General features: G+C 41.8%; 1 protein-coding gene across 1 annotated transcript; it reads right to left on the bottom strand.

Annotated features, from left to right (window-relative positions):
• Positions 1-22757: 22757 nt before the first annotated feature.
• Positions 22758-54376, bottom strand: Aadacl2 (arylacetamide deacetylase like 2). Its single transcript, XM_026408188.1, has 5 exons — positions 54239-54376; positions 31961-32183; positions 28299-28368; positions 26346-26517; positions 22758-23360 (listed from the first exon to the last, which is right to left on the bottom strand). The coding sequence occupies exons 1-5, from the start codon at positions 54374-54376 to the stop codon at positions 22758-22760; spliced, it is 1206 nt and encodes a 401-aa protein (XP_026263973.1).
• Positions 54377-72089: the final 17713 nt, after the last annotated feature.

Consider the following 72089-nt stretch of genomic DNA (forward strand, 5'->3'; position numbering starts at 1 on the left):
TTTTGACCATTTCAGCAGAAATATGATGAATTTTCCAGTTAGAATTTTCTTCCACTTCCTGCTTCTGTTACGTTTTCCATTCTCTCTGTGTGTGTGTGTGTGTGTGTGTGTGTGTGTGTGAGCTTGTGTATGTGCATTGTCTCATACTGCTAGGTTTTATATATATATATATATATATATATATATATATATATTGAATATATAGATAAATAAATATATATATATATATCCATATAATTTTTATTTCATTTCTTCACCTTCTGTATATATACGTCCCTCCTCATTTTGACGTGGGGGTAGGATTTTCAGTGGTTTGTTTTGTTTAATTTTTTGGTTGCTCTTTCCTTTGTTTTTCTTCCTCCTATTATACCTTCTCTCCTTTCTTCCCGCTCTAATAGCCACATTCTCTTGTTCCCCCTTCCTCTCTCTTTTATTTTTTCATCTGTTACTCCTCCTCCTTTATGGCTGTCACCTGGTACCTCTCTCCGGCTTCCTCTGTGATTATGTTTCATTTACTCATTTTCCCTTCACTTAAGAAAGTGCAATTTTACTTTCTGATCTAACTACTGAGTTATGTAATTTCACCATTCATGTTGCCATGGTTATTAATATGGTGGATGATGTAGGTGAAATACGCTTGCTTAATGCCACATCAAGTTTGTGACTCCTCATTGCTTTATCATTGTTGGTAATGTTAAGTCCTGACCCACTATTTCTCTTTGTAAGGCGATTAACCTTACAGATGTCATTGTAGGCAACAGACATTTATTTTAAGACTGCATATTAGTCACTTCTATTCTTGTTATCTTTTTCTTCCCCTTTTTCTAACACAGGCTAGGAAGTGATCGGGACACTACAGAGTCACAGGGTAGAGATCTTCCTGCTGAGCTACACTCAGAACTCATCCAGGTAACATCAAACTTTGCTCCATGCACAAACCACTCCAACAGTAACTCAATACATAGTGCATCAAAGACCTGGAAGTTAGGTCAGAAACTTGCAACTTCAAGAAGAAAATGTTGGCTTAACACTCCAACATATTGGTGCAGGTACCAACTTCCTTAACAAGACCCCAAAAGCTCCAGAAAAAAAACAAGCATCAATAAATAGAATTAAATTTAAAAGCTTCTGCACAGCAAAGAAAATATGAAGATGAAGAGAGAGTCTACAGAATGGGAGAAAATATTTGCTGTTGAATCTTCTAACAGGGGATTAACATCCAAAATATATGAAGAACTCAAAAATGTTAAGACCAAAATAAATGAAAATACATAGCCTAATCAATAAATGGGAAAAAGAATTTCACAGACATTCCTCTAAAAAAGAAACGCCAATAGTCAACAAATATATGAAAACAATATTCAACATTCCTAGAAATCATGAAAATGCAAATCAAAACTACATTGAGGTTTCTCTGGCTCCAGTTAGAAAGGCAATCACCAGGGGCTGGAGATGGGGATGTGGCTCAAGCGGTAGCGCGCTCACCTGGCATGCATGCGGCCCGGGTTCAATCCTCAGCACGGCATACAAACAAAGATGTTGTGTCTGCGGAAAAACTAAAAAATAAATGTTAAAAAATTCTCTCTCTCTCTCTCTCTCTCTCTCTCTCTCTCTCTCTCTCTCTCTCTCCCCTCTCTCTAAAAAGAAAAAAGAAAGAAAAGAAAGGCAATCACCTAGAATATAAATCATAACAAATGCTGGTGAGAATGTGGAGGGAAGGTACACTCATACTTGTTCGTGGGACTGCAAATTAGTACAGCCACTCTGGAGAGCAGTATGTAGATTCTTCAAAAAAATAGGAAAGGAACCACCATATGACCCAGCTCTCTCACTCCTTGGTATTTAGCCAAAGAACTAAAATCAGCACACTGCAATTACAGACACTTCAGTGTTTATAGCAGCACAATTCACAGTAGCCAAGTTATGGAACCAGCCCAGATGCCCATCAACAGATGAATGGATAAAGAAAATATAATAAATATACTCCATTGAGTTTTACTCAGCCATAAAGAAATGTGAAATTATGGCACATGTTGGTAAATCGATTTCACTGGAGAACATCATGCTAAGTGAAGTGGGCCAGAAAGTCAAGGGTCAAATGTTTTATATGCAGAACTAGAGCAAAATAAAGGGGAAAATAGAAGAGGGGTGGGATTCAGGGGGAGGGATGGAGGGGTGGGAAAAGGGAGGGACTGCAAAGTGAAGTAGACCAAGGGGTGCCATGGACATATAGGAGTATACCACAGTGAATTCCACCTTTACCTATACAAAGCACTAAGTGAGAATAAATAAGTCAATGGAAAACCAGTACAGCAGTGACAGGGAGCAGGGGAGGAGGAGAGAAGGGAAGGAAGACGTTCCGGGGACTGAATTGGAGCAACTTAGGATCCACACACGTACCACGACTTCAAATTCAACCTCACTGTTGTGTATGACTCTAATGCTCTAATAAAAACACCAAAAAAGAAAATAAAGTCAAATATCCTTCCAAATTTTGACGAGCCAACAATAATAAGCAAATAACCTTTCTACAGTCAATGTACCCCCACAAACAGAGGAAAACTATATCGAAATTGTTTAATTTAGCCAAAGTCATGAAGTCAGTAACCTGCAATATGAAAGAGTAGCATAAACCAAGATTATAAAACTCAGAAATAAGTTAATAACACACAATGGCCAAATCAAGCAAATGAACAAAGGACACCATCACAAAATTGAAGACTGAAGGGGGGCCATAACTCAGGGGATCAAGTGCTTGTCATGCACAGGCCTTGGGTTCCCTCCCCATGCTGGGAAATAAAAGAGACGGAACTAGACCAGACAGAAGGAAAATAATAATGAATATAAAACAATATAAAGAATACAGATGAGTTATAAGGGAAACGTGGCATGAAAATGGGAAATTTTACAGTAAAAAAGCAGTTAATGTCTGCTCACTACATGATCCCACTCAGGACAGTTTAGAAAAGGTGACTTGATGAGAAGACAGATGAGAAGTTGTCAGAGGACAGAAGTGAAGGAATATCTTGGGTACAAAGGGAAATGTGAACCGCTCCAGGGGACCAAGCTCTTCTGTGCCTCCACTGTGGTAAAATCGCACCATGTGTGCACTTCAAAATGCACAGAACTGCGTTCCTAGTGTGACGAACTTTAGAGTATAAAAGGTATATGTGAATGCAAAGAAGAAATCGGAAACAAAATTTAAAAAATTGAAAAAAAAAAAGCTAATGGTGAATTCAGGGAAGACAAACCAAACATGGCAGTGGTGAAATTTATCACTAAAGAAAAATGAAACAAGGAAAATGGATTCAAGAAGATTTTTTTTTTTAATTGTAAAATCTGTTTGAATGATTTGAAGCTACATCTTGATCAGGTAAATTATGTATCTAGACAAAAAATCCAAACAGATGTTGTAGTCAGCTTGGCCTGGCTGTGACCAAAAGACCTGAAAAGAAAAACACAGATTCTTAGAATCTGGATGAGCTTTCATAGTCTTTTAATTACTGAGCTATTCAGCTGTCTATATCACACTGAAAAAGTAATTAGAGCTTAAAAGGACATTTTCAGTACAGTTACCATGTCTAAATCTTAAGGGTATCACCATATGTCTTATATATTCTCTCAATTATCGACACCAGGTTAAGACTGACCGCCTCTGTCTCTGTGTGTGCAAATGAAACTTGGCACCAGGTCACTAAAGCTTCTATGCACCCTGAAAAGCTTGAGTGACAGTTGGGCCCCAACTATTTTCACCTCTGCAACAATCTTTGCTCACCAACAACCACCATGGTGGCTGAGGGGAAGTTGGTAGCAAAGTCAGAGAGGGGTGGTCTCTGAGCTATGCCCTGCCCAGGGAGGCCTGCGTCGTGCTACGTCTCAGGTGCTTCAAAGTTCATTCAAAGCAGGAATTGGCCATTGTCGCCTCTGCTTGGACTAAAGCCCACTCCGGACAGTCTGAGGCACTCTTCCCAAGTGCCCTGTGACCATCCACAGGGCATGGCAACTTCCTTGAGAATGGTAGGTCCCTGTCAGGGGTCCTCACTGCAGCTCCCACCCCAAGCCTCCATCAGCCACTGTCCTCAACGCAGCCCCTGGTTCACAGGAGACCCTACCCTCTACCCTCTGTCTTGGGTGTGTGTTATTCAACCCACAACATAACAATTGGGGTTATTGCCCACACCAGTATACAAGCTGCCTATCATCCACAGAAGGACAGATAGGTCCAAAGCAGTCTCTTGTTATTGGAGGAGTCCTTACACTGCAGTGCTAAGACGTGTTCAGCAAACTTAGCACATCTGTTCTTTTCAACCGGGAGTACCCCCGCCTCACAGAAACTGTGCTTGCTGTCCCCACTAATATCCCTTTCCACCAACTCTGTGCCGCGCCCAGCACCAATTCCACTCCTAGACAGATAATCAATGAACAACTATGGATCACCATGAATAAATCCCAGTAGGAACGGGTGTGTGGTGTCTAGGACACATGGTCCCGCCTTGCCAGGAGCTGGAGGATTCCCACCCAGGCAAGAGCCCTTCAAAAAGCCCCAGCTGATCCACCTGCTCTCCAAACTGTGGGTTCATCCCATCCTAAACAGAATATATCACTCAACAGTGCTAGGCTCATGGGAATCCCATATCCAGGTGAAATACCCAGTCAGCTGGGCAGGAGCACACTAAAACCAGGGGTGCGCAGTAGTTACCAACCCCATTTCTGGATATATAATATATTCTATGACCTTTGGAAAGTTATTTAACCTCATATAATCTCTGTTTCCTGATCTCCAACTCTGCTGTCACATGAAATACAGCATATGACTTTGGGGGGTTGAATAAGAATTTAAAGTACAGTCCTGGTGTAGAGTAAGTGCTCTGGTAACGTCAGCTGTACTTACTCCGGTCACTGACACAAAGGTAAACAGAACCCACAACCCTGTCCTGGGGTGCTCAGGAGATGACTGCTAACCTTCCCACAAGCTAACCCAAGGAAGAAGTGTTGGTGTGGCTTTTGAGGATGTGGAGCTAGTGTTCCGACAGCCATCTTGATGGTGCACATGTGACCACAGCTCAGGCCTCCAAAGCCCTGGAAATCAGACCAAACCACGTCAGCGCCTGGACAGCAGAGGAGATGCCAGGTGTGCCTCACCTCGGCACTTCAGTCACGGGCCGCCCAGGCTGTCATTGACTCTCTCCCATTTTCATTTCACCTGCTTCCTTCTAGCAGATGGTTTTTGACCAACCCCGTCTTCACTTTCAAACACAACTTAGCTTCCTGAAGCTTGCTTTGGAGCAGAACCCATTCACTTTTGAGAAATCGCCATTGTTGGTATTCCATAAGCATTTGTTATGAGTGAGACCCTCTGAATAGGGTCTTATATTTAGTTTCTCCTTGTATGCATCACAAAATCCTGAAACCATCTTCCCACCCACTTTCCTTGACTCCTCTCTATTCATATTCCTCCAAACCCAGAAGTGCCCAGACGCGTCACCTCTACCCATTTTATCTCACAGATCTGTCCACCTTTTGCCGTTTTCAGTGTTACCATCCTAATTCACAAGAGTCCTTTGTTGCTCAGAATGTTGCAGCTCTTTATTTAATGCTCTCTTCTGCTCTGCCCACCTTCAGTCTCCTCTCCATTTGGAAGAGTGGTACTTCAATTAGAATGTGACTAAAACTCTTTAATCCCCTCACAATGCCCTTGCAGTGGAATAAGACAATCTCCCGGTACCCCTCTGTGATCAGCCTCTGCCATCTCTCCAATCTCACCTTTTACCCTACTTTCCTCCTTCATCTGATGGGGCATCTGCAGACATATTGCATTTCTTTGGACTAATTGCTATAGAAACAAATGGTGCCTAAATAAAAGGGGAAGAGACAAGATGAATCCACCCACACCCTTCTCAGGCAAATAAATCAAATATACCTGTGTCAACTATGTGTATTCAGTGACTGGTTCTACAGATGTGCAGGGCTAATGTGCTGAGTCTCCAGATTTGCTCTTCAGAGATGTGTTGAGATAATCTCTGAGGTTGTGTTAAACAATGGGCCCAGTTAAAGAAAGTTGCTAATTTAATAAAGTAGGTTAAAAAGAGGTGGGGCAGTAAAACCATGGGGTATTCTGGAGGGTGGAGGAAGAAGATAGAAACAGTGAGAAAGGGAAAAGGTAGGTGTGATACTGGGCTTTGGGAATCCAGAGTTTTTTTGTTTGTTTTGTTTTGTTTTTTTAAAGCACATATTGTCTCAGATTCCAAAATGCTTCCAGTCTAACTGGCCAGGTATATACTCCAGCAACAAATGCTAGCATAAACACCACTCTGAAGCTGTGTGTAATTGTGTCAGGTAATACACAGACAGAGGTAAGAGAACAGGCTGGCCCAGAAGAGTTTCTGGCTCTGACAGGACATCCACATGGGAAATCTATTTGGATATGTGGATTGTGAACTCAGGACAGTGGTCTTCATGGAAGGTACAGATCTGAGCGTGTTTAGTAGATAAATCAGAGCCAAGGCCATAAGATCAGGCAGAGTAAGATCAAAGACAGAATAACCAAGGACAGCCTCCCTGCCCCCCAGAAATACGAATTTGTGTGAGTGCACAGAGAAAGAGTTCACTTTACATGAAAATGAATGGAAGAGAGGCGAGGGAAGAACAGAGAAGGTGTTATTTATAGACATCATGGGAAGGAAGTTCTCTAAGATAAAAGTTGGCAAGAGTTTTAAATAATGAAAGTCCGTCATTTAAAATGAGAACAACAAAATATGTCCTTAGATTTATTCTTTTAAAAAAAAAGAGGTCATTGGCAAACAGCCCTAGTTAAGAGCATGACCAGAACAAAGGACAAAAGGAGACCTAAAGAGAATTTCCAGTGTGAACGTGCAGAAAGACTCTCGTCTGATCTCACTTGAAGTTCCGTATCCAAAGGACAACTAGTGATGGGCCAGGGATGTCATATACGGTCAAGAATGGCTCATTAGTTTTATCTTTCCTGATCTGTTTTTACTTTAAAATGAGAAGGCCTAGATATAATATTATGCTTAAGTTAAAGTTAAATAAAGTTTGAGCTTTTAAATATATTGGAAAAGAAGGAAAATACTTGTAGAGAAAGATCCTTGAGAAGTTGGGAGACCAGAGGGGGTAATCTAGTGGAACCTGAAGAAAGATTTAGGATAACAGGACAGAGGAGACAGTCAGCACATGGACATGCTCCAAGGAGCTTTGTTTAATGGTAGCTGGTGCCTGGTCTGTGGTTTGATGTAAGGCTGGTGTTTGGTTTGGTTCTGGAGCTGATACAGGATGACCATTTGGCTCTATCACCTTAAGAACATACATTCCATGTTATAGACAATAGATTTACAAAGTAAACTTGTGAATCAAAATTAATTTTAAGTTAAAGGTCTCTTGAAGGAGAGAGAACCCTCAGGAAAAATGAGACAGGTTCTTTACATATTATTCTTTATTTTTCATGGCTTTTGTCAATAAAGCCAGCTCTAGGGCTGCCTGTATGATTGGATCTTTTTGCATACCACCACCAATGAAAAGTCAGGACAGTACTGAAAAATTCTCCAGGAGTCAGAGAATCCTGATGTAGCTGCTCCCATCAATTCTGGAGACCAATCCAAGATAGATTCACGAATGCCAGGGACTTTATACCACACTGGCAAAGTGTTTGCCCATTCCTTCTATTTAGGAAAAGTACCCAATTCTGATGTAGTATGATGACAGCAATAGGGTACTTACTGAAGACTGCTCCATGGGAAACACTGTCTTGTCATTGGGGCGTCCCAGTTTTTAACTGAATGGGCATACAGTTTTAAGTCCCAGGGGCCAGTGAGACTGACTACTCTGGCTCCCCCATATGCTATCTTTTCCTATGAGGTTACTTTTAAGCAGCAAGCATGTTCATCGTGGGACCAACATGTGGATAAATTCCACTATATCTAGTATAGCTCAATCCAATTGAATGAATAGGTATAGTATGTGTATCTAAAAAAACCTCCCATCATATGAGCATCATTAGGAACTACTGGACTGAATTCTCCAGTCCACACAGCTGGGTTACTAAAGGGGGATCTGGGAAATAGTCTAGTAAGTTTCCCCATGAGCCCTACTCACCTCACAGCTTAGTAGAGACAGCAGAGCCACAAACATGGTGGCTGGAGACTTAGGGCCTCTCTGCTGTCTGACTCTGCTCAACCTGATGCGTCAGGTATTCCGGGACAAGTGAGCCTGGTCTACAATGGCCTGGCCTCGAGGATTATAAGGGAGAACTGGTTGGTGAACCACATGATGTTCTTCACAAAACTGTTAAAAGAACTGTTGTAAGCTGCAGCATTCTCAGTTTTGATCCGTAGAGGATGGCCCAGCACAGCAAAAGCAATACACAGAGGAAATAACTTGTTGAGCATATTTTACTTGGCCAAGAAAATCATCAAGAGCCACCTGTCAGGCATGTGAGGACTGTCAAAGCCAATGTTATGGTTGAATTGAAAAGGCAACCACAAGGACAGAACACTCGGTTCCTGCCAATTGATGGCTTGACTTTTGTCTTTAATAATGAGCTGAGCAACGAAATTATGAAATGAGGTCTGCATAAATACTAAAGTCAACATTATACCTCGTTTATCCTATAGGTGATGGCCTATTATCTTAAATTAACCTGGGTTATTATATTGAAAGTTGCTAGGAGCCACAGCAAAAATATTGATACAGGCACCTTTGGGTTTAGTGACTGCCAGCCAGCCATTCAAATTATGATTATGTTAAGTTACATTATTATGGTAATTGTCTCCTGCTGTTTACCTGGGCCCGTTTCAGGACTCAGGTTACTCATGTCACTCTTGTAATGGGAGAGTTCCCATTGGTTGGGAAAGGATGGTAGGAGGGTGTTCCAGGGGAAGTGGAGTGCCCCCGGCTCAGGTAGAACACACGTGGTGGACCCACTTGTTAGGGGACGCACACGGCCTCTCACAAAATAAAACTTTGTCTCAGTTTGACTGGCTTGTGTTTTTGTGCCAACCGGGTTGCAAGATTGCAAGCCGGCGTGCACTGACAGCCCAGCAGGGAAGCGCTCAGCAGGGGTGCGGCAGGCAGTGCTTGGCGACAGCAGCGCAGCGGCAGGAGCAGAGCTCAGCCAGCCCGCTCCGCCCGGGGCCGGGAAGCCTGCGGCAGAAAGTTGAACTTACGTAAGGCACTAACAGGCAATAATTATAAGGTTTACAAAGAAAATACAAGTAAAATTAACGAGTAAAAACATATTTAGTTTGAACAATAGCTATGAACCAAGGAACATAATTTTTTGCAATCTCAAATATTATATATTTTATTTCCTGATTGTTTTAAGATTACAGCAATTTTATAACAAAAATCTATCTTTTGAATCTAACTTTAAATGAACTTGAGTGGTTATCTTAACATGGAATAAGGTGAGAGGCACAGTCCTAATTCAGGTGAGGTGGCCTCTTGACAAACCTTAGGTAAGGTATTTTATTTTTTATTTTAAATACTTTTTTTCTAGTAGATGGACACAATACCTCTATTTTTATGTGATGCTGAAAATCGAACCCAGTGCCTCATACATGCTAGGCAGGTGTTCTACCAACGGAGCCATAATCCCAGGCCCAGGTTATTTTAGTTTTGAAACTGATCTTTGTCTCTTTATTTTTGGTATCATTTATAAAGTTTTACACATTTTTTGAGTCTATATGAATCCGCAAATATAATTTAACATTACTTCTGAAACATGAATCAAACAACTTACGAGAGCTTTTAACCCCATTCTGTGGGAGAGTGGCAAAATGTCTTTACACCCCATGTTGTTAAACTTTAAATAAACCAGGCTCTCTATATTTTCTTTTAAAAATGTATTTACATTTCCATCCCAGTGTAAAGAGTAACACAAAATTTTATAACTTATGTCACTTTGTTTTATCTAATTACAAAATATTAAATGACAAATAAATTTTCAACTAAATTTGTTACTTTTATGTAAGTCTGTAAGAGACCATCTTCACTGAGAACTTCAGTCTGAAGAACGCCAGGTTGATAAAATGTTCTTTTAAATCTTGTATATGAATTCTTGTATATGAATTCTTTTAGAATATAAAGAAGCCGGTAGCAGCACCACAATTACACTGATGTTTTTATATTAACCACATTTAGTTTTTAAAGAAAAATTTTGACTTAATAATAAACAACTGTCTAAAATAACAGTTGTTGCCTAACCCGAATTGTATGAACCTTCATTTTTTTAAAGACTAGTTTCTCTAAATAATAAAACTAACAGACACAAGAAATTATCTTGTTAGTTGAGAGCAGAATAATGAACTAACAAATCCTTATTACTTTAACACAGGGAGATTTAAACTTTGATTTATTTAGTACATTAATTTTTGACTTGTGTCTGGGGATAGGGTCCATTTTCCTTCCCTCTTTCAGCCCCTTTTTTAGGAAGCTGAATTAGCCTCTTAAAATGTTAACAGATGCCTATAAAAAGAGGAAAAGCTCCCACTGCCTCTAATCTAGCCTCCAAGATTAGAAACTTTCTTTTTAAAGGAGGAAAAAGCTTTAAAAACTTCAGATGATTGTGTTAATTATACATAACAAATTTAGTTACATATAAACTTTTTGAAATGTATCCTCCACAAATCTTTTGTATTTTATTTAGACATTTTATAAACATTTACTTTACCAGACAAAAACAAAAACAAAACTTTTTATCCAAAAACATTTCCTTTAACTTTCCATATTAAAATATACCTTGTAACTAAAACTTTCTTATATCTCTTTCATAGTTACTGACCTCTTTCCAAATTTATATTTTGAAACAATCTTTATAAAATTTTTGAATTCAAACAAATTACTTCACCTTAATAAGATGAATTACTTTTGTTTCTATAGTACTTTAATTGAAATCCAACTGAAACCTCTTACATTCTTTGTATATAAATCACACCTGACAGAGTCTTAACTCCTTGCAATCATGTTTCTAGTGAAGACACAGAAGCAAAGCAATCTCAAACCTTTTTTCCATTTACCAATTTATGAAAATACATATGAAATTTATGAAAATATATAATGTTTAAATATATTTCAGTTAAGAGTGCTTTATTTTATATTTAGCAGTTGATATTTTAGCACTTTAACTTTGGAAGTTAATCAAATGTTTCCTTTAACAAACACATGCATAACTAGTCTCTAAATAATAAAACTTAACAGACACAAGAAATTTTATAACTTATGTCAGTTTTTTTTATCTAATTACATTTATGTTAAATCTAATTTACTCATTTTTAACTTCAAAAATCAAGATATCAAACAAATGTAGTTATCAGCATTAATCATCTATTTCCTGTTGAAGAAAAATCCTAGAAGCAAGAGATATTACATTTTAGACATGTTATAGAAATTAACACTTTATTAATTGACCACCTAGAAAACCATGAGGTAGTAATTTTAAAGACATTTTTATTTTTATCTGTTTACCCAGTTCAAACTGAACTTCTTTTTTTAAGTTATGTAAAGTAAAAAGTATTTAGATCCATTTCTTATTTTAATTTAAGAGCGTTCCCAGGAGTGGGACAGCTCAGAGACCATGACTCAGTCGCAGCTCTGGGACAGACCCCCTTGCGTGGGGTAGGCATGGTGGACCCCGCTGTTCTGGGTGTTAAGAACACCCCTTCAGTTTCAGGACCTTGGCTTGGACCATGAATCATTCTGTGGCCCATCCTAAAGCTGATCCCGGGCAGTCACACCCCTGACCTCTTCCTGGAGGAGGCAGGTGGGAAAGATATACTGAAGGGGCCCCAGGTGCCCACAGGTGACACAGAGAAGCTGGGTGGGAGCCCTGGACAGTGACACTCCTGCTGCCTCAGACACACAGCCAAAGCCAAGCTCCACAGGCTGATCCCAGAGCCTGAGGGCCTGGGCTCTGCCCACCCAACAGCCCAGCAGGCGGGACACTCTCCAAGCCAAAGCCCAGCAGAAGCCAGGTGGCCGACAGTCATACCTGTGGGAGGAGTGGGCATGACCGCTGGGTCTGCAGTGAGGTGGGGTCGACCACTCTCTGAAGGTGACAGAGGCTGCCTGGGCCAGGATGGCATTCAGGCTGAGGCAGGCAGAGCTAGGAAGTGGCTGGGGTCTGCAGGGCTGGCATCCCCTGTCCCTGTTCCCTACTCACCTCTAAGCATCTGGATCCCCTGTAGACCCACCCCCCAACCCCCAGCTTCTGGTTCTGCAGAGTTTGGATGCTACAGGAATCTCCCCTAATTCTATTTTTATAATTAAACTTCCTTCCTTCAAAGAAGCTGATCTGATCTTTAGCAGTAACATCAGCAAACATGAATCCCCTACAAGGTGCCCTAGCACCATCCAGGTGCCTTATCATCTTCTCTGCAGGGACCTGCTCATTGGCACAGACAAAGGCACTCGTGCTTCAATACAGCCCATGAGACCAAGCAGGTCTTGCTTCAGTTGTGGTTGTAGTATTTGGTACAAAGTCAACTAAATTCAGCAGAGCACTTCTCTCCCTGTCCCATGTGGTGAGTGCCAGGTCCTCTCTGGCTGAGCCAGGACCCGGGCTCTGTTGGTGTCACTGTGGCATTAGGAGTGCTGATGTAGCTCACCTCTGGCAGGATGAGGGTCACGGTCTGTGAGAGAACCCCATCTGAGATGGCAGCCCCAACACTCTAGGTCATCTGTGGGAGCTACAGCATCGGGGAGATGAAGGAGGGCCTTCTGCTTCTAGTCACAGTCTTGTGGCAGGCGAGTGTCCCCCAGGCCGGAGCTCCTTACCTACTGGATAGAGGTCAAGGTTAGTTGGCCTGGAAACCCAGCCTGCCTGTTTCCGAGCTCTGTGGGTACATAATGCTCTTGGTGCTGGAACAAGACCTTTTGTCCAGTCCAGGTTGGGAGGGTGTGTCCCGTGGAAACCTGTGAGTCCCATAATGTTGTCCACTGAAAGGAAGAATCAGATGCCTCCAGAATTACAATACAGACTTTAGTACCCAGCTCCTCCTTGGTATCAGACCCTTTCTTATGAGATCCGTAACTGGGGACAAGTAGCAGAAGCACTGCCTCCAGATTAGAATCAGTGGATCCTATTGGAAGTCCTACAGCTGCCTGACCCACAGACCAAACTGAAGACAAGCACTCCACAGGGAGACGGAGAAAGCAGTTGGGAAACTGGGATGGGCGTTTCCTGGGCTCAGGCTGACCAGGCCCAGGGTTCCTCTGCACCCTGCCAAGCCCAGGGTTTCTCTAGTGCTGTGGAGCTGTGTGCCCCTTGTGCTGGGGTTCAGCGTGTGCTGTTCCTGGAGTCACCAGATGCAGGAACCACCCCACCAGCCTCGGCCTTCCCTTCAGTTGCTGTGTGAAAGCTCTTCCATTTTTCAAGGACTCTGTTGGCCTCAAGGTCACAAGATGCATGGAAATCCATCATGTTCCCTGAGAATGTACCCACTGCCATGTTCTGGGACACTGAAGGATGTGCTTTGGTGAGAGTGAGGTCCTACGCTGCATCAAAAGAAGTAACAGAAGTTCCTCTAAAAGAGGTAGAGATAGTCCTAGTGTCCATATGTGTGCCTCCCCACAGCAGCTGCCCCATACCCCTGTCCCCACACAGGGGGTCCTTTAACAGTTGCCCTCTCCACACTAGATGCAGAGCTGCTGGTCACAGTCCACTGCTGATGAAAAGGAGGCAAGACATGATGGTAAGGGAGGACTGCAGACCATGACCACTGCATGGAGCCTGGGCCACTGGGCAGAAGGTCCATGTCCAGTCTTGTCAAAAGATGATCATGCACTAGCTGAATGATGGACACAGCCCTGCAGAACTGTCTGCCTTTTCTTCTGCAGAGCTTTTAGGAAACCAGGCATTTCTGGCAGTAGGCCTGTCGCTTAGTAGCCAGCAGGGGCCAAAGGTCCCTTCTGGTCATCAAGTCATTTGTTTATGGAGACAATTGGTCCATCAAGGTCCGGGCTGGGCATGATCTTTAATCACTGTTTCCATTTGGCCAGTCCAGTTTTATCAGTGGGCTTTGCGAGAATCCAAGTGATAGTGGACAGTTCAGATTATAGTGCCACATGTGGAGGCTCTTGTCAAGATGGTCTGTCTCTGCCAGGGCCCAAGAGCAAGCAAGGATTTGTCCTTCAAAGAGGCTTATCTGGTGACTGTCTCAGGAGAATGACATGTCCCAAATCCAACAGACTAGTGCACCCTAGTGGTAGTTCTCTGTAATTACAGATTCCACCCTGCATAGAAGCAGCACCTGTGATCCATCAGACCAGCAGCCCTAAGGGCTTGGAAGGCACTGTCTTGGCCAAGGATTGTGAAGTGTCTCGCAAGGCCTTCTGATGGAAAGAGTGACCATCAATCATGGTGGCTTTGTGTGTCACCTTGACGAAGGTGCAAAGCAACCCTGGGAGCTATGTGCTATCTCCACTTCCTGAAGGGGTCTGCCACCCCGGCCTCCATCTTTTTATTGTGCACCACCAAGAACAACAAGCTTTGTCTGATGGTGTCTGGAATACTACTCTGCTTTCCTGACCAGGCTCAGATGGCCCATCGTTGATTTCCATGCCCTGATGCCTTTTTGAGCCAAACGGAGCTACTACATGGTGACAGAGGGGGTCATCACAAGTCCTGAATTAACAAACCAACATACAGTCATTCAGTCAGCACTACTTTTACTGAATAAGCCATTGGGGCTTGGGTGGCATAGATGGCAGACAGGCGTGGACATATCCACTCAATTCCCAACGGTGAAGGGGTATATCCCCTCAAGAGGAGATGATGATGTTCTGCAGCTCAAGCAACGAAGATATCAATGGTTCTAATGCATTCAGCAATGGGAGCCCTGGTCACTAGCACCCCAAGAGCCCTGCCCCACAGATAAAACATAATAGGTCACCACATTCTTCACTAAACCACCGAACATTGGCATTATAATTCTTCCCTAAGGGAAGAAATATCATCATGTGGGTTCTGGTATCCAAGAACCACAGGAAAGTCTTAATTCTCCTTTATCTTCATAGTAGCATAGGGGAGTTGGCCTCCAGTGGAGACCTGGAGGCTTTGGACTCACCCCTACCTACCCCATTCAGCCAAAGCCCTTGGTTCTCCAATGTCCTTTTGTCAAACAAGTCAGCCAGCCAGACTCTCTAGCCTTTCTCCACACCTGTTCTTTAGATAGTGTGTTTCCTTCCCTGTGAGACTGGCACATGTTCTCCTCTCAGATGCCTCAGAGACCTTCTTCATGCCTCTGATGCCTCTGATGCATCAGAATACTCCCTTCCCAAGCTCTCTGGTCCCAGTAAGGGATGGTCCTGTAAGTGTCCCCCACCAGGGAGCTAAGCCTTGCTCCTCACTATTTCCATGTCCCTCTCTCTGCCTATCGCATGCAGCCAGCTCATCATGTCCATGAGAGGGGGGCTGGCTTAACCCCATGCATCCCTCTCCCCCTACAAACCAGGCAGCTTCTGTGCTTCCGGGCTCATGTGCCCACCCTGGGCTGTGTGGGGGTGTTACCTCTGCCTCTCAGGAAGCCTCATCTGTCAGACGGAGTCCTGCTCAGTGCTGGTTGGATGAAGCTGGTTGCTGTGTCTGAGTGTGTAAGACGTGTGCACTCGGCTGCAGCGAATTCCACCAAGCAGGTTTATTGCTCGCACACAAGGAGCAAGGGACACCAGAGGCGGGAAGTCATTGCAAGCTCATTCCCCAGAGGTCCAGAGAGCTGCCGGGAGGGTGGAGTCTGGATTCACAGGTCTTGTTTATACTGCAGCTGAAAGGGTCCAGAAAGCAGCCCTCCGGGGTTATTCTGTTTCTAGGTGAGACTGGATCAGAGGCCAGGCTGCTCTGGCCAGGTCCTCCTGTCTCCAGTGGTTCATTCCCAGCACTGACATCTTGAGAAGGACAGTCAAGGGCTGTCTGGAGAACCGCCCTGCTCCCCACCACAGCCTACCATCTATCAGGGTTTGCTCCTGTCCTATGGACTGTCCCTCTGCCTGTTGACTGTGTCCCTAGCTGTACAGAAGCTGGCTTTGATGCACTCCCATCTTGTTTTGCTCTCATTGCTGGTATTTTGTGGCTGTATCCAGAAATTCATCGTCCAGGCTCCCAGCAAGAGGCTTCCCTCCCCTGGGCTTTCCTAGCATCTAACAAACTCCAACATCATTCACGACCCAAATTGCCACAGAACTAGCTGTGGAAGGCTGCACCCCAATAATGAGTGAACACCACACTCAAGGATCAGGAGCTAGACGCTGTTCCTCCAAGATCAGGAACAAGACAGGAAACTCACTCTCACCGTATCTCCTCAATATAGTACTCAGGGTCTTAGCCAAAAAACATGGGCCAGAAAAAGAAATAATGGGGCTGGCAAATTGGAAAAAAAAAGTGGCAAAATTGCTTCTGTTTGCAAGTAATGTGATTTTACAGGCAGAAAACCTTCAAGACTTCACCAAATAACTGTTAGAATAAACAAATTAGCTAAGTTGCAGAATACAAAATCAACATACAAAAATTAGTTGTGTTTCTATATACTAACAACAAACTACCTAAAAATAAATCAAGAATATAACCCATTTACAATAACATCAAAAATTAAACGAAATAATTACGAATCAATTCAACCAAGAGGGTGAAAGTTTTGTGCACAGAAATGTTAAAATATTGATGAAAGAAATTGAAGATGAAATAAAAATTAAGATAGTTATGAAATAGAAAAATTAAAATTGTAAAAATGTCTATACTATTCAAAGGAACTCAGATTCAACATCAGCTCTGTCAAACTTCCAATAACATTTTTTTACAGAAATTGAAACAATAATCCAAAAATTTATATGAAACCACAAAAGATGTGAAATAGCCAAAGCAATCATTTGCAAAAGGAACAAAACTAGAAGCATCAAGAAACCTGGTTTCAAAATATGCTTCAAGTCTATAGTGATCAGAACAGACAGGTCACCAGAAATAAATGTCCAATCTATGGTCGACTGATCTGCAACAAAAATGGTAACAGGGTACAATGGGGAAGGGACTGAGTTCAGTGATGCTCAGCAAACTGTGTGTCCACATGCACAAGAATGAAGCTAGGCCCTCGTCTCATACCACATAGAGGCACCATCTCAGGACTTAAGTTGAAACCTCAAAAGTGAAAACTACTAGGGGGTGTTTAAAGTTTCATCTTTCAACCATGAAAAAAGTCAGCAGGTAATATGTTCAGAATAGCCTTTGCTCTAAGCCCTCAGGAACCAAGAGAGCACATGATTTGTAAAGGGCTCTGGGCATCATTCAGCACAATCCTAAGGAACTTAAAGAAGAATCTGAGTCCTGTTCCTCCCACACATTTGTTCTTCTTCCTATAACTCCCAGTTGGCAAAGTCAGCCAGCTGTGCCATCCCAGTGCCTTCAACCTTAACTCAGAGAGTGGAAACTGGCATAATCCGGCATAGCTGATGACCGTTATGGACATTGCCTAGACTGTCTCTTACCTACAGCTGAATCTCATCACCAGAGTTCCTTTAAGTGGACAGTCTGTGTCTTGTAAATGGACATTTCAATTGCTCATTCGGTGGGATGTTTCAATGACTTGAATATAGAAACAGATTTCCATGTCTGATACATTCTAAAATTAGAGCCAGAAAACCTTCCATCCCAGAAGCATCCATATGATGATTTTTAATTTGTTATCTGGAAATTCCTGAGATTCTTAATGCTTGCCACTGATGTTGCCTAAAAAGTCTGTGATCGGGGAGTGGGGCTCACAGTGACAAGATCCAGCTAATGGGTACAGTTACCCTGCATTTCCTGTCCCATGCCTGCAGTCCACCCTGGTGGCTGGGGACAGGTGATTTACCACACACAGGAGATGATTCAACACTGCATAAGCCTAAAGGGAAACCCAGCAAGGACCACAGAACACTCCTAACAGCAGGGGGCAGATGATGTCACCTCGCCCTCCTCAGAGTCATGGTTCTACCTGGTCCAGGAGGGAGAGCAGGTGCTGCTTGCCCTAGAGTTACCCAGAACACGTCCTTCAGTCTCTCCTTGCCAACGTGCGTTGAAATGCTGACAACTCAGGAACCACACTAGATCCCCAGCACTGGTGTTTCCCCGTAGGAGCTGCTGGAAGTCAGAAGAAGCCAGGAGCATTTTGGAGATATCAAGGCCCAGGACAAAGGGAAAAGTGAAAGAATGCATCGAAAGAACAGAGGTGGTTTTAAAGCACCACTGGCCGGTGTTGTCTTGAGCCACTGTGTCTTCCTCTGCAGAGGCCAGCTGTCCTGAAGCGGTAAGCAGAGGTGAGGCCTGAAGTCGCTCACTGAAATCACACTGCTATACGACCTCCCAGGAGAAATGCTGCCAAGACCACTACCTGGCTCTTGGTGCTGAGTCCTTAAAACCCCTTGGAAGATGAGGACTTCCCAGGAAGGGGCCTTTCACTGGACACCAATGGTTGGCCACGCCTGAACCCTGCAACCTTCTCACCAGAGGGCAAGGCAAACAGATGGCCAGCTCATTTCTTGTAATATTTTTTTATAGAATCCTAGTTTATTATTTCTACCATTTATAGCTATTAATTTATTTTCATTATTCATATAAAATTGGGTTCCACTTGGTTTCTTTCTCGTAGCCATCAATTGAACCTACACAATGTTCCCCACAATGGGTCATGTACACTGGGATTCTATATTCTCTGTTCTGTTCCACTGCCTGTTTGTTCTGGAAAGAACCAACACTGATTTGTTTATGTGACTTTATATTAGAACAATTAAAAAAATATTAAACAGTTTTAAAAATTTACTATTCATCAGCTGTTATGTATTAATATGTAGTCAAATCCAATTTATAAAGAAACTTCACAGTTGTGATCTTATAATATTCACTGTGTATCTTTCTTATCATAAGGAAGTGCATCAACCCAAGCCTATGGTAATCTAGGGGCTTCTTGACATTGGGACCATATTCCATTCCTTTCTTTACCCAATTCTTGAAGATACAGTTGGCAAGGGGCCCGGGATCTACCTGGCAGTGGTGTGCTTGCCTAGCATACAAAAGGCCCTAGATCCAATATTCATGCACCACCACCAAAAAAAAAAAAAAAAAAAAAGGTGGTTAATGGGTTAATGTAAAGATTCACTTTCTAGCTACCTGAGAGGTAGCCTCCTGCTATACATGAGGTCACATGGAAAGTCAGCTTCTTCTCCCATGTGACTCGAAAAGTTTAGCAGAAATTGCGTTAGGTCCTAACATTTGCTTCCCTCAACACCAGGCCCAGCAAAGGTAGTCAGCTGCATCTCCAGGCTCAGGAAGGGGCCTTCAGAGTGACCGAGGTACATGCTGCTTACAATGACACTCTGTGTTGACTCTTGCACTGTCTTTAAAAGACCTACTCTTTTTGGTGCATGTGTTTGTACCAGCATAAAAACTGTCAAAACTATTGCACAGAAAAAACTATGAATATGTCCACACCAACAGCTCTACAGAGATCTGCTGCCCTGCAATCCAGCATGATGTTCATGTGTCCTCCAGTTGGAGGATAGTGTGATCTTTACTGTGCTTGATGTTTTCCGACTTGTAGTATAGGTTTTATTTTCATCTTCACTATTTGCAGGCTATTTTCCTAAATGTTTTTGAAGTTTTCTTTTTTCTGTACTTTTAAAATTGTTTTATCCAACACACACACAAAAAAATATCTATACCATGGGTTAGACTTGAATTTGATAATATTTATGCTAATCTGAAGAGAAAGGAATGGTTTATGAAAGTATCTCTTCTACCTGAAAACATTTAATGTTTTCTATTCAGAGTTTTCATCTTGTAAGAAGACATTTCCCTTAAATGAGTTATGCCCTGTCCTAAATGTTTTGCCTCTTTATTTTTTCTTCTGCTAATAGAATATTTCTCATGCCATTTTTATGTTTCTATTGCAAGAGCAGAGAAATACTATCTTTTAATACTGAATTTTCAAATAAACTCCATTGCCATAGTCTGTTGTTAGCTCACGTATGCTAAGCTCTTCAGCTGGTAAATAACTATACCATCAGCAAATAAGAAATGTTTTATTGTTATCTCCAAGTGTATGCACACAATATTGTTTTCCTTGTATTTCTACTTTTATGACAACTCTCATGTCCAGGCTAAATAGTAATGTTGCTGGGCATCCTTTTAGTTAGTTAATAGTGTTAGGCATCCTGAGTTTAGTTAGTAATTTTCAGTGTTTCATTATTTTTGAAATACCTACTGTTGGAGATTTTCAATTAACTTTTCCTATTTAAGTTTTCACCATCTATTTTCCTTAAAGTTTTATTTTAATTAGGAATAATATGGATTTTATTAAATATCTACCATATATATGGTATATATATATATATATATATATATATATATATATATATATTACTTTTCTCTGTTAGTTTTTAAGTGTCTGGATGTATTTCCTGATTAAGACACCCTGGAATTTCTGGAATAAAACCTGCTTGGTCACAGAGTGACATTCTTTTAGCTTATGGTTGATTTCTCTTGATAAAATTTTATGTAGAATTTTTCATCTGTATTTATAATACAACTTTGTTATAATCATTATTATAGCTTGGTAACTTATGCTGAATTCAAACAATAAATTTTATTGTCTTTCTAACTTTCTCAAAATTCTTCCATGAACACTTGCATAAACTGATTTTAAATGAGATAAAATTGGCTATGAACTTATCTGCTTCTGTGCATTTTTACACAGGCCATTGATCAAGTTTTCAACTATTTTAGTGCTCAGTACACTACTAGGCTTTTTGGTTTTGTTTTTTCCAATGTAAGGTTCTTTATGACCCCTTTAAATCTCAAGTATTGACTACTCCCTCTATTTTTGAAATCGTCGAGATTTTTTTTAATCTTACACCTTTACAAACTTCTCTGTAACTATCAACATTTAAATGCTTGTTTGACTATTTGACAACTCTATAAAAATGTTACATAACTGATGTTCAATTATACACACTAACAGAAAGATCAATCATCTGAGTGGTGACTGAACTAACAAAATTCATATTTAATTCCAACATTCTTGTTTTCCTTTTGACTTTCTGTGAATGTTTAATGTTTAAAGAATCTACTTCAAAATGTTTGCTTTATGAACTAGATAGTGCCTCAGTGATCTTGCCCATTCTCCAAGCTTGGGGTTTTTTGAAAACTGAACTCTTCAACAGAGTTTTGTGAATGAACTGAGAGGCCAGCATATGCAGGGAGGCTAGAGTTTGCCTACATACTTCCTGGTGGACAATGCTTACAGAGCAGAAATTGAGCTATGAACTCAAGTGAGCAGATAGCACACACTACTGGCTCACATGATTTACATGACTGGTAGTTAATTCAGGCAAATGGATATATTCTAGTTCTGGTTCAAAGTGAGCTAATCAATGTCACTTCTGTTTTAGAAATGAAACAAACAGAGTTGCTGCATAGCTGCTCACATAACATGTGACGAAGCATAACAAAAAAAACTACCTGTCAATACTTTCTAGATGTAATGCACTTGCTTAGTATTTGAATTCCAGGGACGAGCCTTACATGGTGAAATCTGCTAAAGCTTATCTTTGGGATGACCAAAAAGCAAATAATTGAGATGCTGAAAATATTATATTAATAATAATGATGATGATGATACTGGGGAACAAGGCTTATCAACTTATGTGCCTGTACTAATATGGCGATAATAAATCCTAGTGTTATTTACAAATAAAAAACACCAACGTAAAATTTTTAAACAATAACGTGTTTTGGAATTGGGTTATCAATAAAACTCACAAGATATGGTTACACTTACACAACACCGAATTTATTCATCCTTAAGAAAAAGCACAGAACAGGGGAAACACCACCTCGCAAACCGCAGCATCCTAGGGACGGCCAGAAAGCAGACCTTGCTCGTCGTGCCCCCTTGTGGCCGTGCATGGTATCGTGCAGTTGGCTTAGGCTGGCGTGGGAGGCCCAGCATCACTGGAAGGCAAAGGGGTCTGAAGATCTTCAGCTTAAATGTCCTGCTAGTTCCAAAGCCTCTGGGAGGTTGAAGGATTCATTCCGGAAATTCAGAAGAACGGAATAAACAATTCCGACTGCCACCCGCAGTTGGCGAAGGAAGTTTCTGGACTCATTAACTGCACATAGCAATCCATGAAGTGAACTTCAGGGTCTGAGTTGCTAAAAAATTTGATTAAGGCTCAACCATTTAGGCTGTAGGGATGATCCACAGCCCAGGTTTTAACCTTTTCCTGCTATGAGCAAAAAGCCTAGCATTAGGCAGACAGTATGAAATGAATGGGAAAAAAACCTAACAGGTTATTGTCCAGTTAACACATGGACAATACCGAATTTGGGGGGGGGGGGGATTCTGCAGTCAAGTGGACGTCCCTCTCTACACAAGGGCCACTGGGATTCTTCTGCCTTAAGCTCCCTCCACACACCACTAGCACCCTGACCAGTGCCCAGGAGCGGCCAGCCTGGCTCACCCACCCACACTCAGGGTTTGAACATCTGCTCGTGGTCCTTCCTCAGAGCTTATCAGGGTCAGTGATATTTCCTGGGAATAATAAGGTGAATGTCTTCACTTTATCAAGATCTAAGATTAGGCTGAAAGATACATGAGAGCCTTTCTTCCAGTTTCAATGTAGGTTTATCCCAAACTCATCCTTCTGTCTGTTAAACTCACAATATTTCACACCACAGCCCTGGATCATAACGCTGACTCGCCAGCTCCGTGCACTGTTCAGACTTACAGATTTTCTTCTAACCAACTAATATACTTGTTCTGTATCCGATAGCCTAAACGTAAATGAAACGGTGACATTATGAGTGACAGGGCTCCATGGAATCCGTCCTCTATGTGGTCGTGAGTGACCTGAACTCCGACCTTGCGCAGCCGGGTGACATAGATGATCCCGTCATCTCTCAGGATGTCATGCTCACAAGTGAGGATGTAGGTCAAGGGCAAGTTCTGCAGCTGAGAATCATCGGCTATCAGAGGTGACACCCTGCTGTCCATTAGAATTGGATATGAAGGGTCAAGCTTTCCAAGAACTGGCTCCTTGTACACGTGGTTCTTTTTATACTTCTCTGGAAGGAGGACACTCCAGTTAACAAATTTAAACAGATGCCTGGACTCTCGGGGCATGTGCTGGTTTTCCCTCATGGCCTGGGGCAGAGCCTTATCTTTGGTCAAATACTGGCAGCCCAATTTAATTGCCAGGTCCCTGGACAGAATCGGCCCGTGTTTGTTTTCCTGGTGAGACGGCATGAAGGTATCAAGTATCTGTAAGCCAGGGTAAATTAAGGCTTGTGCCTTAATTTTATTTTTGAATTCTGGATCATTCTGCAGCTGGAAAAAATAATAATAAAATATTAATGAATCAAAGACTTTCAAACTGCAGGAGCAGGAGGCAAATAAATTCATGAAACAAATTGTAAATTATGGTTAGAAACATTATTCTGATAACATTCACACCCAATTTTGGAGGCATGAAAAGTTGCCATTCCAGTTTTATCAGTAAAGAAACCACACACAGAATCACATGCATATACACACATGACGACCAACTATAAATGTAATTATGAGATTCTTAGAGAAGATGACAGGATATCTATGTTTAAAAAACTTTTTTTCACTAAATTATGCTAAATGAAAAGAAACAATAAGTATAATGATAAAATACTAATGACTCACATGTTAATTCAAAAGGAAATATACCAGAGGAAAGGATAGTCCTGTATGCAATCACCTTCAGGACAAAGATCCTGCCATGTGATGGAAAGAGAGTAAGTTATGCCAATTTGAAGTTTGGGGAAAGATGTGGAACTCAATGTGCATGGCTGCTCTTTCCTGAGGTCTCAGCTGAGAGGTGGCTTCCTCTTCCTTCCTAGCCCTATGGGAGAGGACCTACGATCAACCTCCCAGGAGCAAATGCCCCAGCTGCCCACCAGCTTCCGCAGCTGGGTGGATGGATACCCTCTTTATTCCTTCCACTAGATATTTAATTCCTTTATTCCTGATACTCTCTGAGCTGTCCTCATATCTGTGTACCTTTCTATCTTCCTATCTATCCATCATCCTTCCATTTTTACCATTATCTATATGGAAACATGAATATATTTATTTTATATTATATATTTATTTATATTCTATTTTTTAAATTTTATATATTTATTTATTTTTATGGGGGAAGTTGACAGGGATTGAATCCAGCAACTGATCCACATCCCCGGTCCTTATTTATTTATTTATTTATTTGGAGACAGGGTCTCGCTAAGTTGCTTCAGGCCTCAATAAGTTGCTGAGGCTGACTTTGAACTTGTTATCCTCCTGCCTCAGCCTCCCAAGCCACTGGGATTACAGGCATGTGCCACTGTGCCTGGCTTTTTTATATTTATTGGTGTCATATAGCCTATAAATTACATGTTTTTTGTGGGATTTTATATATATATATATATATATATATATATATATATATATATATATAATATGTAGAAGACATATTTTATATATACAATGTATATATAGCAATGAGAAAAATGAAAGGATGAATGAATTAATTATTCATCCTTCTATTCTTCAAATAAGATAATAGCATTATCATCTTTGTGATCAGAAAAAAGTATTCGGAAAGCAGTATCAGGCATGTGACAAGCAGGCTCCTGGCAATAACCCTTGGCTATTGAAGAAGCTGGCTTAGTCTCCCTGTCCAAGAGGAGGAACCAACCAGAAAGCAAAGCAGCAGGGGTACTAAAGGGCATGGAGCCCGGGAGGCATAGAGAGCCCTGGAAACACAGTGGTCATGCATTGTCACCCCTTGGGCAACCAATAAGGACCTGAGTGCAAGGGAAGGATCTGCTAGGCAGCAGTGTTATTACGCACAAAGTCAAAGGAGACTAGATAGGGAACATCCTAATCCCCCCTGCCCTTAGTGCAAAACTGCAATTGTCCTTGTCTCCATGGGACCTTTTAGTCACTCTGGATAGAAAGGGTTGATGCTATTTCAGGACAGGTCCTTCTTGTCTAGAAACCAGCCCCCAACTCCAGTCATAGTGCAGACCCTGTGCAGCTCAGAGTTGCTCCCTGCTGAACCGGCTCTGATCAGCCTCTGGCCGTGTTGCTCGATGGCCATATGACTTAGGTACCCATCACACCGCTGGTTTCTGAACACTTCAATAAAGACGCGTTGTCCCCAGTGGGGCTGGCTTCAAGATTGTGTGGCCAGCCCCGTTGAGGGCTGGTATTAAGGATTTATGTTACTGAGAGTTTTATAGTGGCTTTGTAATAGGAGGGGAAGGTTTCTAAACGCATGAAAACACCTAGAGAAAGGTGACATACACTCATGGTGCTCTAGAAATAATCTTCAAAAAGCTAAAATCACCCAAAGTGTTGCATGCAGAGTTCCCGCACGCAGCTTCAGGACCTGGGGATAACTTCCCAAGTGTCTCACCCCTCGACCCGCCCTCCACATGGGCGGGTCTCCCAGGAATCGTCTGCCTTCTCCCAGTTGTTGGAAGCTCTTCTGCTGCTGAGGGCTTCCAGATGCAAGCAAGGACAGTTTTAGTCCATGGCCCAAATCTCATGCACTTCAACTCCTTGAAGCCACCTGGGTTTCTGAAGCTAAGGAGGCAGAGGGGCTCTGAGATGGGGCAGAGGAGCAGAATTAGGTGCATTTTCCTCTGGCCACCCTAACAAGAGGCCAAGAGATCATGGTGGCTCATGGTGGCTTTATTGTATTTCATTTTTATTTAAAGACTGTATACTAAAAGGTTTCTGCTATACTAACTTTGTTCCACTAAGAAATGGTTTTGAGGTTAAGATTGTGTGTTGAATTGACTTTACTTTTCAGATATACTACCTAGGGTTGGTTATTGTTCCGCTGCACACAGACAGGGCTTAACCTGAGGGCCAGTTCCTCTTCTGTCTCGGTAGTCATGCTTTTGAATGAGGATGACACATGGCCTAACGTTATGTCATGACACCCTACAGGGCTTAACACGCCAATTACCATCATCCCAAATTCCTGGCAAACTTTACAGTTTACGTAGGGAGAAAAACAAACTCCCTATCATATCACATGGTAGTTCCTAGACATTACTGGGTGTTCCCCCATAAAATTAGTGATAAAAATAGAGCCTTATGCAGCATTATATTTCATTCTCTTGATGCCTTTAAAGTTTTATCTATCTGAAGATACAATCATGCGAAAAGGACAGAAAGTAGTTTGGGGTGTGTATTTTAACATTTCATAGAGATTGCAGCTGAAATGACAGGTTCTCTTGGGTGGTGCTCATGGTGTGTGTGCTAGGAACATGCATGACATGGAAGACTTACCAGCTCAGTCACTTTTGTTGCCAACACACCCCCAGAACTGTCTCCTGAAATACAGATTCGGGTGGGATCCACTCCATAGTTTGCAAGAATGTCATCTTGAAGAAAGAACTTGACCACAAAAATGGCGTCTTCCAGGGAAACTGGGAACTGGTACTGAGGAGCTAGTCTATAGCTGCAGAGGGGGAACCAAGGTAACAGGACACCCCGTGGTTAGACTCTGCTCTCGGCAGTGTGTCCAGGCATCTCCATGGGACCCACAGGGCCAGTCAATCTGGGCCCAGTTGTGGACCGTCAATCTCACCACCCAGACCTGGGCTTGCTTCTAACTCCTGCTTAACATAAGAACAGATTTTGGGATGGGGCCTCTGAACTCCTGGTCTCACTGGGAGGGGTGGAGACGTCATCCTGGTCTCCACCCCACACTGTCACATGTGAGCTCTCAGCAGTGAATCTTTCGTGTGTGGGTTTCATGGAGACACGCTTTGGCTTCTGTCACTTTCTCAGTGTAGTTGACAACTCAAAAATTTTTAGAGCCACTGATAGGAGCATGTAGAGATTTTAGAAAAAAAAAAACACAGAAACCCTGAAAATAAATGATCTGTCAGCGTTGGGCATTAGAAATTTGTTTAGGTCAAATTAGCACGACCCATTTCATATCATGAACACTGTGCGAAAACTTAATTCAAAATCAAATATAAAAGAAGTATAGCAAGGGATGGTGCTTGGTCATCTTGAGTTCATTTGTAAGATCAATTATTACAGCATGTTTTAACACGTAGGTATCTGCCACACACTGTCTTCTATTACAGGAGCATAGCTCATTGGAATTTATTTTCTATTTCTAACTATAGTAGTAATCTTAATATTTATAAGAATTGGTGAATTATTTGCATGCCATGCCGAACACTTAGTATTGCCCAGATGGCCCTGGAAATTTTGTTATATTATTATCTGTGTCCAAAATACCCTAATTATAGTGTAATCTTAAAAAGTAACATATCAAAAATGTAGCTGCTACACTCAGCGTTCTTCAGGGTAAAGAACAGCAAATACCATCAGTCACTGATAGAATTCTTAAACCAGAATCAACATCTATCACCATTTGAAGTGTTTATTTAAAATGATAAAGTGGTCTTTTAGTTTAAAATTATAGAAGGAAAGGGAGAATATTCTTCTTGTTGTTGTAAATTAGAAATAGCTCTGAACACACAGGGATCATCTGGTTGCTACAGGGCAGTAGTGATGAGTGCTTCAGCACTGATTCTACTAGAACCTTCCAACCGACCCCCTCAGACCCCCAGGGAGCCAGGAAACCCCACTGTATCCTTCCCATCAGGCAGGCACCTCTATGTTGCACTATGATATGGGCAGCAGAGATGGAAAAGTTCCTCCTCCTCAGATCAGGATTTCAGAGGACAGCGTGGGTCAGAAAGTGACCGGCATTTGCTGGCTTTTCTGGAACATATCTGGAACTGCGGGGAAAGTTGTGGGGTGCTAAGCACCCTCATTTGAGCATGCTTGAGACTCTCAGGGTCCCAGCATTCCCCACCTAAGGGATCATCCTCCTCCAATTGGGATCATCTTTAAACTTCAGGTGTTTTTTTTATCAGCTCAAAAAACTCCCAAATGGGAAATGGGAAACTAAGTTCCCCTCCCAAGTCTCTGACCTGGGGATTAAACTGGGTCATCCTAGAACCTGAGTTTTACATTCCCAGGGGTTTTCACAGCTGTGCTAGCAAAGATGCTCCCCCCAGGGTGCCCCTCAGAGGTCCCTCAAGGGCACAGTGAAGTGGAACTAAGCCCCTTCGAGGAGGCCTGGATATTATATTGTTCATAAAAATCCATGTAAACCCCAATCCCAGACCAGGCACTCCTGAGGCCTGAGGGGCTGGCCCTGGACAGGACACTGTGCTGTGAGGCGAGGCCTGTGCTGGGGAGAACAATCGCTCTTACTCTGCTCCGACAACAACAGCACCGAGTTTGTTAGCCGTCCATCTGTTCGTGGAATCATAAGCCGACAGCTCTGAAAAGGAAGAAATTCAAGTGGGCAACCTGTGAACAAGAGCAATGGGCACCTCCCCAGCTCGGGAAGTGTGGAAACACAGGCCAGGAGCAGGGGGTGGAGGATGGTCCCACGTCCGCTGCCATGTGGTAGGACACTGTCTGGGATCAAAACCCTCCTCATCCTCAACTCCTCAGTCATCCCTGAGCAAGTCCCAGAGGATGCCAGATTGTTCACCATGAAGGAGGAAACTGGACACGGCCCTTGGCTCAGGTGGCCTTTTGTCAGGACCCTTCTTTCAGGTTCTCTGTGATACAGTCATCAAGGGGTGCCATTCACCGAGGATGCCCAGGTCTATCATGCCTGCTGTGTTCTGCCCAGTGTCATCAGGAAACTGCCAGGAGGGGGTGGATATCTAACTCAAGGGCGTCCATTAACAGAGTTAAGTACATATCAGTAGTAGACACACTATTGGACCGTCCCAAGGTTGACTCTTGGCTTTCTCAGTACTTGCAGGAGAAGAAGAAAGCGTGTGCCTTGATCTATAACTGGCACGCTCATGACCCTGGTGTCCCTGAAACTCTGACTGGAATCAGCCAGAACTCTCAGAATAACTTGAAGATAACATTAGATCCAGCATGAAGATTTTCATGGGTTCGGAGGTTCAATCATAGCTCATTTTTTTCAGGAACTGCAAGTCAGTATCCTTTTCCTTTTCAATCAAGGGACATTAGTTGACCTAATTCCAGGTACACTTCTCAGGGCAATTAAAGAAAAGTGAGACTTTTCCTTTATCAAATTATCTGACACTTACATGAACACATTCATATTTGATTATCTTGTAGATAAATTTTAAGTTATCTTTCTGGATAGAAGGGATCATTTAAATTTTAGTCTATATCAAGTGACAGGATATACCTACTGTACTAATTCTTATGACAATTAATTATGGAATAAATCTAATTACTGTGTACTTAAAAGAATGGAAAGATTTAGAAGGCTGGGTAAAATCTGGAGATAAAAACCTACTAGAAATCAGTGTCAAATACTGACTCAGTATGAACTAACTCATTCAAAAGGCACTAACTGGGTGTTCACTATGTAAAAGGCAAAGATGTGATAACTGCTATCAAATGGGAAAGGAAAATGTATTCATGGTGAGAAAAAGTGGATTCAGAGGCAAAGGCTCCTGAGAACCCAGAGTTCAGGGAAGCAAATACAGTGAGTACAGTCAAAATAAAGTCTAGAGAGGAAGAGGGTAGGAAGTAAGGCACCCCAGGGAAATCAGAGTATGGCTGTCCAAGTTCGGGTGGTGCACTTAAGATTTCTTTGTCAACAAGTGGTGGATATTATCAAAGTTCAATAATAAGTTACATGGTCAGCTTCCCATATTACCAAGGTTTAATCCTGAAGAAGGTGACAGAGTCGAAGAACGAGGGTGAACCAGCAGAGAAAAAGCAACCGGAAGAAATCTGAATGATGAATTATGTCTTTTGGTTAAGACAGAAAAAGAGAAGAAATCTAGAGAGCAGAGTGGACAGAGCCGGTGACTGGACTTGGAGCTGAGAGACAGTGTGTGACCAGGCTCCTAGCTGTGCGTGGACACACATGAGCTAAGGAATCTGGGTTTTGTTGGTGGTGGTTTTCTGGGGGCTTCAGGTCAGGGTCGTTGTTATTTATTGGTTTTCTGAAATTCTTGGAAGGTAACGATGAGATGACCATTTCTGTTACGCTTGAGTTCATGTTACATTAACCCCGTTTAAGTGTTTCTCACCCTGGGTTGACCACAAGCTCCCGCTGAGGCTGGCTGATCTATGGCTTCTTAGGTGCCTTGGCCTGGTCAGCAGCTGAATTTACTGATGTCAGGAATAATGTGATAGGTGAAGATGCGGAGTGGGGGTGGGGGCAGGGACAGGAGGACAGTGTAGAGGACCATGTGAAAGCAGAGTCAAACCTGAGATGAAGGAATCCTGGGGAGCATGGGCACTACACAGGACAAAGAAAGAACCCACGAGTTTGACAGAGGGAAAAGGAGGTGGACGTAAGGAAAGGAATTCTGTTACAGGGACCAAAGGAGTAAAGAGCCCTACAGTGGGGCAGGGGGCAGTGGCCATTTTCCAATGACAGCTTGAAGAACTCATCATAGAGGCATAGACAGACCTGCAGTGTATGCCCAGGAGCCCAAGAACAGGATGAGTGGTAGGCAGTGACCAGGGTCCAGGAAGGACAGGGGGGGAGAGATGGGGTCCACCAAAGCACACACTGTCAGGTAGGAGAATGAAGAAGTGTTGATAAAATCCAATCCTGAAGTTGGAGATAACAGGGTCCCAAGCCAAGTAGAAGATCAAAGTTTGCCAAAAGATTAAAAAAACAAAAAAAGCCTTTTCCTAAGTCATCATCAAAAAGATGTGGATTACTGATGGCTATGGTGCTGATAATATGAGATGGGCAGAGGTGAAGTGATGGGCACCAACTTGTGGACTCACACCTGGAGAGCTGATAGGGAAGGACCCGGGAGCCCTGGAGAGCATTGAGGGTTCAGAGGTCCTGGGGGTGAAGGGGTAACAGCATGTGAGAGACACTGCCCACCAGCAGTGCCACCCCATGCCATGCCTGTGGACCTGCCGCAGGCCCTGGGCCTCGTGACTGCCCCAACCACTGATGAGAGGATTCAGAAAACCACTTAACCTCTGTGTCTGTTCCCTCACGTCTGAAACTGTGATCACAATACCCGACCCCAGGACAGGCTTACCTTGCGGTCATGGGCCACCCATCTGAGTACAGTAGCTTTCTTGCATATCGACAGAAAACGAAGCCAAACTTTTGGATATAATAGTTAGGCTGCAGGTTCTCTGGGGACATGAGTCTTTTTCCTGGTTTCTGACATCTTCTTTCTAGGTACATAGTATAACAACCCTTGTACCCTGTGACATGCAGTGACCTCCCAACATTCATCAATGGTCTAAACATGTGTGTGTGTGTTTGTGTGTGTGTGTGTGTCTGTGTGTGTGTTGGCAACTCCACATCATTCCTTGGAATTATCTCCAAATATTAGATGGGTACACAGGTTTTAAGAGAAGAGCTGATTACTCACTTCTACTTCATCTTTTCATTTTGTGGCCAAATCAGATGTTAGATTCTGAGCTTCCACACTACTGGTGCCTGGGAGCCTCCAACCTGAACCCTGTGTCCACTGCTCAGAAGCCACTAGTTGTGTCATTTCTGAATTGACCTGACTCTGGATTCACCTGAGTTTTTCTGAGAGTGAATTCAGGTCCTTTGCTAATTTGTAATTTAAGACTCAAGGTGGCTATTTGAACTTCCCATTCCAGACTATCAATGGAAGTATATTTGATGATAAAGTTTATAAAACCCAAATCTCATCTAATGATTTTTATTATTTTATTTGCCACACTGTGTATGAAGAAGTGTGAGTGAACCATGACTGATATAGTCCACAATGTCTCTGTAAAATGCATTCACATAGTCACAAAAATAAATGCTGCATAAACAAATGTTCTGTCAATCCTACATATAGACACAACATAGTTTAATATGAACACACAGTTTACACTAAGCCCAACCCACAGCCATATAAATAAAATGCACTTACTGCAAGTTCCCAAGACAAATGCACCACCGTGGAGAAAAATCACCGCTGGTCTCTGCTTTTCCGACTTCCTTTTTGGCAAGTACAGGCGTACCGGAATGTCTCCAAAGGCTGTATCGAGGACCGTAACGTTTTCATCTGAAATTGGTTTTGTAACATCCAGTCTCATTATTGTGAAAAACCATTCTTCGCACGTCATAAGTCCTATGCTTTCAAACAATGTACCCTATTAAGACAAAATGAAACAAAAATAGTAAGAATTATTCTGGAGAAGAAGACAGACCGATCCAAGCAGCAGCCCCGACCCCTGCTAAGCCATGCAAGTAGAGCTGGCTGCAGAGGTAGACAACTGTCAGGGCTCTAAACTCAAGCTTGGACAGCTAGAGTCTTGGAGGCACGTGGAGTTTGGTTATGGGGGCAGAAAATAAGAACAGAATTTTTTGGCCCTGAACCCTGACCAGGGTGGGGCCAAGGACAGGGGTAACAAAGAGAGAAAGACAAAGAGGGAAAGCCCCAGTTACTTCCTTATCCATAGTTACAAAGAGAAGCAAACCAAGTCAAATTGGGAGACAGTGACGGAGATCTCAAGGCTTAGTTCAAATTGTGGACTGAAAGTCATGCTGGGCAGGAGCCATTCTGTAGAGTCCTCAGCCAGCTGGTCTCCCTAGAGGAGACTAAATCACGAAGTTTACCCCACCTTCAGGCAATGGACACTGGACCCCAGGCACAGGGATGAGAAAAAAAAAAAACCCAAGAGCTGCAGCCAGTGTGGAGGCTTCTGTGCCACAGACCAGAGAGAGGCTGTGCCCACAGGTCCCACAGTTGCAGCCAGCTGGCCAGCCATTAGACACCACCACTACAAAGAAGCCCTGGCAGGGGGACAGGTGCTCAGCACTCCCCAGCAGCCAGCGACAGCCCTAAGCCCTGCCCCCTGCACCCCCATACCCCACAGAAACAGCCAGCAGATGCAATACCCTCCAAACATGGGCCTTGAGGCTAACAAGCCTCAGCTGGTAAGCACACCATAGCAACCTGGAGTCAGGCATGGGGGCACACCTGTCATCCCTGCAACTTAGGAGTATAGCGAGTCAGATGCCAGCAACAGCAACTGAGCAAGACTCTGCCTCAAATTTTTTAAAATTAAAAGGGCTCAGGGAGTAGCTCAGTGGCAGATGCTACTGTATTTAATCTCCAGTTCAGAGGTGAGGGAGAGGAAAGACAGAAAGAAAACTATAGCAACCAGGGACATAGTTCCTGTGCCTGGCATCTCTTGGAGGGGCCACAGCTGTGAGTCCCAGGGTCCAGTCCAATCACCTCTCCCTCAGGTGCATAGCCCACAGAAGGAAGTCCCTGAGGACAACCCCAAAGCAGCCAGCAAAGAACTTCCTGCATCAATAGCAGGAGTACGGCCCACCAAGGGCTTACAGAGGAGCACCCCACAGACATCACTCACTGATCAGTGTGCAGCCTGCACACTCCAGAGGGGCCACAGCCATACACCTCTCATGGGCCACTCAGTGCCACATTAACCAGGCCACAGCATCTCTACCTTAGACTGCCACACCCTGCACACCCTGAAGTGCACATGGGGAGCCCCTGATGCATCTAACCACCCTGGTACATGGAGTTTTTCACCAGAAGGCACACAAGACTGCACCCTCGAACAGGGAGTAACCCAGCTGCTCTGTCACAATTAGGACCTCTCTGACCCTCCAGAAAGCTAGGAGTACCTGGACATATCAAAGATCAAAAGGAGCCTTCTAGAATCACATCAGAGGTGAGCTGCTGTGCTCACTACTTCTACCCAGGAAAACTTAGAGGAAAAGCCAAGGAGCAGTGAGCATCTTCTAAAGTTGCAATTCCTGATGAAATCCAGATCAGGAACTCATAAGAAATCTTCCCACCTCAGCAAAAAATATCAAATAGCTCTAATGTCACTTTTGATCTCACAGCTATGACCTTTTGTATTGAATTGATAGATCTTCCTTTATTATTCAGTATTGCAGGCCTCAACCCAATTATTTGTATTCCTTCTGATATTTTAAATAATTAACTGGAATCACCCTTCCTCTCTGCTTGCCTGTCTCAGGTTACACTTGCTCCTCTTAGGCTCTTTTCCCTCTAGCGTTACCTGAATCTGCCTCAAATATACTCCCACTTTTTTCTTGTTTTTATCTTAGATTCCATTACTTCTTTCAATATTTTCTTTTTTTCTTTTGCTTCTTTGCCCATTGCTTCTCTTCTCCCCTTTCAGCCCCTATATAGTGTAATAATAATTTTACTCTATTTAATAACTAATTTCTCAACCTATTGAAGAACATTGTTACAATTTTATACTTGGATTAGAGGAATAATGGAGAACATTTTCAACAAGTTTTTCCACTCTGAGGTTTATCAGCACACGGCTTTGTTCTAAAGTGATTGCAGTTAATAGGATGTAGCATCTTGTCACAAAGTGGTGCTGGATACTGGGCACAGGAAGGGCATCCTTTGGGAGTCGATACTTGAATATTCTCTCAACCTGGGGCACCTAAGAGAAAGAGGCTCACTAAAGAACTGTTACTTGCATAAAAGTAGAAGAGATCATCATCCCAGCACATTGACATATTTACAAAAAAAAAAAAGAAAGAAAGAAAAAGCAAGGAAACAAGCTACCTCAGATATCCATCCCACAACAATTGATCCAATCACAGTGGAGGAAATGTTGGGTAAAGAGTTTAGAAAGTTCAAACCTAACACATTTAGTGAGATAAAAGAAGATGTAAGGAATGAACTTAGAATACTGGGAATAAAATATCATTTCAATAAAGAGAGAAATTCAAGAAAAAAAATAGAATTCCTAGAAATGAAAGACTCAATAAATCAAATTAAAAATTCAATTGAAAGCATTACCAATAGATGAGACCACATTGAAGATAGATTCTCAGGCCTCAAAGACAAAGTATATGATTTTGAAAATAAAGCTGACAATAAATAAAAGATGATAAGATACCATAACAATATTCAAAAAATCTTGGAAAACATTGAGACAAAATCAAGGAGTCATTGACATAGGAGAAGGCACCAAAATGCAAACGAAAGGAATGCACAAGCTTTTCCATGAAATAATATCAGAAGAAAATTTTCCAAGTGAGATGGAAATCCCACTGCAAGAATACAAGATATACAAGTATACAAGATAAAAAAATAATCATCTCTAAAACATATTATAATTATAATGTCTAACCAGGAAAAAAATTTAAAAGCTTCAAGAGAAAAACAACAGGTCACATTTAGAGGTAAGCCAATTAGACTACCTTTTGATATCTCAACCCAGGCCCTAAAAGCATTAGAATAATATATACCAAGCCCTGAAAGGTAACAGCTACCAACCAAGATTGTTATATCCAGAAAAATTATCCTCTAGAATTTAAGATGAGAAAAAAACCTTCCTTGATAAGAAATCATAACCACTAAGCCACTATTATAAAACATACTCAAGAAACAGTGAAATATTTTATTGACAAGACACAAAAAAATAAATATCAGAGCCAACCTATGGATGAATCCCACTCTACAAGACTAGTCAATCAAAGAACCATTAAGTCTAAAATAATATTATAAATAAATCAAAATGTAAAGAAATAAAAATCATCTCTATAATAACACTGAATATAAATGGTCTAAACTCACCTCTCAAAAGTCAAAGATTGGCAGAATGGATTAAGAAAAAACAAGACCCATTCCTATGCTGTTTACAAAGAAAGTCACCTTATAGGAGGGACATCTACAGGCTGAAGGTGAGAGGACAGAAAAAATATATAGCATGTAAATGGAGACTAAAAGTAAGTATGAATCTCTACTTTCACATCTGGCAAAGAATATTTCAGTCCATAATTAATCACAACATACAACCAGGTCCTTTCATACTGGTTAAGGGAATCATTCAACAAGATGTAATGATCGTGAATATTTATGACCCAAATGTTAGGGCATCTATGCATATAAAGCAAATCCTACTCTATGTAAGTGGAGTAGGATATAGTAATACTGGGAGATTTCACCCACTTCTCTCACAGTAGATCTTCCAGACATAAACTAAGTAAAGATTCTTCAGGAAAGAAAAAAATTACAACAAAATACAATTAATCAAATGGACCTAATAGCCTTCTATAGCATATTTCACCCATCTACAACCAAATTCATTTTCTTTTCAGCTGCACATGCAACTTTCTCTAAAGTGGACCATATGGACCATAATTTAGGACACAATACAAGTCTTAGAAAATACAAAAAATAGAGATAATTCCTTGCATCATATCAGATCATAATGGAATAAAATTGGAAATCAATAACAATATAAAAAAAGAAAACATCTTAATACATGGAGATTTAATAATATGCTTTTGAATGAGAAATGGGGCATACAAGAAATTAGGAGAAAATTTCAAAAACTCTTAGAAAGAAACAGAACAGAGATACAATATATCAAAATATCTGGGATAGTAATAAGGCAACTCTAAGAGGAAAGTTTGTATCATTGTCTGCATTTTTAAAAATCCACAGAAATGTCTTAAATAAACAATTTAATATTATGCCTCAATATCCTAGAAAAGCAAGAACAGACTGATTCCAAAATCAGTAGAAGACAGGAAATAATTGAGATCACAGCCTAAATTAATAAAATTGAGAATAAAAAATACCAAGAATCAATGTAACAGAGTTGGTCCTTTGAAAAGATAAATGAGATTGATAAAAAACCTTAGTCAAACTAACCCAAAGAGAGAAAATGCAAATCAACAAAATCAGAGATGAAAAAGGAGTCATAACTGACATTTCTGAAATCTAGAAAAACATTGGGAACTATTTTGAAATTGTATATTCTAATAAATTGAAAAATCTAGAAGATATTGACAAATTTCTAAAACACATATGACCTACCTACATTAAACCATGAGGATATAGGAAACCTCCTGGTTCCCAACATCAAACAATGATATCGAAGCAGCAATTAAAAGACTTATGAGGAAGTCTTTTAAGGAAAAGGAAAGCCCAGGACCAGATGGATTCTAAGTTCAGTTTTACCAGACCTTTATAAAGAACTAATGTGAATCTTCCTGAAATTATTTCATAAAATAGAAAGGAAAGAGCCAGGCATGGTGGCAGAGGCCTATAATTCCAGTTCTGCCACACGACCAGCGCTGGCTTCATGAAAGAAGGTTCTGTTCATAAGAAATTGCTAGGGAGTTTTAAATTAAAGAGACAGACTCTCATTACCTTTAACACCAGCTCCTAGACGGCTTCTCCTAGCTCCCGCCTCCAGCCACCTAATGCGGTGGCAAGGTTTACAGAAGAGCTAGCCAGAGAGGGAGAGCTTGCCAGGGAGTGAACTTTTATTGGGGAACAAAAAATTCCAGGGAAAATCCCATCCAATGAAAGTTAAGGGGGGCAGCATCCCAAGGTCAAGGGTGACAATTGGGTCTTCAGGACAGTGGCCAGGCACACCTCTGCACAGACAAGCCCTCGGGCCAGGGAAAGGGTGGGAGAAGGCTTTAACACAGCTGTGTCTAAGCGCCTCTCACCCAGCCAGGGAGGTAACTCAAATCATGTGAGAGGATGGCCTCCCACATCCAGTGGCTCTAGAGGCAGAGGCCGGAGCATCACGAGTTCAAAGCCAGCCTCAGCAGTTTAGCGAGGCATCAAGCAACTCAGTGAGACCCTGTCTCTAATTAAATTAAAATGGGGCTGGGGATGTGGCTCAGTGGTCGAGTGCCCCTGAGTTCAATCCCCAGTAAACGCCCCCCCCCAAAAAAAAAAGTAGAAAAGAAAGGAATACACCCAAATTCATTCTATGAAGCAGTGTCACCCTTATACAAAAATCAGACAAAGACACATGAAGAAAAGGGAATGACAGATCAACATTCCTGATGAACTAAAATCCTTAATAAACACTAGCAAAATATATTCAAAGACACATTAAGAAGATTGTACACCACGATCAAGTGGGTTTCATCTGGGGGGAGTAAGGTTGTTTCAATATATGCAAATCACTAAATGTGATTCAGCACAGAAGTAGAGCTGAGGAAAATAATTACAGAATCATTGCAGTAGATGCAGAAGACACCTTTGACAAAATCCAGCACCCATTTATGTCAAAACACCAAAGAAATGAGGGAAGGAAGGAACTTTTCTCAACATAATAAGAGGATATGTAAGACACACCCAAGGCCAATATCATATTGAACAGAAAGAAACTGAAAGCATTTTCTCTAAAATCAGGAAAAAGGTGAGCATGTGCACTCTCTACACTCCTATTCAATATAGTTCCTAAAACTCTCAGCAAGGAAAGAAAATTAGAGGGATATAAGTGGGGAAAAAAGGAAGTCAAATTTTCTCAGTGTGCTGATGACAGGATCTAACATCTAGAAGCCACCACAACTCCACCAGAAGACTTCTAGTGCTGATAAACAAAATTCTAAAAGTTGACAGGATACAAAATCAACATCAATTAATAAATAGTTTCCACACTCCAATAATGAATCTGCTGAGAAAAAAATTAGGAAAACCATCCATTCACAAGACCCTCAGAAAAATAAAATATTTACTTAGAAATAAGTCCCACCAAGGAGGTAAAAGAACTCTGTAATGAAAAGTATCGAACACTGAAGAAAGAAATTGAAGAAGACCTTGGAGGATAGAAAGACCTCCCATGTTCCAGGACACACAGAATTAATATTGTCAAAATGGACACTTTATCAAAAGTATTCTATAGATTCACTGCAATACCCATCCAAATACCAATGTCAGTCTTCACAGGACTAGAAGAAAAAAATTCTGACATTCATATGGAAGAGTAGAAGACCCGAGTGGATAAAGCAATACTGAGAAAGAAGTATGACATTTGTGGGATCAGGATCCCTGATCTGAAATTATACTACAGAGCTATAGCAGCAAAACAGCATGATACTGGTATCAACTAAGATATCAATGGAATAGAATAGAAGATACAGAGACAAACCCACCTACACACAGTCATCCGATACCCAGTAAAGGAGCCAAAAATAGACATTGAAGGAAAGACAGCCTTTTAAATAAACATTGCTGGAAAAACTGGTTATACATGTGTAGAAGAATGAAAGTAGATCCCCCTCTTTCTCCCTGTACAAGAGTCACCTCACAGTGAATTAATGGTTAAGGAATTAGAACAAAAACTTTGTAACTCCTAGAAGAAAACATAGTGTTAACAAGCCAGAACATTGGCACAGAGACCAACTTCCTTAACAAGACCCCCAAAACTCAAGAAATAAAGCCAAAAATTAATACGTGGAATGACATCAAGTTAAAAGGCTTCTGCACAGCAAAGGAAAGAAGAGCATGAAGAGAGAACCTACAGAATGTGTGTGTGTGGGGGGGGGGAATCCTTGCAATCCACTCCTATGACAAGGAAATAATATCCATCATACACAAAGAACTCAGAAAACCTGACACAAAAATCAAATAACCCAATCAATTAATGAGCAAAAGAACTAAACAGATATTTCTCAAAAGAAGTAATACAAATGGCCCACAAACATTTTAAAACCTTCAACATTCCTAGCAATCAGGGAAATGCAAATCAAAACTTTACATCTCACTTTAGTCATAAAAGCAATCATTAAGAATACAAATAATATGGGCTGGGGTTGTGACTCAGAGGTAGAGTCCTCGCCTAGCATGCGTGGGACACTGGGTTTGATCCTCAGCACCACATAAAAAATAAAATAAAGATATTGTGTCCACTTATAACTAAAAAAAAAAGAATACAAATGATAAGTGCTGGTGAGTATGTAGGGGTAAAGGTACACACATATACTGTTGGTGGAACTTCAAATTAGTCCAACTACTCCAGAGAGCATAGAAATTCCTCATAAAACTAGGCATGGATCCACCATATGACCCAATTATACCACTCCTTGATATTTATCCAACAGAACAAAATATCAGCATAGTATAGTGATACAGGCACATTGATGTTTATAGTAGCTCAGTTCACCATAGCCAAGTTATGAAACCAGCCCACATACCTGTCATCAGATGAATAAAAAAGGAAAATACAGTGCACATATACAATGGGATTTATCTCCAACATAAAGAAGGGTGAAATCTTGTCATTTGCTGGTAAATGGATGGAAATGGGGACTGTCATGCTGAGTGAAATATGCCAGACTCAGAAAGTCAAGGATGGAATGGTTGTTTTTCCTATGTGGAAGCCAGAGCAACATAAGGGGAAAAGGGAAGGGGTGGGAGGTCAGGGGAGGAGAGGAAGGGAATGGAGAGAAGGGAGGGTGGATGGGAAAAGGGAGGAATTACAGAATGAGATGGAGCAAAAGATGCTATATACATGTACAAATATACCACAGTGAACTCTGCCTTCATGTACATCTATAAATCACCCAATTAAAAACTAATAAATAAATAAAAGGAAGTCCAGTAGAGGAAGGGAAATATTGGAAGGGTGGGAGGGAAAGTGGAGGTCTTGGGGAACTGAGGTGGAGCAAATTATATCCATGCAAATATGACTATGTCAGTATGAGCCCCACCATTGGTATAACCATAATGCACTGATAAAAACATCTAAAGAAGTTTGAAACAGTGAGCACATTGATTTTCCGTAGCAGGAAGTGAACATAAAGATGCAAAGAACAGCAGGAGTAACACTAGTGGCACAGCAGAGGTCCCCCTGCACAGCCTAACACAGAGCTACTGCTGGTTCTAGAGAAAGTGCGGTGTGTGGCGGCTGAGAACCAGAGTAATCTCATTCAGATTCATCAGCTTCTGGCCTGGGTTCATCTTTCACAGCTCCTCTCCGGGAGCAGATCCTGAGCCCTTCTCAACTAAGAAATTACCAGCTGCCTCTCCACATTATTAAATTACCAGCTGCCTCTCCACATTATTAAATTACCAGCTGCCTCTCCACATTATTAAATGGGGTTTGGCAACCCATGCCCTCCTGCTTCATGGCAACCATGCAATATAATGTATTAGCTTCCTCACTTTGCAGTTGGAGACACTGAACCACAAAAAAATTAAGTACATTCTCAAGATCTAACTGCTTTTACATAAAACACACACACACACACACACACACACACACACACACACACAGCCTAATCAATTTAGGGGCTAAGGAACTAAACAGCCACTTCACAGAAGAAATACAAATGGCCAACAAATATATGAAAAAAATGTTCAACATCTCTAGCAATTCGAAAAATGCAAATAAAAACTACTCTGAGATACCATCTCACTCTAGTCAGAATGGAAATTATCAAGAATACAAGCAACAATAAATGTTGGCAAGGATGTGGGGGAAAAGGTACCCACATACATTGCTGGTGGGAGTGCAAATTGGTGCAACCACTATGGAAAGCAGTATGGAGAGTCCTCAGAAAACTTGAAATGGAACCACCATTTGACCCAGTTATACCACTCCTTGAAATATACCCAAAGGACTTAAAATCAGCCACATCATGCTTTTTATAGCAGCTTAATTCACAATAGCTAAGCTATGGAACCAACCTAGGTGCCCTTCAACAGATGAATGAAGAAAAAAATGTAGTCTAATATATACAATGAAATATTACTCAGTCATAAAAAAATAAAATTCTGAGATTAGCCAGTAAATGGATGGACAATATTTTCCTAAGTAAAATAAGCCAATCCCAAAAAACCAAAGGCTGAATATTCTTTCTGAGATGCAGATGCTAACACACAATAGGGGAGGGGAGAAGGAAGAATAGAAGTTTATTGTACTAGACAAAGGGGAATGAAGGGAAGGATGTGGGGATGGGAATGGGAAAGAGGAGAAGGAATCACTCTCCTATGTTCATAGATGAATACATGACTAGTGACACTCCATAACAGGCATGACCACAAGAATGGGGTCCTGCGTTATACTCCATGTGTGTATAATTTGTCAAAATAGCTCTACTGTCATGTATGTCTAAAAAGAACAAATACAAATAAAATAAAGATCTAGCTGGTTTTAAAGCTCAGGCTGTTTCTCCTGCCTTACACTGCCTATAATTAGAATGGGTTACTTCCGAGTACTAACTTTCTCCATGCTGTTATATCAAGAACTGTGATGATCGTTTATCTGATGTGTGTTAATATTTTTATTTCTCCTGGTAATCACTTGAGTTATTGAGTCAGGATGATACCAAATGGCTCGCCCTTGAACATGGGCAAGCTGACTGACCACTACCAGAACCCTGCAAGCATTTCTCTGGCATTTCACCTCCTATGTAGGCATGTGCAAAGTGGAACCAATGCATGAAATGGCTTCTATTTTATGTGTGCCCCATCATTTTATTTTGCATTTGAGAAAGAAAAGGTCATATTGTACCAGTTTTCAGAAGATGCACATACTGACCAGCAATAAGTTCGGTCAATTTGTTATAGTTAAAGCTTCGTCCCAGGGTTTCATAAACTGACTTCCAGACCACTCACATATAATCCAATCAAGCCTTTATTGAAGCACACCGGTGGCAGCTGACCAGAACATAAAGCTGTTCCCCTGATCAGCCCCGAACAATTGCAAGGGCACTCCTTATAAGCCTGAAAACTGCAAAAGGGATGTTCAGGGGGTGTAGCCAATGCAAGCAAGTCAGGTTACAGAAGCGGGACAGTGCAGTCAAGCAGAGGGAAGCCTAAACAATCACAGTTAGCCCAGTCACCCCAGTTACAGAAACAGAGCCCCGTTACCCAAGTTACAGAAACAAAACCCCATTAGGTAGTTCCGTGTTCTTAAAGGTTTCTGTAGCAAAAGGAAAAGAACATCTTGCTCCAGTCATGACTCTTCTACTTGGCATGGTTGTTTTACAGGATGAAGTCATAAAACAAAATGCAGTCACATACTCAAATTACTAACATACGGGATGAAAAAGGCAATATCACAACAGATGCTACAGAAATGCAGAAGACAATTAGAAATTATTTTGAAAACTTATATTCCAATAAAATAGAAGATAGTGAAGACATCGATAAATTTCTTAAGTCATATGATTTGCCCAGACTGAGTCGGGAGGATACACACAATTTGAACAGACCAATATCAATGGATGAAATTGAAGAAGCCATCAAAAGACTACCAACCAAGAAAAGCCCAGGACCGGATGGGTATACAGCGGAGTTTTACAAAATCTTTAAAGAAGAATTAATACCAATACTTTTCAAGTTATTTCAGGAAATAGAAAAAGAGGGAGCTCTTCCAAATTCATTCTATGAGGCCAACATCACCCTGCTTCCGAAACCAGACAAAGACACCTCAAAGAAAGAAAACTACAGACCAATATCTCTAATGAACCTAGATGCAAAAATCCTCAATAAAATTCTGGCAAATCGAATACAAAAACACATCAAAAAAATTGTGCACCATGATCAAGTAGGATTCATCCCTGGGATGCAAGGATGGTTCAATATACGGAAATCAATAAATGTTATTCACCACATCAATAGACTTAAAGATAAGAACCATATGATCATCTCGATAGACACAGAGAAAGCATTCGACAAAGTACAGCATCCCTTTATGTTCAAAACACTTGAAAAACTAGGGATAACAGGAACTTACCTTGACATTGTAAAAGCTATATATGCTAAACCTCAGGCTAGCATCATCCTAAATGGAGAAAAACTGAAGGCATTCCCTCTAAAATCTGGAACAAGACAGGGATGCCCTCTATCACCACTTCTATTCAATATAGTTCTCGAAACACTGGCCAGAGCAATTAGACAGACGAAAGAAATTAAAGGCATAAAAATAGGAAAAGAAGAACTTAAATTATTACTATTTGCAGATGACATGATTCTATACCTAGAAGACCCAAAAGGATCTACAAAGAAACTACTAGAACTAATAAATGAATTCAGCGAAGTGGCAGGATATAAAATCAACACGCATAAATCAAAGGCATTTCTGTATATCAGCGACAAAACTTCTGAAACGGAAATGAGGAAAAACACTCCATTCACAATATCCTCCAAAAAAATAAAATACTTGGGAATCAACCTAACAAAAGAGGTGAAAGATTTATACAATGAAAACTACAGAACCCTAAAGAGAGAAGTAGAAGAAGATCTTAGAAGATGGAAAAATATACCCTGTTCATGGATAGGCAGAACTAACATCATCAAAATGGCGATATTACCAAAAGTTCTCTATAGGTTTAATGCAATGCCAATCAAAATCCCAACGGCATTTCTTGTAGAAATAGATAAAGCAACCATGAAATTCATATGGAAAAATAAAAGACCCAGAATAGCAAAAGCAATTCTAAGCAGGAAGTGTGAATCAGGCGGTATAGCGATACCAGATTTCAAACTATATTACAGAGCAATAGTGACAAAAACAGCATGGTACTGGTACCAAAACAGGCGGGTAGACCAATGGTACAGAATAGAGGATACAGAGACTAATCCACAAAGTTACAACTATCTTATATTTGATAAAGGGGCTAAAAGCATGCAATGGAGGAAGGATAGCATCTTCAACAAATGGTGCTGGGAAAACTGGAAATCCATATGCAACAAAATGAAACTGAATCCCTTTCTCTCGCCATGCACAAAAGTTAATTCAAAATGGATCAAGGAGCTTGATATCAAATCAGAGACTCTGCGTCTGATAGAAGAAAAAGTTGGCTCCAATCTACATATTGTGGGGTCAGGCTCCAAATTCCTTAATAGGACACCCATAGCACAAGAGTTAATAACAAGAATCAACAAATGGGACTTACTTAAACTAAAAAGTTTTTTCTCAGCAAGAGAAACAGTAAGAGAGGTAAATAGGGAGCCTACATCCTGGGAACAAATTTTTACTCCTCACACTTCAGATAGAGCCCTAATATCCAGAGTATACAAAGAACTCAAAAAATTAGACAATAAGATAACAAATAACCCAATCAACAAATGGGCCAAGGACCTGAACAGATACTTCTCAGAGGAGGATATACAATCAATCAACAAGTACATGAAAAAATGCTCACCATCTCTAGCAGTCAGAGAAATGCAAATCAAAACCACCCTAAGATACCATCTCACTCCAGTAAGATTGGCAGCCACTATGAAGTCAAACAACAACAAGTGCTTGCTAGGATGTGGAGAAAAGGGTACTCTTGTACATTGCTGGTGGGACTGCAAATTGGTGCGGCCAATTTGGAAAGCAGTTTGGAGATCCCTGGGAAAGCTGGGAATGGAACCACCATTTGACCCTGCTATTGCCCTTCTTGGACTATTCCCTGAAGACCTTAAAAGAGCATGCTACAGGGATGCTGCCACATCGATGTTCATAGCAGCACAATTCACAATAGCTAGACTGTGGAACCAACCCAGATGCCCTTCAATAGATGAATGGATAAAAAAATGTGGCAACTATACACAATGGAGTACTATGCAGCAATAAAAAATGACAAAATCATAGAATTTGCAAGGAAATGGATGGCCCTAGAGCAGATTATGCTTAGTGAAGCTAGTCAATCCCTAAAAAACAAATACCAAATGTCTTCTTTGATATAATGAGAGCAACTATGAACAGAGCAGGGAGGAAGAGCAGGAAGAAAAGATTAACATTAAACAGAGACATGAGATGGGAGGGAAAGGGAGAGAAAAGGGAAATTGCATGGAAATGAAGGGAGACCCTCATTGCTATACAAAATTACATATAAGAGGTTGTGAGGGGAATGGGAAAATCAACAAGGAGAGAAATGAATTACAGTAGATGGGGTAGAGAGAGAAGATGGGAGGGGAGAGGAGGGTGGAGAGTAGGGAATAGGAAAGGTAGCAGAATACAACAATTACTAATTGGGCATTATGTAAAATTGTGAATGTGTAACCGACGTGATTCTGCAATCTGCATTTGGGGTAAAATTGGGAGTTCATAACCCACTTCAATCTAATGTATGAAATATGATATGTCAAGTGCTTTGTAATGTTGTGAACAACCAATAAAAAAATAAAATTATAAATGAAAAAAAAGAAATCATGGCTCAGATCAATTTACAATGACATGCATCAAAGATTTTATTCAACTTTTTAATTAATGAAGGAAATAAGTCATTGCCACTGGATGTAAGAAGAATCCAACCTATTACATTTAAATAGATGAATCAGGAATGCAGAAGTGAATATTTAAATAGATGTGAAACTGGCTTTGGGTGATGGGGGAGAAAAGGGAATTCATTGTCCTTACACAAAACAGAATTTGTTTATCCATGGATAAGTGTTGTTTCTTTGCTATCAGTTGTCAACTATTTATAATTACCAAATAACTCAAAGTAAATGGAAGATGCAGAGCCACTGAAGAATTGAATAAAAAGGAAAAATATGAAAAAAAAATGCAGTCACATTTGCTCCTACTATCACATTCCCCACTGGTTTTAGTAGGTTTGATGTCAATCTTGCACATCATTAGGCCTCAATTTTTGTTCCAACCTTCTGTGTCTAAGGGACAAAACTGGGCTAGCAAGACCATAAGTCTGACCTCACCTACATTTTTTTTTTGTGTGTATATGGTTTAGGACGGATTTTAAGAGGCAGGGTCCTACAGTAATACCAATCAGGAGAAGGACTAGGGGCCCAACTATGGCTGAAATAATGGTAGTCAACCAAGGGGACCATGAGAATACGTTTGGGAACCAATTGCCTGAAGTTTCTGTTTTGTAAGACTATTTCTGCCAGAGAGTCTAGTGAAACCTTTATTTTGGAGATTGACCATTTTAGTTTTCCTAAATCTATATCTATTTGACTGCTGAGGGACTTCCAAAACCAGCCAGGAGGGGAACTAAAATGGGGGCAGCCAGTCTATGTTGATAAATCAGTGGGGCCTGGCCTTTTAATAAGTCCAGTGTTCTTTTCCTTTTACTCCATCAAAATAGTAGGTTACATAGTTCAGAGTTATTGACAGTTTGGAGATATAGGCAAGGAGTTTGAAGTGGGACCTGGGAAGCACAATTTTTGGTGAACGGGGAGTTGTCCCACTTATAAGTTGGGTTGTGGAAGCGAGTGTCTCTTTTTGGGAGATCACCCAGGGTGATCTTGGGAGTAAGTTTCCCAGGTACATCTTCCTGAGCTAGACATATTGGTGAACATCTATGTTGACTGTATTTTTTTTTTCTAATATTAGGGACCTCCAACTGCCATAAGGGAAAAGGGTGATGACCGTTCTTGCTCCTTCCAGCTGAAAGGGGGCGATGTGCAGTGGGCATGCAGTTTGGAGTCCCTTTTTAGAAACTGAGTGGGTCAAGGAGTCCATGGTAAAAATCTGCTCAGGAAGAACAGGATGTAAATTCACCTGGGGTGGGCACTTCTATGAGAGAAACAAAAAGACATGAGTGCCGAAGTAAGATTAATATAAAATAGCAGTTGTAGCATCTGGAACCTGTCCATGAATATCATGAAACTGACAAAAATCAATAATAGTTTACCAGGAGGCAGAAGACCTGAGAAAATGTCCCCATAACAAGGCCTAACAAAGCCTAATAAGGCACTTTTTTAGGGAGCATAAATCTTTAACATTTTCAGAATTATCAGGAATGTAGACACAACATTTAGTTAAATTAGTTAATGTCATCTGATTTTTGTAAAAATACCTTTTTGGCGTGACCACTGTGTTCAGTAAAGATCCTTTTGTTACTTAAGGCTAGATAATTATATTAATAAACATCGATTACATCTACCTGTGTAGGAAGTTAGGAAGATCTGTAGGCCTTAAACGGAATAGAAACTTCTGGTATTTATTGGTAGTTATCAGGCATTTTTGCCTAAGAATTTCTCTTTTGTTGCCTCCAGTCTTACTTATTTTGGGGGATGCCAACACTAGTGTACATGTTAAGTTACATTAAAATAACTGTTGTTTCTTTTTAAATGCCCAGGAATGGCTGTGCTTTGGTTTTTAACTGTTTTTGGTAGGTGTTTAAGACCAAGCTGGTCAAACTGACCTTTTTTCTATCTATTGGTAAGAGTCAGCTGAGTTTCCTTGGAGGACATTCTTGGGGAACCTGTGAGCAGCATTTTAGCTCTGTTAGTGTCATCTGCATTAGGATGGGTCAAGGTCTTGCTGACCATATGGCCTCCCTTGGAAGCATCAGGCATGTCTCCTTTTTAAATGACCCTCCTCTTTTGCAGCATGGACACTCATTGGCTTTCTGTTCTCCATTGGTCTCATTAATCTCCCTTATCGGGAGGTTATGTGGCCCAGAGTTGCAAAGCTTTTTCTCTGTCCTGGGTTCAGGCTGATTTAGAGGGCAAGAGCCAAATATTGGTTTCTTTGGCCCCTTTATTTTAACCTTAATATTTAAATTTGGCCTTAAACATCCAGCAAGTCAGTTTTACCAGTTTTAAAGTAAGAATGCTGAGCTTTAACTTTAATCTTTATAACTTTACAGTTAATTTTTACATAACACGATATCCTTATTTTATTTATTAATTTACGTAATGCTGAAGATCTGCCTGAAGGCAGAAGATGACACCTTAGCATCTACTGTAGGATCCAATCACTGTACACCAACAAGGCAGTTTGCAGATCCAGAGACCCCATTAGATTTTGGCTATAAAAACTCTCTCTTGTCAGGTCTTCCTCTCTTGCTCTCTCCTTTCTCTCTCTCTCTCTCTCTTTCTCTCTCTCTCTGTCTCTGTCTCTCTCTCTCTCTCTCTCTCTCTCTCTCTCTCTGTCTCTCTCCCTCTCTCTCTCTCTCTCTCACTTTCCTTTTTTTTCTCTCTCTTTTGTGTTAATCAGACATTGTCACAATAAAGGTCTCTTAGTTGTTTTGAGTGTAGTGTTCACTTTTTTTAAGTTTTAATGAATATACAAATTGAAATTAACAATAATAAAAACATATTTAGCTTGTATATAATTTTGAACTTTGGCTGAGCTATACATTATATTTTCTATATGAGATCACAGTAATTTTTTAATAAATTAATCTTTGAATATAACTTTAAATTAACTGAAATCTGGCCTACTTTGAAGTTATTTTGACATGCTGTAAGGTGGGAAGCAGAGCCTTATCTCTTTACAAATCTTAGGTAAAGTGTTTTAGATCTAAAGCTGATCTTTGTCTCTCTTTTTGATATCATTTTATAAAGTTTACATATATTGTTTTTGACTCTGTATGAATGTTAGTAGCACAACATGACATATATCTGAAACATTAATTAAGGAAAGGCTGAGAGCCCTTAACATTTTTTTCCATGTGTTAAGAGGCAAAATGTTTTATAATATTAATCTTTAATAGGTTAGGCTCTCATTACTTTTAAAAAATATCTTTAAATTTTTATATTTTAGTGTAAAAGGTAACATAAGATTTGGTTACAAAACAACAAATAATATAAATAAATCCCCAATAAAATCTATTATCTTTATAAGTTTAAATTACTATTACAGATGATTTTAGTTTGGAGGATACCAGCTTGATAAAATGTTTCTTTAAATCTTTTACCTTAAAGACTTGTTTACCTGAAAGATATGAACACATTTAATCTGTAGAGAAGAGTAATGTACCACACTTTTATTGATGTTTTTATATTAACCAAGGTTAGCTTTTAAAGGAAAATCTAGACTTGTAATGTAGGACAATGCTTTAAAATAACAGTTGCTGTTTAGCCACAGATGTACAAACCTTAATTTTTTCAAGATTACTTGTTCTAGGGGATAAAACTTAACAGACATAATGTAATTAATATTTTTAGAAGTTTTTGTCATTTTAACATATAAATATATCAGTACATTATTATTTGTCCTTAGGGAACAACCTTGAATAGTTTTAACTATTTGTGTTACATATATAACCGACTTAGTTACATATAAACCTTTTAATATTTGTCTTTTATTTATAGACCTTTATATAACTTAATTAGACCCTTTTGTTGTTTACTTAGATGTATTATAATTATACTTTACCACATAAAGACTTTTTACCTGGAAATGTTTTTCATTAAATATATTTTTATATTTAGAACTTTTTAATAATTTTTTAACCCATTGATCCTTTTTTTAACCTTGAAATAACCCTTATAAATTTTTGAATTTAGATAAATTAATCCATATTAATAAGATGAAATACTTGTTATTTACAGTACTTTAATTGAAATACAGTTGAAACCTCGTAACTCCTTGTGTGTAGAATTATACCTGTTGGGACTTTGTAATTTAGAGTAACCTTTTTTTTATAATTTCACAAAATGATTACAAATTTCCTTTTTAGTTTACCAATTTATGAAAACACCAACACTGTTTAAGTATTTTACCTTATGGAATTTGAGGAGTTAAAAGTACTTGATATTATATTTAACAGTCAGCATTTTAACTTTGTACCAATTAGATCTTTAACAAACACATACATGATTAATTTCATATACGTTTAGATAAAATTTACGTATCTTTTTTTAAAAAAAAACAAGGTATCAGACAAGTGCATTGAATAGTATTAGTAATCTTTTTTCCCCTGTTAAAGAAAAATCCTAGAGACAATGGATATTAGACACTTTATAGACATTAACATTTTAACAGCTGTTTAACCATCTAGAAACAAAACTGTGCACTAGTAACTTTAAAGACATTTGTACTTTTATCTATTTTCCCAATTTAAATTGAACCTTTTAAATTATATTAACCAAAAGTATTTGGATCCATTTTTTAAAATTTTAAAAAATTTATGAGCTCATTTGTACCAAATATATAGACATGGCAATACATGCAGACAGTACACTGGTGCACCCACACAAAGCAAACAGACAAACAAAAGCCTTGTAGCTTATTTTTTTTAAAAAAACCTATTAGATTGAGAGTTAACCCTTGTAAATTGGCCTTCGAATAAAGCAGAGTATATCAGAAAAACATATTAACCTAAGCATATTGGATCAAAATTACGAGTTTAACAAATATAGAATTTTGAAAGTTTTCTGACCTTTTTCCTGAGGTGGTCCTGTTCATGAAAGCTGAAAAGAGTTGAGGGAACATAGACAAACGAAGGGGGCTAATTTCTCCCTGGAGGAACTTCCCAAAGACGCAGCTTCATTGTTCTCCTTGGGAGAGTCCCCCAGGTTGGGGTCCCATTCTAAACTGCTGTTTCTGGTTTCTTGGATCGCGGCCACCAACTTTTAGCCTGACATTGAAAAATCTTTAGACCATTTTTTAATAGTTGGGAGTTATTCATGCTTGCAAATACTGAGAGACAAAAGCCAAATTTCCTAGACAAAATTATGCTTTTTGTTATACACTTTAGGAATAATAATTTTATAAAACACTTTAGTTTTAATCTGTCCTCTATAGGAACTGACATGATTTACCCAGTTGGCCTCCTGGCCCAGTTCCTAAATGAAGGCAATCTCTAGAATGCCTTTTTCTTTTTACCTTTAGCTTTTACCTTTGACAATTCTTTTAGTCCTGTTGCCAGCACTTTACATTTTAATGCAAGCTGTAGTGAGCGCAGTTAAAACCGTTTTAACCATTTCTTTTCCATTAGAAACAAACTGAGGTAGAAATTAACACAGAACACAAAGGGAACAAACAAAAACAAACCAACAGACAAAGTCCTGAAAATTGTTAAGGAAACAAGTTAAAGGGGTCCAGGTGGAGAGCTCTGTAGCGCTTCCTTGTCCCATGATGTCGGTGGAGGGAAGGAGTCCTGATGAAAGAAGAGCGGTTATGAGAACAAGAAAAGGGCCCGCGCACAACACTCGGATAGATAAACACAAGACAAATGGCCGGCAAACAGACACAGGACAAATGACAAACAGCAAGAAAACGCTGGAGAAATGACAAACAGCAGAACAGACACAGGACAAGCAACAATCGCTGAGGTCGCATAGGGAGACCTCTAATGGGGCAGAGACCCCACAAACAGAACAAACGGCTGGCAAACTGACACTGGACAAATGACCAACAGCAGAAGACACTGGAGAAATGATAAACAGCAGAACAGACAGGACAAGCAACAATCGCTGAGGTCGCACAGGGAGACCTCTAATGGGGCAGAGACCACGTCTCGTCCTGCCCCCAGACAGATGAGGCCTCCCAGGGAGGCCTCCAGTGGGCCCCAGATACAGACAGATGAGGTCTCACAGGGAGACCTCCAGGGAGACAGTGACAACGTCTCGTCCTGTCCCGGGGAAGGTGTAAGCAACTGCGTCCAATCTGACCTTTTCCCCCAGAGAAGAGTGGACTCACCAGAACTGACAGGCCAGCTGGAGGATTCTCAGAGCGTCCTAGGATGGATTGGAGTCGTCCTCGGTGAGAGGCTGAGGAACGTCTCTCAGGAGCTCCCCTCTACTCTGGGGCCATGGTCCAAAGACCCATCGTTGGAGGCAAATTTGGCGTGAGGGTAGGGAAGAAATGGATCCCGGAAGAGCTCCCAAATGTTATAGTTAAAGCTTCGTCCCAGGGTTTCATAAACTGACTTCCAGACCACTCACATATAATCGAATCAAGCCTTTATTGAAACTCACCTGTGGCAGCTGACCAGAACATAAAGCTGTTCCCCTGATCAGCCCCGAACAATTGCAAGGGCACTCCTTATAAGCCTGAAAACTGAAAAAGGGATGTTCAGGGGGTCTAGCCAATGCAAGCAAGCCAGGTTACAGAAGCAGGACAGTGCAGTCAAGCAGAGGGAAGCCTAACCAATCACAGTTAGCCCAGTCATCCCAGTTACAGAAACAGAGCCCCGTTATCCTAGTTACAGAAACAATACCCCATTAGGTAGTTCCGTGTTCTTAAAGATTTCTATAGCAAAAGGAAAAGAACATCTTGCCCCAGTCATGACTCTTCTACTTGGCATGGTTGTTTTACAGGATGAAGTCATAAAACAAAATGGAGTCACATTTGCTCCTACTATCACAACTTCACAGTCTAAAGATGCACGAGCAGGTTCTCTGTAGGGTGACATTGCTCATCTGCCTGTTCTCCTAGTGTCCAGTGAACAGAGTGGGACCCTTGAAATTAATAGGAAAGAGCACATCATGTCCAGGACGGCTCAGTGGCTTTGAACTTTCAGTAGGAGGCACGTCAGGAACAGAGCACAAGAGCTTGTGGTCTCTTCTGGCAGCACAGGGGACATCCCTGTCCTTCTTTGCCACTCTGCTCTCTCCTCTCTGGTCATTTGTTCTCCATCACTGTCCTCTCCCTAAGCGTCCTACTCACTATCATTCTCATGCCCCCCGACGGCAGCGTATCCTGGCAGGGGAGCCTGGTGTTCTAGTGTGTTAGGTTGGAATCCAAATCCTGACACTTTCACACAGGAGGCCTGAAATGTAGCAACGCAGTACTGATGCTAGGTAAGAGCCAGGGCAGATCTCAAAGTGTGGTCTCCCAACCCTTGGGGGTCTCAGACACGTTCAGAAAGCACATAGGATACCATCACTCTTCCGCCTCTTAGGAAAATCTAATTTGCTCATAAGCACGGGGTGGGGGGGTGAGGGGGGTGCTCTCACAACAGACTAGCTGCTGAAGCAGGCAGGAGAACCCAGCTTCCAGGAAGAGACACGTCAGAGGAATCTGAAAAAATGTCACTGTCATAAAGTCTTTCCTGTTGCACATTTTAATGAAACTATATCATTTGGGTTAACCTATGATGGGTTTACCATTAAGTGAAATCGTTCTAATGAGGTTAATTTCCAATGCAGTTAACACTGATGAACGTAGCCCACATAAATAAGCTTTTTTAGGTCCTCAGTAATGCACAGAATGTACAGACTTTCTGAAACCTGAAACTTTGGGAACTACTTAGAAAGGGAAAAACATTAAAATAGTAAAAGCACTACATACACATCAAAATGTATATAATTGCTATATACATGTAAGTTTTAAGAGAACATGCCAGAATAGGTTACATCAAAAAGGTTCAATATAGGGCTGGGGTTGTGGCTCAGGGGTGCTTGCCTAGCCTATGTGAGACCCTGGGTTCTAGTCTCAGCACCACATATAAATAAACAAAAGTAAAAGTCCATTGATAACTAAAAATTATTTTTTAAAAAAGTCAAATATACCAAACTATTTAAGTTTCTCAAATTTTCCATTTGGACAATATCATTTCTATAATTCTTATCACAATATATGGTCATGATCTTCAGATACAGATTCTTAACAAAAATTCTATCTCCCTCTGCTTCCTATGGATTCAAGCAAACATATTAATGATTAATTAAATTGAACATATTAATATTATTTGGTCAATTTATTCTAAAAGAAACCCAGTCTCTCTTTAAATTGCAACCTTAAAGAAAGTTCATATGGACTTAAGATGAGGCATCCCAATTCCCCAGGAAAAGCATTACCGTGAGTGAGATAATTTTCACGATAGCATCTATGATCCCGACTTTCCAGCGTTCCTCAATGTTTTGGGGGATGGGTGTGTAGATGTAATAAGCAAAGAGAAGACAAGACAGTCCGAAGCTCACAGCCTTGCACCCCATGGCACCCACTTCTGTAGAGTGACAATGTCATGTCACCCCATATATACTGGTTACTAAATAATAGGACAAAGGTAGATGGAAAACTCTATCATCTCAAAGGTAGATGGGACATTGCAGCAACAGGCTGAGCTCTGGTTCCAAGATCAGCAGTGAGTGTGGCAACTGCTTCTGCAGCTGCACTTGACCCTGAATTCAGATAGGTCCTCTCAGGTGCGCATCCACGGCCAGCCATTCCAAACACCCGCAGCCAGCAGGAGCTCTTCCCTGTCCTGAGACATTAGCAGACTGCACCCGAATCCTCAGCAGAGCACAAGAGGAGACATGAAACCCATTTTTCTGATGATTCTTTTGTGAAGATTAATGACAAGAGTTAAAAAAAAAAAGAAGCATAACCAGTTAGATCATACCTAATCAACCTCAAGCCATACATATACCTAATGCACAGAGCATTAAGAGAATTAAATTCCACTGGGATAGGCTGAGCATTGGGCACTGTGAGTCCAAGCTGCTGCTCTTGTCCAGATTCCAAAATTAATTTATCCAGCCAAGAAACATTTATGCAGTTTTATGTTAAACTCAAAAAGTTTTTTGATCCACATAGCTATATCATCATGTGGGAAGTATATACTTATTCATTAAACATTTATTATGTCCTTGAATAGCCTAAGTTCAGTATTAGGCAAAAAGCATATAAACATGGGTAAAACCAGGCATTTGTCCACTTTTTGTGGAGTTTCCTATGACTGTCGGTCTAATTTTCATCCTCCTAAGACCATTTCTTCACATTTCTTAGTGGACCGGCGTCTTCCCTTGAAGCTCCTGCTGGGTCTCTGGACTCCATTTTCAGCAGAAGCTGTTGTGGTTGCCCTTCATCACTCCAGGTCACCCTGTGGCCATGATTTCTCCTTGCAACACTTCTTTAGCACCTACCTCAACACCAGACTGAAAGGGAGAGAGGTCACCCCTGAAACAGCAGAGGAAAAGGGCTGCCTGGACAGAAAGAGGCAGGAGGACTCGCAGAGCCTGAGAGGAAGCTGAGTGTGAATGAGCACACAGGTGCGTGATGGAAAATCCAACCCACTTTTGAAATATTGGCCGAGTTTTGCGCACAGTTCCTGCCCAGTCTTCCCTGACCCAGGTGAGACTCACATGAACTTTGCTGGCCCCGTCTTTTTTCCCACCCAGGCATCTAGACCACCCAGACACACCTGCCCTGTCTGTTCAGTTGAGCACCAAGCTCAGTGCTGCTGTGATGAAGCTTGGCAGACACAATTAAGTTTCCCTGTTAGGTGACCCCAAGACAGGGGAACTGTGTGGGTGGGCCTAACTCATCACACAAGCCTTTTACAGCAAGGAGTTTTCTGCAGCGTATCACCAGAGAACTGGCTGGGGACGTGATGGGCAAAGGAGGCGCAGTAGGGGAGGAGTTCCCAGTTGCCAGTTGGAACCAAGAGACAGACTCTCAGGGCAAGAAGTTGAGCAGCTTAAATCCTGAGTGGCTCCCAGTCAAGGCGCCTCCCTTCTATGGCACAGGGAAGGAGATCTGGAAATGGCCTAATGCATCTGGATGACCAAGCCTCAGAAAGCTGTCGCCCAGATTCAAGGCCAGGGAAGTCCCAAAGTACTGAACTCATCCCCATGGCTGCCTGAGCACAGCCCACAGAATCCAAAATAGCATGTGTGCTGTTTTAAGCCACAAAGCTTGTGATAACTCATTCCACAGCATTCGAAATTAATACGGATCTTAAAAGGACCCAATGGGGAAGGGAGAAAAACATCTTATTATTGAATGAAGCGACATTAAAAGATATGATATTCATATTAAGCAATAGACACCAAGATAATAAAATGATATCTTTAAATTGCTGAGAGAAAGCAAAAGGAGTTTCCCTTAGAAAACACCAGGTACTGAGAAAAATAGCATCCAAAGAAGGAAAAATAAAGGCATTGTAACATGAACAGAACTAAGTCAACGAGTTACCAGCAGAATCATTTTGCAAGGAATGTTAGAAAAAGTTCTGAAAACAAAAATAATCCCCAGGTGAATAACCACCAGTGGACATAAATGAGAGCCAGCATGGGCCTAAGCAAGGCAAGTATATCCTTTCCACTCCATCGTCCTCACCTCTCACGGGAGAACATATGCAGTAAATAAGTTTTTTAAAAAAGTAATATGTGGCATCATCAAGACTGTGTGTGAACCTAAAAACAGCATCAAAATGATAAGGCCAAAAATGATAGAATCTCAAGGTAAATTATGACATCAATTATTACAATTAAAAGCTTTAATTTCTTTCTGTTAGTAATAAAAAGATCTAGCAGAGAGAAAATGAGGATGTGGTTAAACTAAACAACACTACCAGTCAAGTGAACACCAGTGATGTTTGTGGAATACTGCATCCAATAACAGTAAAATGCATACTCTTCTGGAGCTCACATGGGACATTCACCAAGATGGACCTCATTCTGCCCCATAGACAACCTAACAAATTCGAAAGGACAATGGGAGTCATACAGAGCCTGCTCTAGGATCACAACAGAATTAACCCAGAAATCCACAGCAGGATGGTTGTCCGGGGTTCTTAGCCCCCCTGTTTCCTCCTGACCTGCTGGAGAGATGGGGAAAGCACGCCCCAACCAGGAAGAGCCAAGAAAGGCAAAGGTTGACTGGCCACCCGAACCCAGCCTTCCCTTGCCGGAGGACAATCAGACGAGCCAGGGAGACCAGTCAAAGCAGGATCTCGTTTAATCAGAAAACATACACAGCTAATATAATGTACCAGAGCCAATCAGGATAAAGGTCAGCAGAGTGGGGAGAGTCCATGTGTACACCCATCCTACAGGCCATAATGGGAGACACAAGCTGTCCACGGGGGCGGAAGGGTTCTGAGCCTATCCTAGAGGTCATCTGATTTTTCATCACCACCCACAGCACCGTCTCCTGGCTGATCACCAAGCGCTATCTTAGCCACATGTGGCCCCAGGACTGGGAAGCAGGTAGCAAGTTAGCAAGTTAGTTTCCTCTTTTCTGAAGCAAAATGTCCCACATGTTACATCATGCCCTACAGATGGTAGCTGGGAAATTCAACTATTTGGAAATTAAACCACACACTTCTAGATGCAGGTGAAACTAGAAAATGATTTCAAACTAAATGAAAGGAAAATACAACTTCAAAATTTATGGAGTGTAGCAAAAGCAGTAATTACTGGGCAACGTGTAGCATTGAATACAATGTGGAATAAGGAAATAACACTGTAAATCAACAATCTCAGATTCCGTGTTAGAGAACTAGATAAAGAAAAGCAACTAAATAGGACTAAATTAGCAAGTGGAAGAAAAAGTGTAACATGAATTATAGCAGAAATCAACAAAATGGAAAACCAGAAAAAAAAAATTGAGAAAATAAATAGAACCCAAAACTCATGCTTTGAAAAGTTTAATAAAGTTCAGTCAGGTCAGCATGGAAAAAGGAGAAGGTGTAAATTAATATCAGGAATGAAAAGAAGTAATCACCACTGACCCCATGAACACCAAGAGGCCAACAAAGGAATAACACAAAAAACTCTGTGCCCACAAATGGGAAAACCAGAGGAGGAAATGGATCAAAGTCTTGGAAGACCTGAATTGTCAAAATTCACACTGAAAACAAAGATAAAATGAATAGGCCTATACATTTTTTATCATGCTGAATTAAAAATTAATTGTTGTCTACTAAAGAGAGTACTAAGATCTCCAAAGATCTTCCATCCCAAAAGGTTGTTATTTGAAAGAGAATGTCATGAAACTCAAGACTAAGTATTCTCCCAAAACAGTGGAGATGTTGATGGTAAATAATCAAGAGGAGACTGACAGCATTATAAGAATGTTAAGCTAAATTATAGGCCAAATGCTCTATTAAAACCAGGAAAAGAGCTAAGAGAGGCTCTGCTAGAGTCAGAGCAAACCTCAAAGCTTGTCATCAAACACTACCCCCACTTGCTGGGCTCGGGAGGCACAGACCAGAGGATCACGAGTTCAAAGCCAGCCTCAGCAACTTAGCGAGGCCTTAAGCAACTTAGTGAGAACCTGACTAAAAAAAAGAAAAAAAAAATTAAAGGGGCTGGGGGTATGACTCAGTGGTTAAGCACACCTGGGTTCAAAAACCAAAAAAAAAAAAAAAACCCAACAACTACCCCTACTTAAGTTGGTTGGAGCAGGCTGTGAAGTGGTTTATGATTGTCACAGCAGTATGGCAATCAGTCAGCAACTAGTGGGGCCTATGAACTGGGAGTACCCAAAGTCAGACAGTTTAACAGGGAGATCAGAAAAGGAAGCCATCCAAGAAAGCTCTAAAAAAAACCTAGTAATTCCAGAGTGACAGCCAAGCCTAAGCCCTCTGAGGAGTGAAAGCACACTGCAGGACCCCAGACCTCATAAAACAATTAGCCAAGTCACTCAAGCAAACAGTAAGAGTAGCCTCAATGAGGGAGAAGAGAACCATTACTCAGAGAAGCCACAATATAGTACTTAAAAGTCCAGATTTCAACAATGACAAGAGTCATACAAAGGCACAGGAAATGATCAAAACTGCCCATGAAAAGCCCAGATGTTGGCTCAAACAAAGACTTAAAAATAGCCCTTATAATTATGTACAAAAAATTAAAGGAGAAAATATGTAAGAAGTTAAAGAAGTTATAATTATCATGTCTTATCAAATAGAGAATATTAATACAGAAAGTTTTATATAAAAAACAAACAAATGGAAATTCTGGAAATGAAAAGCATAAATTAAAAATAATACTGAAGTTACTCAACAATTATTTTCAGAAGAAAAATAATTGTTGGCAGAAGAATCAGCAACCTGAAAATAGATTGATAGAAATTATTGAAACTGAAAACAGAGAGGAAAAAAATGAATAAAAATGAACAAACCCTTGGAAAATGTGGAACACCAACATCTGTACAATGAGAGTTCCAAAATAAGAGAAAAGGAGCAGAAAAATGAAAGAAATTATCCCTGAAAAGTCTCAAAATTTTCTGAAAATTGTAGATTAAATCATCTCCATGTGAAGGAGTTCAACTAAGACATAAATATTCACCCTTGTCAATCTCACTCAGCACTGTACCATAAATCCACACCCAAGCAATTGGGCAAGAAAAAGAAAAAAAGAAAGGCAGATGGATTGGAAAGTAAGAAACGAAACTGTCCCTGTTCTCCAATGGCACAATTTGATCTTTCTAAAACATAGGATTCAAAAAGAAACTCTTAGCTCTTAGAACAAATCAACGAATTCAGTAAGTTTGAAGGGGACATGATCCTCATATTAAAGCAAATGTACTTTTATATCTTCTCAATTAAGAGTAAAAGTTAAATTTTAAAAATCCAATTAAAATGACATAAAAATAATAAAATATCTAGGAAAAGAGTTTACAAAGTAATTGCCCAACATATGCTCTGAAAACTACAAAACTATGTTAGGAGAATAATTAAAGTCCTAAATAAATGGAAAGATAATCATGGGTTGGAAGTCTTAATATTGTTGAAATGGCAATATTTCCCAAAGTAAATGACAGATTCATGCAATTTTTATCCGAGTCTCAGCTGGCTTCTTTGTAGATATTGATAAGCTGATTCCAAATTCATGTGAAAATTCGAGGAACTCCGAATAGCCAAAACAATCTTGAAGAAAGAAACACAGTTGGAGAACTTAAATTTCCCAACTCCAAAACTTATTACAAAATATCAATAATGAAAAAAGTATTGTACTGGCATACTGATAGACATAAAGGAGAGGAATAAGATCAGGAGTGTAGAAATAAACCCAATGTTTATGGTAAGCCGACTTTTGACAAAGATGCCAAACCCATTCAGTGAGGAAAGAAGAGCCTATCACATGGCACTAGAGATTCAAAGGAATGCAGATGGACCCTTACTCCACAACATGTACAGCAATTTACTCAAATTGGACCAAAACCCTAAATACAAAAGCTATAAACATAAAACTCTTAAGAAAAAAACAAGGAGGAAATCTTTATGATTTTGGTTTTGGCAAAGAATTCTTAGATATGACACCAAGAGCATTAACAACAAAAAAAAAAAAAGAAAAAAAATGTGCTTTCTGGAGAAGTAAGACCCTTAAAGGTAAGCAGGGGAGAGAGTAGAAAATGCAGTAGAGATAACTGTATTTGTGTGAATTTGTCTTTGTGGCTTCTATTCTGTATCATTAATCTACGTGTCTGTTTTGAGCCAATACCATGCTGGTTTTGTTACTATAACTCTGTAGTATAGTTTAAAGTCTGATATTGTGATGTCTCCTGCTTCACTTTTCTTGCTAAGAATTGCTTTGGTTATTCTATGTCTTTTAGTTTTCAAAATGAACTTCATGATTGCTTTTTCTATTTCTATGAAGAATGTTGTTGGGATTTTAACAGGAATTGCATTAAATCTGTATAATGCTTGTGGTAGTATGGCCATTTTGACAATACTAATTCTGCCTATCCATGAGCATGGGAGATCTTTCCATCTTTTAAGCTTCTTTCTTTCTTTAGTGTTCTATAGTTTTCATTGTAGAGGTCTTTCACCTCTTTTGTTAGATTGATTTTGAAGTGTGTGTGTGTGTGTGTGTGTGTGTGTGTGTGTGTGTGTATATATATATATATATATATATATATATAATATATATATATAGTTATTGTGAATGGGGTAGTTGGTAACAAAATGAAATTAAACCTCTATTTTTCACCTTGCACAAAACTCAGCTCAATGTGGATCAAAGACTGAGGCACTAGAACAGAAACCCTGCATCTACTAGAAAAAAAAGTAGGCCCAAATTTTCACCATATTGGCCTAGGATCTGATTTCCTTAATAAGACCCCTAAAGCACAAGAAGTAAAATCAAGAATCAATAAACGGGACGGATTCAAACTAAAAAGCTTCTTCTCAGCAAAAGAAACCATCAATAATGTAAAGAAACAGCCTACAGATTGAGAGAAAATCTTTACACATGCACCTTAGATAAACCATTAATCTCTAGGATATATAAAAAACTCAAAAAAACTTAACACCAAAAAAGTATATATAACCCAGTCAATGAATGGGCTAAGGAACCGAACAGACAATTCACAGAAGAAGAATACAATCAACCAACAAATAAATTTTTAAAAAGTTCAAACCAAAACTACTTCTCACTTCAGTCAGAATGGTAATTATCAAGAATACCAGCGACAATAAACATTGACGAGTATGTGAAGGAAAAGGTACACTCATACATTGCTGGTGGGACTGCAAATTGGAGCAACCACTATAGAAATCAGTATGGCAATTCCTCAGAAAACTTGGAATGGAACCACCATTTGACCCAGTTATCCCACTCCTTGGTTTATACCCAAAAGGACTTAAAATCAGCATACAACAGTGAGACAGCCACATTTATAGAAGCTCAGTTCACAATAATTAAACTATGGAACCAACCTAGGTGTCCTTTAATAGTTTAATGGATAAAGAAAATGTGGCATATATAGTCGATGGAATATTACTCAGTTTTAATGAAGAATGAAATTATTGCATTTGCAGGTAAATGAATGGAGTTGGAGAGTATCATGCTAAGCAATATAAGCCAATCCAAAAGTTTTCTTTGATATGAGGATGCTAATTCACAATAAGGGGATGGGGCACTAGGGAAGAATAAAGTTATCTTAAATTAGGTAGAGGGGAGGTCAGGGAGGGGAGGAGATAGAAAGGATAGTTGAATGAAACAGACATGATTACCTTATATACATATATGACCACATGACCAATGTGATTCTACAAACATGTACAATCAGAAAATGAGAAATTATACCCCATTTATGTATAATATATCAAAGTGCATAAATGCATTCTACTGTCATGTATAACTAATTAAAACAAATTTAATTTAAAAAAAAGAAAGAAAATGGAGTAGAGAGCACCTGAAGAATTCAATCCACCTAGCAATTCTGCCATGAACATGGTCTTATTCCCCCAGGTAGCCTACAGCATTTTTTAAATATTTGTGTTCTAGACTCGTAGGTTTATGCATTTTTCAGTTCAAATTGAATTCTGTTGATGACACAAGCTAGTTTTTACTCAATCAAGAAAAGGGTCAGATACAGGAGAATGCCCGGGAGCAGGTATACTGGGTAGCCAACTAGAGGCAGGCTACCCCAGCAGCCACCATGCTGAATAAGATGATTGGAGGGGGTAAATTTAGAAGAGATTCAAGAGGACAGAATGGCAGCACGTGTCAACTGATGGACACCATGGGAGCTGGTGCAGGAGGGTCTTCTGAGCTACCTGTGAAACAATCAGGGGTCGGGGGCAGGGGGCGTGCATCCTAGCTTTAGTGCACTTTGCTTCACCCAGCAACCTGTGGAATCTGGAGAATGTGATCCTAAACCAGTACTCTGTGTCCACACATCACATAATGAAGAATCAGGATGCCCTGAATTACATGCCACAGAGACCAGCACTCAGGCCTGAGAGTCATTTTGCTGGGTACAGTGCTATGGAAGCCTCAGCTCTACTGCCTGAGACTCAGCCAGCTCCTAGGGCAGCAGGCCCTCCAGAATCCTTCCAGGTGGTCAGGCTGAAGCTGCTCCCCAGGGGCCTTCAACTCCTTCCCTTCCTACTTCCTGAGTTACCTTACAGATTACCCTGAAGACAGCACCTCAAGAAATTACTAGTGCATGTCCCTTTAATAAGGGTCCACTTCTGGGGAACACTACCTAAGACACAGCCAACATTTATTTAGGTAAAAAATAATGACATTTCAATACATCTTCCACAACATAAGAAGAAGACACATTCCTTACTTCATTTCACAAGTTCAGTATAATGTTAACAGCAAATTCTAACGAGAAAATTACAAAGAACATGACAGCCTATTATCACTCCTGAACATAGATGCAAAAAAGTCAAACACCATTAGCAATCAAAATCAGGAAGCACAAAAAATATAAAATATATCACAAACAGGTTAGGTCATAACCAGTGTTGAGGGCCACAGCCGAGTCGGGATGACGCATGGCATTTTTGCCAGAAGTAGTGGTTGAGAGGTGACGCCAGCGAGCCATTAAGATGATGACTTTTGAGTTTTGGCGGAGTTCCCATTGAGTTCCGCTTGAGCTCTCGCAGGCATTCCTGGAGAGTTCCCATTGGTTGGGGAAGTGCCAGAGGAGGGATATTTTCCGGTCGCTGGTTCCTGGAGGAGCCACGTGGCGTTCAGGGGAGTTCCTGGGAGCATGTGTGGAGCGTGCTGGTGGAGTTCAGAAATAAAGTTTGTTCCTGCTTCAGTGGCTCGTGATTTGTGCCCAGCCAGACTGCGGCAAACCAGCATGTTTTACTAGTTGGTTAAATCTTCAAAAAATTGGGGGACTCTTGGAAATATGTTCAGCATGATTTAAATATTTTTAAAACACTCTACTTTTAGAGGGTGTAATTCACATGCAATACAATTGGGAGGTAAGAAAGCATAAATGGAAAATTCACCACCCATCTCTTCCATTACCATTGAGGCAATTAACAACAAGAACAAAAAAAAAAAAACAGATATAAAGAGACAGAACCGTGAAGAGCCATTCCGTGCTTGTGCATGGTGCATACTGTCTTCTCCCTTTATTTATGTGACAGTTCTGGGGTAGATGGTTAATTTTACTGAGAAAAGATCATACAATGGAACAGAAAAGTGTGAGTGAAAGAGGTCAAAAGAGACTGAAGAGGTGTCCCTGGGAGTTTGTGTGGGGAAGGGGGAAAGGTGGCTCCTTCCAGGCAAAGGAAAGGCCCCGGTGAGTGCAAGAGCTGGGAGAGGCTGCCTGACAGTAGGCAGGAACAGTGGTCATCGCTGGACACCCAGACAGGGTGGCCCAAGGCAAGGATGAACCACGCAGACCTCACGAGAGAATGGGGAGGACTGAGTACTGCACGGAAGGTGACCTTCTTGCGTGGGGTAGGCATGGTGGACCCCACTGTTCTGGGTGTAAAGGACACCCCTTTGCTTTCAGGACGTTGTCTTGGACCAGGAATCATTCTGTGGCCCATCCTTAAGCTGATTCCGGGCAGTCACACCCCTGACCTCCTCCTGGAGGAGGCAGGCGGGGAAGAGGTATTGGAGGGGCCCCAGGTGCCCACTGGTGACACGGAGCAGCTGGGAGAGAACCCTGGCCATACAGGGACACTCCCACTGCTTCAGACGCACAGCCAAAGCCAAGCTCCACAGGCCAAGCCCTGAGCCTGAGGGCCTGAGCTCTGCCCATCCAGCAGCCCAGCAGGCAGGACACTCTCCAAGGCAAAGCCCAGCAGAGGCCAGGTGGCCGACACCCATGCCTGTGGGAGGAGTGGGCACGTCCACTGGATCTGCAGTGAGGTGGGGTCGGCCCTGGCTCTCTCTGAAAGTGGCAGAGGCTGCCTGGGCCAGGCAGAGCTGGAAGTGGCTGGGGTCTGCAGGACGCTGGCATCCCCTGTCCCTGCTCCCTGCCCACCTCTCAGGGTCTGGGTCCCCTGTGGACCCCCACCCCCAAGCTTGTTTCCTGAGGAGCTTGGATGCCACCAGAATCTCCCTCACTGTATTCTTCTAGTTTAAGCCTCCTTGCTATGTTTAAGCATGTTCCTTAAAGTTTACACGTCAGACACTTTATCCCTGATGCAACAGTACTGAGGAGGGGAACTTTCAGAGGTGGCAAAGTCCTGGTGAGGGCCTAGTGACACTGTCACAGGAGTGAGTTTCTGAGAAGCACAGTCCCACCCCTTCCCTCATCTCTCCCTGGTGCTTTGTCACCCTGCCTTCTGCCTTGGGGTCATGTGGCAAGAAGGTCCTCACCCACCGAAGTGGGCTCCTGGACACTGTTTCCAGTCTCCAGAACCTGAGCTCATTAAATTTCTGTTCTTCATAAGTGACCCAGACGGGGACATGATGACACAGCAGCACACAGCAGTTAACATGCTCCTTTACAAAGCTAATCTGATCTTTGATGAAAATGCAAATAACCCCAGGAGGGGCCACCAACAGGGACTGAGCAGGAACGTGCCTGTGGAATGTGTGTGGGTAGGTGCAAGCAAGCGAGGGAGTTGGGAAGGAGGGGATTACTCTCATCACTTCACCTTTCCCACAGCCTCGCAACATCAGATAACCCCATCACCTTTGAAACAGCTTCCACCTCCATTTGCAATCTTGGCAGAAGAGGTACGTTGCAAAACACATTTAGGTGCTTGCTTGAGAGGGCCAGGTATCTGCAGGCAGGAGAAGGAAAAAATTCTACAAAATCTCTCTTGGAAAATAATAGAGGAGTACCTTATTTTGCTAATACTGCTGAGTGGCTTAAACAACAAAAATGATTGTCTCATGATTCTGGAAGATTGGAATCTAAAATCTCGGTTCCTTTTGAAGGTAATGAGGAAGGTCCAGCACTCTCTGGATGGTCTTCTCCCTCTTGCTGCATGTTGTCTTTGTGTGTATCTCTGTGTTCAGAGTTCACCCTTGCGTAGGAATGGTAGTCATACTGGATTGGAAAATACATGCTAACTTTAACTTGGTAATCTCTGTGAAGGCCCTATCTCCAAAACAATTCAACTTCTATGATATCGGAGTTAGACATCAGAGGAAGTTAACACATGGATGTCCTTCAGCATTTTAATCCAGGGATTCCTTTTTCCTCCAGGATATGTAACCTAGGCAGGTGACTTTGGGGGTTGCTCAGCTGTGGTGCAAGTGAGGCATGCACAGACAACTTTCATAAGCCTCAGGAACCAGCTCACAGTAAATCCCTGGCTTCAGTTGTCCCTGGCTTCCAATATGAATAATAAACTTGCTTCATGTAAACCACTGTGCTGCCCAAGCCTTCTGTCTGAGCCTTCTGTCTCAGCAGACTCTGACAGGTTGAAAACCAGTACACAGGAAGCCTGCACCAGCGACCGGCCCAAATATTGGAGTTGTCCAATAGAACAAGAGGGATGAGACCAGCCATTATCTGGCCAGAGCAGAGACACCATCCCAGAGGTTCAGGACTAGACATATAGAGATCAAGGATTTCTGGAGAAATAGAGACACAAGTCATTCCCCACCATGGGTGTGAAGAGCTGGCATCCCTGATTGAGGCAGAAAGAGGGGAATGTGTGGCACTTGATTCCCTCACTGACAGCCACTTACCTGATGGGTCATCCTTGAGAACTGGACACTCAGATGGAGCTTAAGGCACCTGAGAGGGAGCAAGAGAGTGGTACATCAGCCCCAGAGGAATCTGAGCAAGGTCGACTTGCAGGGTGAGTGCCTTCGTGGAAAGGGAGGCTGGCACTCCAAAGGGCCACATGGAGACACAGTGGGGCAGTCGGAAGTGCCCTGGGTGGTGTGCTCACCTGCTGGACGGACCTCAGAGAAAGTCAGGCCTCCACTGAATGGTGCAGTTAGGAATAGAGTCTGGGTCTCTTGGTTCCTGTCAGAGGTCAGGGACCCTCTAAACCTAAGATAAGAGGAGCTCACATATTTCTAAGGTTCTTGCAAACTGCGGCACACCTGACAGTATTTCCAGATCACTTCAAAGGAAAAATTAAGCTGACAACATTAGGGGTTTGGAAAAGAATGTGGTGACCCATGGTGCTTATCTGCTTAATAGGTGAGCCTTTGGTCTTCAGCATTATGGGCATTGGTATGTTAGCTGCTTGTGGCAGGAACTGTCACCACTGCCTGAGGGGGTGTGCCCCCCCCAGCTGGGAATTCATTCCAGCTGCATTGGAGGCTGAGGCAGGAGAATCACAAGTCTGAGGCCAACCTGGGAAACTTAGCAAGACCCCGTCTCAAAACAAAAATAAAAAGGGCTCAGTGGTACAGCACCCCTGGGTTTAATCCCCCAGTACAGAGGGTGGGGGCTGGGAAGCAATAGACTAACTGACAACAGTGCCTTACTTTGTTAATTCAGTAATTTCTGTGACCCACCCTGTTACAATGTAACAGTGCAGTCTAGCTGATCAGAAAGTCCTTTAGGGCAGAGAGAATAACAAGGACAATCCCCTGGGTAGAAGTCAAAGAATTATTCAAGATACAGTCAAGCCAGCATGCTCCCTGCATCACCGCTAGTAACAGTGGGGTCAACAGCCTCCTGTGGGTAAATAACACACGTTTTCTCCTTGATTTGGAGCCTGAGTCAAAGTGAACAATGCAGCCACCAGCTCTGGGCAGGGCTTTGCCCAGTAGGGCTTAAAGAACATTGACACATGAATGTCCTTCAGCCTGCCGTCATGGTGGAATCACAGGGCCTGAAACCTCCACACCTATGGATCGGAGTCCGTGGCAGCTGAAGACTGCCAGAGGAGCCACCAGCCTCTCTGACTTTGGACACTTAGATCACCAGCCATCAGATAGATCAGTTTTAAAGGACAGCTTCACACTTACTAGTGGACACTGGCAAAGAAGGGGCATCTTGCAGCTGATGCTCCAGAGGTAACCTGCTACTTGAATGGGCCCATCTCACTTGGTGCTTGCAAACCCCACTAACCAGAATGGACGGATGAACAGATCTTAGTGGAAATGGTACCTTCAGGATCTGTCCCCACTAGGATCCCCGGGGACCATGAGCCAGTGACTAGCTTAACTACCAAAACAGATGCTTTGGCTGCTCCTGCAGCTGCCTGGGGCCCAGCACTCAGAGACAAGCCTACGGATGATGTGACATAGTTTACAGAGAGTCCCGTGAAATGACAAGCACTTCCTGAGCTGTAGCTGCCATCTGGCCAGTGGATAGCCACCTTCTGACTGAGACTGGACATGAGTATTCTGCCCAACCTGTAAAGCCAGGTGCTATGGAGATGGCCATCAGGTTTCCCCACCGCACGTCTGGCTTCATTCTCACTGACCTAGCCAGTTGGTCAGGCAATTGGCAGCAGAATGGCTGACTGTTAAAGAACCTCCTGTGTGGGAACAAAGGCCATGGCAACAGCTCAGGGCCTGGAAGGGACAGATGTGTGTCACTCATGTGGGCAGAGGGACGACCTTGCCAATTCTTCAGAGGAACCCTGTGTCTGGAGACTCCATGGGATTTAACTCTGACCAAGTGTGGGGGTGGTTTTCTGTTGCTATGAAAAGGCTGCAGCCACTTGCTTATATAACTGAAATCCCCTCCTCACAGCACCTTGTGAGGTCAGAGCAAGAAATGACCAGGAACACCTGGGCATCACCCCAGTGGTCATCTCAATTTGGGGCCTCCAGGACCTTTCCTACTTTCATAAAAAGAATAAGAAAGGACTCCGGGAGCTCTTTTGCTTTGGGGGATTATGGAGACTGACATTCACTTGTTTAGAAATTAAAAGCTGTAGGGCACTCAGTGGTCTTTTCATTTTGAGTCTGAAAATCTGTAATACCTTTGTGGCCTTGAAAGACCTCATCACATTTGCATGCAAGGTCTCTGTTTCATTGCTGCCCTGAACCGAGCAGCTTTCCTCCACTGGGCCCTCGCCCCATGGTAGATGGCCTCCACTTGGGCAGAGCAGTGGGGTAAGCCATCTAGGAATGAAGACTTCTGCAACTGTCAGCCCCAGAGAAGCTTTTCCTCCTCCAAGTTGTTCTTAGGGGTATTTTGGCCACAGAGACAAAGAGGCTAATTAAAACACAGCCACGTGTCATTGTGCTCACCTTGACAAATGTACTTGTGTGTGTGTGTGTGTCTGTGTGTGTGTGTGTGCGCGCGCACACACGTGCATGCATGCATGCAGTGCTAGGAGCTGACTCATGTCCTTGTGTGTGCTGGAGAAGCTCTGTGCACATCCATCCCTGGGGTGGGGTGTCCTGGCCTAATCAGCTCTTGGTACTGTTACATTGAGGCTGACTGGCAACAGGAATTTTGGAGTGAAACCAGAGTCAAACCATAGCAGGCATACACAAGGGCCCAGGGAGTTGGTCCGTGCTAGATGTGCCCTGTGTGAGGGGAGTCCTTCAGGTCACACTGAAGGACATTAAACAGGAACTCAGATCCTGATGAAAACAGAAAGTTCTCTGGTAAAGAAAATTCATGACAATTATAAATGCTAGGACTACTTTGGTTTTCTACAAGATGTAAGAGGATCATGTATCAAAACACCCCAATTTATTCTATGGTATTGAGTAAGTACCAAATGAAACACTGTTGCTTCAGTAGCTGAGGGGAGGTCCTGGAGGTACAGCAGCCTTCTGTTCACTACTGACAGTCATGTTGCCATAAATTCACTCCAGAGCAGAACCTCTTTCTCATGTTAAGTGGAATCCCCAAGGGAACCACCAAGAAATGCTTGTAGGACACACCCAGAATGGAAGGTAAGGGAATCAAAATGTTTCACTACAGTCATGAACTAAACAAGAGGGAACATGATCAAATAATGAAGCCAGTTCTACTGAATCAAAACTTGTGCTGCTCTCCTTAAAAAGACATAAGACACACTGAACCAGGGCCCGCCACATCTGCAGAGAGAAAGAGACTCCTGGAGAGGAGGGGGCCCAGAGCTGGGACCCTCCAGAAATGGGGTGTCTCCCCGTGATAAATCATAGGTTTCCTTTCTTCTCAAGCCTACTTGACCAAAAGGTAGGAAAAGACCAGAAGGCAGGGAAAGAGCTGTCCAGGGGGTGACTGCCTGAGTTGGAAAGTGTGCTCCTTCCCCTCTCCTGGAGGTGTTAGCTACCAGGCAGGGGAAGTGCTATCTACTTATTTCCTTTTCTTTGATAATCAGCTGTCTGTCTTTTGCCCCCTGTGTCAGGTGGCTGGCAGGCTGGCTGGATGGATGGGAGGGTGCAGAGTCTGGAGAAGTGCCTGATACAGATAATAAGTTGTGTGTTTCTGTTGCCTGACACCATGTAAACAACTGATTCTCATAAACTGTAACAGTTGTGTCTCAAAAATTGCCACTTTTTACCCTACTTTAGTCCCATACATGGAAGATTGTTTTACTTATGATAGAAAAGAAATACACATTGTTTCCCAGGTGTTTTGTTTTGGCAGAGAACCAAACAGCAAATGCATTCTGCAAATGCAACCTGTCCCCTTATGTCACAGAGCTCAGTCTTAAACATAAAAAAAAAGTGAAAAATGAAACAAACAATTAAGTGGCGTAAACTGGAATAAGCAGATATGCATTTTCCCCTCAAGGACCTAAGCTTTTCCAGTACAGGAGTGGGAGGGGCTTCCACCATCATCCAAATCTGTTTTGGACACTACTGCTGAACATCAATCCGCCTCAACACTTAGTCCTGAAAAACATCGATTGATCATGGTTGACGGGTTCTGTTGGGTCAGAAATTGGGGCAGAGTACGGGGTGGGGGAGCTCCATGTTCTCTGGTATCTCATCTAGCTAGACTCAAAGACATGAGTGGGACTTGAAGCTGGGGACTAGAATTATGGGGAGCCTCCTTCCCCTGTGTGGCACCTGGGCTGAGATGTCTTGCATACTGAGTTCAGCAGGACTGTCAATCAGAACGCACAGATGTGTCCTCATCCTGCAGCTGTGCTCCCCAGGTGTGCAGCCTCAGGATAGTTGAACACATAACTGGAGGGCTTGTGGCCCCAGTGCAGGGTTCCAGAGGGCAAGGCAGAAGCCTCATTGCCTGGCAGTCAGGGCAGCTGTGGAGGTCACCTGTCACCTCCCTCCTATCCCAGTCTATCCAGATTCCCAGGCAGGAGACATAAACCTCACACCTTGATGGAAGGTGCGTACAGTGTTTGACAGCCATGTTTAAAGCCCCTCACCCCTGAGTGTTAGAAACTGAGGTGAAGAGACCTGTGGAAGACAGTCTTAGCTCATTTCATCAACTTTGGGGCCCCTTTCCATTGACATATGTCATTCACTATTTGTGAGAGATCAGGTCTCCAGCCTCCCCCTCAGACCCGGAATGTGCTGGCACCATGGTGGCAGGAAAACCACCTCCTTTCTGGAATTCATTGCTTACCATGGGTCGAGCCAATTTTGAGAGAGGAACCCTTGGCACTGGCTGGACCAGAACCTGCCTCCTGATCTGGACGGTCCCAGAACCCATGCTCTGTTCAGGGCAGAGCATTTGGACACAGAATAATAGGTGGCACCTGGGAAGGCCTGGTGACAGCGGGGACCCTCACCAATCTGCCATCTACCCTACCGCACTCCTTCTCCTGAGCATCTTGTCCACTGGCCTTCATGCTTCCTCAGAGGGCAACAGTTTTCCTGGAAGACCCAGAGCCAGGGGGAAAGCCGCAGTTTCCTGTGGATTCAGATTGTTGAGACATGTTGTTTGGGGCTAAAGTTCTCCAGTGAGAGACTCTTCCCTAGCCTTATCAGGGGTCTGTAGAAAATGAGGTGGGTGGGTGACAGGACCTTGGGTCAGGGTACAGAGATCTTGCGACTTGAAACTCCCTGGCTCCAGGGAGGTGAAGAGGTCACAAGGTAGATGGCCAGGATTCTGATGGCACATGCTGTCCAGCAGACCATCAAAGCACTCAGAGAGACCCCTGAGTACCAAAGGGGTGTCCTGGGTCAGCAGGTGTACACTCCTGGAACTGAGCACCAGAGGTGGTGCCTCCTGCCCACCCTTCCAGAAACTGGGGTGCCTGAGTGTCCTGTGGGCTGTGGCCAACCCCTGTGCTCACCTGGATCCTCACCACCCTGTCCACTTGCTCCAAATGTCTTACCACATAAAGGAAAGAGATGAAACAACCGTCTGAACTCCCACAGGGTCACTCAGCAGCAGGTCACAGGTCCAGGTATGGTCTGTGCCTTGGATCTGCATTGC

This window comes from Urocitellus parryii, chromosome 2 (genome assembly GCF_045843805.1).
Source record: "Urocitellus parryii isolate mUroPar1 chromosome 2, mUroPar1.hap1, whole genome shotgun sequence".
Taxonomy (NCBI): domain Eukaryota; kingdom Metazoa; phylum Chordata; class Mammalia; order Rodentia; family Sciuridae; genus Urocitellus; species Urocitellus parryii.

Bases quoted from the DNA above. Each gene is read 5' to 3' on its own strand.
- Aadacl2 (XM_026408188.1), bottom strand. From the start codon at position 54,376: ATGGGGTGCAAGGCTGTGAGCTTCGGACTGTCTTGTCTTCTCTTTGCT. The intron at 28,369-31,960 runs GTAAGTGCATTT...CTTCCTTTTCAG, and splicing joins ATTTGTCTTGGGAACTTGCA to AGCTGTCGGCTTATGATTCC. The intron at 26,518-28,298 runs GTAAGAGCGATT...CCCCCTCTGCAG, and splicing joins GCTGTTGTTGTCGGAGCAGA to CTATAGACTAGCTCCTCAGT.